Genomic DNA, 72089 nt, shown 5'->3' with positions numbered 1-72089 from the left:
GCCGAACTTGCACGGTCCCAATAATTAAAATTAGTACTTGGTATTTAAATGCTCTAAAGTCTAAAGTATTTAAATACCTAGAAATAAGTATGTATTTAAATTTTGAAATACGGCTCATTAGCTTCGATACACAGTTAAAAAAATGAAATGTACAAAAAGGGTGAATTATTAAGAAAAAAATTTACCCAAGAACTTGGATACTTACATTTTTAGTATTTAAATACTTGGTATTTAAACACGTTTCAACATTGGTATTTGTAAAAAAATGAATAACCATTTTCAATTTCGTTGCAAAACGAAAACACAGCCGAACCATATTCTAGTCCAATCAGAGAGTGCTGCAAGCACCCCTACCGGTTTCGAAACTTATTAGTCTCTCATCAGGAGGCACATATGCTGCTCTCCCTGATCCAACCAAAACAAACCCCAGCGTGCAGTCCCGGATTGAAACGAACGAAATGGCATAGATGCCCTAGCGGCAACTGCTAGCAAAAAGACTAAGTTTTCACTCTAATGGCATATAAAACAACATAATGATATTCTACATCCCACCAGAATGAAAACAATGGGAATGTTCCGATGAATGTAGAATCCGGGACTGCACGCTGGGGTTTGTTTTGGTTGGATCAGGGAGAGCAGCATATGTGCCTCCTCATGAGAGACTAATAAGTTTCGAAACCGGTAGGGGTGCTTGCAGCACTCTCTGATTGGACTAGAATATGGTTCGGCTGTGTTTTCGTTGGGAATGTTTTCATTCTGGTGGATGTAGAATAGCATTATGTTGTTTTATATGCCATTAGAGTGAAAACTTAGTTTTTTGCTAGCAGTTGCCGCTAGGGCATCTATGCTATTTCGTTCGTTGCAATCCGGGACTGCACGCTGGGGTTTGTTTTGGTTGGATCAGGGAGAGCAGCATATGTGCCTCCTCATGAAGACTAATAAGTTTCGAAACCGGTAGGGGTGCTTGCAGCACTCTCTGATTGGACTAGAATATGGTTCGGCTGTGTTTTCGTTTTGCAATGAAATTGAAAATGGTTATTCATTTTTGATTTACATTTACTCTGTGTGGAGTATGAAGGGAACCGTTCTCGTTGGAACTTTACCGCGCTGAGCAGATGGGACGTGAATTGTAAATTGTAGAATTCTCTCATCTTCCTTAGTCTCAGTATCCGTATGGCTTGCAAATTGTAGAAGCCTCGGAGGTGTAACCAGAGAAGGTTCCCATTGTTTTCATTCTGGTGGGATGTAGAATAGCATTATGTTGTTTTATATGCCATTAGAGTGAAAACTTAGTCTTATTGGTATTTGTATTTATGATACTTTACCAAATTTACTAAAATTTGTGATTTTTTATATCTAATTGTTTCATTTAAGTCAAGCAGAGCCACGTTTATAGGTACCTACATCCCAGATAGCAATATAAACTTATTTCAAACTTGCAACAAGTTTGATACATCAAACATGAAAGCTTGGTGCAGGTTTGCCATGGCAACTTTGCAAGCTTGCAGCAAGTTTAAATCAAACTTGCTGGTTGGAGTGTGACAAAATTGCATGAGGTTTGTTTTTTCAAACTTGATACAAACTTGATATAATATATTTGCTGAAGGTTTGTTTTTGTTTTATTGCATGAATTTTGTTTTTTCAAACTTGATACAAACTTGCTTAAGGTTTGTTTAGACATACTAGCCACAATTTGAATAAAACAATGTGAATAAAAAATACAAAACCATTTTATATAACTATTTATTCAGTAATCCCTTAACTAAAATACAATCTATTGTCTAAAATTATTTATTGGAACTTACATTAAGCCCGCTAGCTTCAGATTCCGATGCTCAGTTTTGTCTCAGCTCTGAAACAAATAAATGAAATTGTTATAAAGTCTCGCTGTGTGAACAGAATTAATATTTGCTATTAAAAGAGATAAAAACATGTTAAAGTAACAATTTTAAAATAAAACCTAAAACTTATTTATAAATAATATATTATAATATGTTTATTTTAGATAGTATGTATGTAAATACAGTTAGAAGCTACGAAAAACATAAAAAAAACTTACCTCAATTTCACCAAAGCAAAAAAGAATACCAATCTGGACCTAATCACCACAATCAGGTGGGTCTATGAAAAACTGAAGGAAACAAGTTTCAGCTTAGTAATTAAAGTAATAGTATCGGAGAATTGTACGGTAAACGTTGTAAAAAAATCAAAGAAAAATATCAACATAGGATAATACATACCTAATCACAAATTATCACCGCTTGGCAGGATGGCAGGTTACTTTTCCCGTGTTGCCAGCTGTCGAGTAAGCTTTTTCCCTCAACGTACCTTAAAAATTCCCACTTTTATGATAAAGTTCCCTCCTATGCTCCTATTTAAAAAATCTGTGAAAATATGTTGAATTATTTTCAAATATTTTGATATTTATAAATATTTTACAATTTGGACTGGAGCAAAGATTCCCTTATAACTTAACTTTTTCCCTTTATGTTGAAAATTCTCGCAGAAAGGGAAATTTAAAACCGGTGGCAACACTCTCGTTTTCCTGGGCGTGACATCAGTCAGGGTAACGAACGAATCCGAACCGAACCGACCGTAACGTGTCAGTCAATCAAATAGATGGCACGCGTGACGTGGCTTTGCAACTGTACGCTTGTAGCAAAGTTGCTACAAACTTGAATCATCATCTTTGAGAAAACTTGACACAAACTTGCCTCGTCATATTTGACGCAGCAATTTAAAATAAAAGAAGAATCAAACTTGCCACAAGTTTACATGCTATCTGGGATATCACTGTCTATAGTAATAACTTTTCAGTTTCATTTTTAAATACATCTACAAAAGAGGTATACTACATATTATTATTTGATTCATTCAAGCCTTACAATGTGAATTTTTAAAGTGGTTAATAATACAGCAAAACTACTATTTATATGCCCATTTCGCCGATTCAAGTTCATATAGGCAACCTAAATTACACGGCACAAAGTAGTGGGCTAGGATTTAGAACCGAGTCAGTTCTGTCGGCCTTAAGCTTCCTGCAACCAATTCTCAGCGACCATTTTGACGTCGTCTGTCCATCGTGTAGGTGATCTACCTCTATTTCTTCTGTCTGCTTGGCAACATGGTTCGCCCAGTTCCACTTCAGCTATTCTATTCGCTCTATAAGATCTATGAAGCCTGTCTTTCTGCTGATTTGCTCGTTTCTTACCCTGTCTCTGAGAGTCAGTCCAAATAATGACCATTCCATTCTTCTTTGGGCCACTCTAAATTTGGTTGCTGAGGCCTGGGTTAATGATAGTGTTTCGGTACATACAGTAAGTTCGTTCTGGAAGCACACATGTTATGGCGAGCACGCCACTGTGTGTGTGTTTTTATTTCAATATCTAGACTATATCGGAGATGAGAAACACCCTCGCTGATAATTTCGAGGTGTCAATGGTATGTTCCAGGACTATGAAAGATTTTAAGAAATAGTTTGTATTCATTAATTTAGTATCGTTTTGTGCATACTAATGTGCAACTCAATAATCTTGTGAATTTCCTTCGAGTTTCGTTACTTAACTCTCCAACAAACACACATCATTTTATACAGAATAAAAGTAGCGCAGTCAGTAGAATTTCCAATTAGAAAAAGTAAAGCCTTTTTTAATCGATTTTAATCGTTAATTGGGAAATTGGAGAATTAGTGACCTAGTATTTGAGTTCCGAGTGTAAGGCCACGAGGAAGGAAAACTGAAGGAACCCGTAATCAACTTTGGAGAATTCCAAGTGTAAGGCCACTTGTTGTGTAAAGCCACAAAGTAATTCGGAAGTTCTGGGGAGGCGCAACTAGCAACTTCGTGAAATCTTCTCAACCAGCTTCAGTGAAAAGCCACTCGACCCTGGAAACGGTGAAGCATTTCCACAGAAGAAGCAACAACATCCCGTTTACCATACCTACATACAGTTTAGAATTTCGACCAGTTCCAGTGTAAAGCCACTTGATCCAGAAGGTACAACGTTCTCCACCCGTTCTCTACCCGTTGCAGTGTAAATCCACTTGATCTGAGACGCTGCAACGTTTTCGACCCGATCCGGTGTAAAGGCACGTTCTCACGGAAGTACTTGAGGTTAGTCGAATTATATTAATTTTTTATTTGTTTTCATTAGTCATTTTATCATTAGTCATCAACATATAGTCATAGAATTATCATAAATAATTTTATGTTATTATTAATTTAAATTGTTTTATTCTCACTCATTTATTTAATAGCTAAATTAAATTAATTTTTTTAAGTTAAATTTTTTTTTACAATATAAAATAACTGTATTCACATAAAATTCCCTATCTAGAAGGTGTTGTCAATATTCTTTCAATGTCATATTTCAGTCTGTCAGTTTGAAGCCAAGATGAAAACTCCATTATAGTCTCATTAAATTCTTTTAACATCGACCTATTGTCGACATTGTTGTAGCCGAAATTGCTTAATTTTTGTAAAACTAAGGTCATTCGACCTAACCATTGATTATAAATATTCCTCTAGATAGCTCACCTCTTGGTAACCGAAAGACGTATCAACAACTAGATGGCGCTACTCGAAAACCGTATCGAGATTTCTCATTCCCTCTCTGACTTGCGAGGAGGTAGGAGTAGTGTCAGGGCCGAACTTACCCTATAGGTGTATTATCTGTGACAAGTGTTGTGACAAGTTATAGCAAAATTTAAAAAAAGGACTCACATTTTAGATAAAATGGCCTCTGTAACGCATAAGTGTGTTTACGCGGGATGTTTTGAAAGAAACGATGGAACAAATAATAATATATCTTTCTTTAAATTTCCCCTGAAAGACGTATAGTCCATTCTTTCACGGTTTTTGGTCTAAATTTTAAAGAACCGCTTGGATTGCCATGAAATTTGGCATACGTATAGCTTACATGTCAAAGAGAAAAAGTGATATTGTGCCGATGTGTGCTTTTCCCCTGGGGGTGACTTTCACCCCCTCTTTTGGGTGAAAAATATATGTCCAAAATAAGTCCGGAAATGGGTAAACTGACTAATTTTAAGTAACTTTTGTTCTATAGAGCTTTATTATTCTATTAGTTCTATTAGAGAATTATGACAGGTGATAAATAGCAGTCTGATTTTTGCATGAGAGTTTAATCTCTGTTCGGAGAGTTTAAGTCTGTTCTGTCGGACAAAATAAATGTGCCGTTTTCGTGGTCTGACCGTTCCAAATTTTTAAGCTGTTCCACAATTAAAACTGCCCCTGTTCCAGTGTTCCCATATATCAAAGTTTGTCCGACTCGACACCCTTAAGCTATTAACAAATTTTCAGCTTGCTATTAATCAACTTTTTTTTCATACGCGGGATCCAGACCTATAAGTATTTTGTCGAAAAAAACGTTCTTAGCAAAAATATAGCCTATAAAAAAGTAAAAAATAATGTTGTACGCGTTAGGTCTCTGGATCTCGTAGAACCAGAGTTATAGCCAATGAAAAATAGATTCATATTCACCAAATTTCAAATAGAATATTTCGACGAGAAATATCCAAAAAATTAAGCACTTTTTGGGGAAACCCATTATAACTTTTTTAAAGTGTTTAAAAAAAGCTTTATTTTTGTTTTTACAAAAAGTTTCTAACATTAAATTTAAGCAAGTTACGCTCAAAATAAAGTTGGTCCCTTGTGTTTTGCAAAAAAAAATCGGGAGGACCACCCCCTAATTAGCAACTTAAATGAAATTAATCGTCACCGCTCCAAAAATTATTTTATTTATGTTGTGTTTATATGATCTGTAAAGTAAAATTTTTAAAAATTTAAATTTTGAAAAATATGCTTTTTTTCAAAATAACTTACAAAATTGTTAGAGATACCAAAAATCTCGAAAAACAAAAATAGTCTTGATTAAGATTTGGTGTTTCTAAATTTGCATACATTCCTGATCAGTGACTCGTTCAACCCCTTTTAACTACAGCCCTTTCAATAATAAGGACTTTGAACCGATGAAACTTACAGATCATATAAACAATATATATACAAGTCAAGAAACTTGTGAAGTCGTAACGATTAAGTTCATTTAAGATGCTAATTAGGGGGTGATTTTCTCGATTTTTTTACCAAAACCAAAAGGGACTAACTTTATTTTGAGCGTAACTTGTTTAATTTTGATGCTAGAATTTTTTTTTATAAAACAAAAATGAAGATTTTTAAACACTTTAAATAAGTTGTAACGAGTTTTCCCCGAAAGGTGCTTCATTTTTGGTTATTTCACGTTAAAATATTCCATTTGGAATTTGACGAATATGAACCTATTTTTCATTAGCTATAACTCTGCTTCTACTAGGTGTAGAGACGTGATATATACACCACTTTTTTCAATTTTTTACAGGCTATATTTTTGCTAAGAATGTTTTTTCGACAAAATACTTACTATTTGAGTTATTTGCGAAAAACCGTCTAAAAGCGTGGTTATTTTGTTGAAAAAATGAACATAGTCACTGCCAAATAACTCGAAAAGTATTGACTTAGTGAAAAAACTCTATAGAACAAAAGTTACTTAAAATTAGCCAGTTTATCCATTTCCTGACTTTCTTTGGACGAATATTTTTTCACCCATAAGAGGGGGTGAAAACCACCCCCAGGGCAAAAGCACATATCGGCACAATATCACTTTTTTTCTTTGACTTGTTTGCTATGTGTATGCAAAATTTCATGTCAATCCAAGCGGTTCTTTAAAATTTAGAGGTTTTGAAATATTTTACCGTTAAAGAACGGACTAGTAGAGCGCACAAAAATTTGGCAAAAAAACTGCGGAAATATTGATATTATATTGATGGATATCAGTGACCTGAAACAGAGGGTAATTTGCCAGCATCATTATGCAGTGGAACATATTTACCAAAGTGGCCAAACAAAGTTATTAAGGAAAAATGCTGTTCCTCTAAAATTTGTACAGTTAGCAACTGATTTAGGTGAGTACTCAACTTTGGAAATATTTTTATGTTTGCCTAATGCGCTTTGTCAATGAGAATAATACTATTAAAATATATTTTATATAAAATCAGTTGATATTGAGTGATTTATGTATTTTTTATACAATTAAATCAAAAGAGATTTTTTTAAATATGAATGCGTTGTTAGTATCTCTCCAAAAATAACGGAGACGCTTGTTTTGCTTTAATTAAAATTATTACACATACATTTCAATGATTACCTATTTTAGGCGATACCCCACCAGTATTATGCTCTACATACGTTTATTGCGGTACGAAACGTAAAAAAATCTACAAGTGGCGATTGTATGGTTAGGTCAACTCCATCGTCTAAGAGATCAAGTAGTAGTCTCAGTGATATTTCCAGTTTTGATATTAATTTGCCCACAAAACTTGAAACTGAATTGACGGAGAAGGTAAAAAGATTGGAGTATCAAGTAAATGCTTTAAAGAAGAAGTGCCGTCAGAAGAACAGTCAGCGTTGTAGAAAAACAACAAAAAAACAGAAAATCGGCAACCAAATTCATGATAGAGGTACTGTTAGAAAATAAAAGCATATACGTGCAGACTTTTGTTAATATGCAGTTTTCACACAAAACTCGGTTCACAATGGAGTCACAATGAAAAGGATTTAGCTCTGGCCATTTATTATAAGTCTCCTAGTTGTTAAAAATTTTTAATTAGATCTCTTAACTTTATCTTACCTTCACTAAAAACAATTCAAACTTGGTTGCATGTCATAAAATTAATAACTGGTTTAAACATTTCCTTAATTGACAAGTTGAAGAAAAAAGTAGAGACAATGGATGAGTGGAAAAAAATTTGTGTGTTAATGTTTGATGAAATTTATTTGAAAAAACAATTGGAGTACAATAAATTAGATGACATTGTAGAAGGGTTTCAAGATTTAGGTGCTTTAGGAAGAACAGAACAAACAAACTTGCCAACACAGGTCTGGTTTTCATGATGCGCAGCTTGCTACATAAGGCTACGCGGTTTGCTACAGGTGGTCCAATACATAGCGACAACTTAAAAAACATTGTAGTTGAAGTTGTTTCAAAATTACAAAATATTGGGTATATACCAAAAGTGTTGTGTGATCAAGCATCTAATAATAGAGCTTTATTTAAGCTGTTAGGCGCATGTAAGGATCAGCCTGCAATAGAAATAGGAAATCAGAGGATTTTCACTGTGTTCGATACACCCCACTTATTAAAAAGTCTAAGAAATAATTTTCTTAACAAAAAGTTGACGTTTTTTGCCGATTCTAAACAAATATCGTGGCAAGATATTGAATACACATACAACATCGATAGAACCAGTGTGAGAGCACGATGCATGGTGAAAATGACAAACGTTCATATAAACCCTAATAATTTTCAAAAAATGAGTGTAAAATTAGCAGCACAAATTTTTTCCAACTCAATTGCCTCAGCAATATCAACAGCAATATCTGTAGGGCAGTTACACACCAAAACGGCTTCTGTTACTGCCGAATTTTTGAAAATTATAAATAATATTTTTGATGGTCTTAACAGCAAATATTGTAGTGATAGTAATCCAAACAGAAAGCCAATGTCAACTTTAAGCAAGTCAACTGAAAACTTAAAAGCAGGTTTAGAATATTTTAAAAAAATTAAAGTTTTTGAAAATCAAATAGAGAGAAATAATATTCACTGTCTACACGGCTTTCAGTGGACCATTTTCTCAGTTTTATGTTTGTGGGAGGAACTTCAAAAATAATATAATGTGTCATATCTTTTAACATCTTTTCTGAACCAAAATCCTCTAGAAAATTTTTTCTCTATTGTGCGCAATAGTTAGTCTAGTGCGTTCATAAAAAACATGTGTTTTTACTTAATAACAGGCGGTAGCTGGTTTGTCTTTAGTTTCATGCGTGGAAGAGAATGATGCTAGATCAAAAGTATGTGTTTTATCTCGTCAGGTATTAATGACGCACGGGTAAATAATCGTGGACTCAACTGAATGTTAAACTACACTATTAGCTTTAGTTTATATATAGAGTAGATATTAACAAGTATTTTATAATATCAGGAAAACAATATCAGTATGTCTTAAAACATTGGAATCATATGGAAACTTTTTTATTCAGTTTAGGGAAAAATGTATTATTGATAAAAACTTGCACGTCCTAAAACTCAAAATGAAAGAATCAGATGTCAAATATTATGAGTCGTATACCAAGTTTGTTAAAAAATATTAATTCTTCTCAAGAGTAATGTACCTTCATTTTTAAAGTACTTTCATATAAACATGAACGTGGTTTTTAATTGTTCTCGACTTTTAATAATAAAATGTTTCGATATTGTCAATAATGAAAGTACTTCTTGAGAACAAGAAATAATAAATATCTTTTTTTCCTAAAATTTTAATTTTACTATCTTAGTTTGAAAAGAATTAACATTCAAATATACTTATTTACTTTGTTTTGAAATATGATCTAATTAGTGATGTTTTAAACTTTCTAATCCTGTCCGTTTATCAGCTTTTACCTATTGTTCCTAGGCAGATGGCCCTCAACTATTTATATGTTGGAAATTCCCTGTCATTTTATCAGTATATATGTATACCAAATTTCATGCCAATCCAATGGATTCTTTAAAATTCGGAGGTTTTGCAATATTTTACCTGGGGTGAATGGGTTAGATCTGGAAAGAAATTCTGTATATCAACTTCAAATAGTTTATTTCGCATTAGTTCTGAAAATATCATTCTTTTACAAATTGCAAAAAATAATTTACATGTGAATTATCACTGCTAATTTTATTATGTATTTTCTATTTTGTTGTTTTTTTGTAGTGTATTAATAATTAAATAATTTTTAAGAAACCTCTTCACTATTTTTATTAATCAATTTTTAGCGTTTTATCTGAAGTAAAATCGGAATTCCAAAATAGAGATTACAATCGCGTTAAAATTATTTGTTAAAATGCTGAATACTACCCTTATATCGTTGTCTATTACGCCAGCCAAGCGACTCAAATTTATTTTTCAATCTTGGCAAAAATTTCAATAAATGTCGCCACCGACCAGCCAGTTAGTACTTAGACTTGAGGGGCAAAGAGGTGTAAGTGGGCGGAGTTTAACACTGAATTCGGTTTTACCTAAAGGTGAGATATCTATGTACTTATTAATCAATGACCTAACTATGTAGCTAGTTCCAACTACTTTGGATCTGAAGTAAGTAACCACATGTTTTAATTTTTCCTAACTTTCTAACAGTCAAAATTTCAACTTTGCCTTTTTATACAGTGGTTTGCTTATTTTAGGTTTCAACCCGATGATGGACTGATTAGTCCGAAAACGTTTGTATTTTTTGTACTATTGATGTACCCACTTTAATCCAACTTGGATCCTTTTAGAAAAAAAAAAATTAAGAAATTTATATAGGTACTATCTACCTACAAGTTTTTTATTATGGTATACAGCCAATGAGAGGAATCTTTTCCTTTAGATAGTAATTGATTTTAGAAAATTAAATCTCATCATGGTTGACGATAGATTTCCTATCCCGAATATTAGCGATATTTTCGACCTTCTCAATACCTCTAAATTTTTTTCGACAATCGATCTAGCATCGGGTTTTCACCAAATCCCCATGAATCCCGAAGATATCGAAAAAACAGCATTTTCCACAGAAAACGGCCACTTTGAATTTACTAGAACGCCGTTTGGGCTTAAAAACGCTCCTAGTACCTTTGCTATAGTTATGAATGATATATTTCGAGAGCACATAGGCAAAATATATTTCATTTCATCAACCAGCCTATATTTGTCCACTGCTGAACGTAGGCCTCCCGTAAAAATTTCCACCTATTTCTATCTTGAGCTTCTTGCATCCAATTTGTGGTGATGCGCTTGATATCATCCGTCCATCTAGTCGGTGGTCGTCCTCTGCTTCGATATGCCTCCTGCCATTCCAGAATCTTTTTGGTCCATCTGTCATCCGTCAGTCTGGCAACATGTCCTGCCCAAGCCCATTTAGCCATGGCTATTCTTTCAACTACCTCCGTGACTCCTGTTCTTCTTCTTATTTCTAGGTTCGGTACTTTATCTCTGATGGTAATACCTAACATTGATCTTTCCATAGCGCGTTGTGTAACTCTTATTTTATTTATTGTTCTTTTTGTCAGAGTTAGTGTTTCTGCACCATATGTAAGAACCGGCAAAACACACTGGTCAAAAACCTTTCTTTTTAAACAAACTGGAATATTAGACTTGAAAATGTTATTTAATCTACCGAAGGCAGCCCATGTGAGACCTATCCTTCTTTGTATTTCAGTTCTGGTTATCTCGGCCTAAGCGAATCTCATGCCCTAGATATTTGTAAGCTATTACTTGGTCGATGATATGATATATAGCTATGATAGCTAAGCTATATATATTTCATTTATATGGACGATATTTTAATTTTTAGTAATACTGTCGAAGATCATCTTAAAAATATCGAAATAATTTTTGAATTAATACAAAAAAATAATTTAAAAATCGAACATGATAAATGTAAATTTTTAACGGATGAAATAACTTTCTTAGGTCATTTATTAACACCGGAAGGGATTAAACCAGACCCGAAAAAGATGCAAGCTATTTTAGATTTTCCAGTCACGCAAAATCAAACTTAATGTAAATCAGTTCTCGGCTTATTCGGCTACTATAGGAAAGGACATCGCACACATCTTATGGAAAATATAATGTCACTCAAATTCAATAAAATTTATACGAATAGATTCGTTTTAAATTAACGGTCAAATCTTATCATTGCGCCAACTCCATATTTTCAATAATAAGAGCAGAAATTGATATAAATAAATCTGAAATCAAATGGATACGTACATAAGTTAGAGAGAGAAAAAATATTTTATAATACCCAAATTGTCGGTACTCCATAAATCAGCGGATTAGTTTCACTAATCCGCTTAGGCCCAGCGGGGTTTTTAAGCTCTTTTGAATAGCACCCAGAGCAATAGTAATTGTAACTGACAGTTTTACTGACTCCAAAAATGTGATTTCGATAAATTTTAATTGCAATTTGCGCCGTAATTAATCATAATTAAGAGTTGGCGCAATGATAAGATTTGACCGCTAATTTAAAACGAATCTATTCGTATAAATTTTATTGAATTTGAGTGACATTATATTTTCCATAAGATGTGTGCGATGTCCTTTGTAAATAATTTTGCTGATTTAACTAAACCTTTAACGGGTTTGTTGCAAAAAGATATAAAGTTTCATGTAACACCCGAAGTAGTGGAATCCTTTAACAAATGTAAACAATTTTTGACCTCAGAAAAAATTCTCGCTTATCCTAATTTCTTTAAGCAATTTATTTTGAGGACCGACGCATCCAATTTTGCTATCGGCGCGGTTTTGTCACAGATGTTCGATAACGGTGAGGATCGACCGATAGCTTTTGCATCGAGAACATTAAATGAAACGGAAATAAAATATTCCACTACTACAAAAAAGGAATTATTGTCTGTTGTCCACTTTACAAATTACTTCCGTCCATATCTATTTGGAGTTAAATTTCGATTAGTCACAGATCATAGGCCACTTACAGTTGAGTCCGGGAATCTTTACCCGTGCGTAATCATTTAAAGCATACGAAATAAGTCGATGATAAGTTGGAAATTGAAATTTACCAAATAATACAGGCAAATTAAGCCGTAAATCATCAAATAAACAAAAAAATTGCGAAGTGGCTGTAACTTCCTACACTCATAAACAAACACATTCTTTTGAAAAATCCGACGAGTTCCGAGCATTAAAATGTGCTCTACCCGAAATCCAGGTATAAAGACCCTGGCGCTCCCTTCCTCAACTACGTAAAGGTCACCGGCAGTCGACCAAATGCTTGCGTACTGGTTAGTTGTCTTTTATACAGTGTGCGTCTAGTATCGTATAGTGTAAGATATTTCGGTTGAGCAGTATTAGAAAAATTTGACAATCAACAATTATTATTGTGCATTTTAAACATTCTGTGAGTGAGTTTGTATGTGCATGAACACTTTTTAATATGACTGAAAACAATGAGTGTTTTATTTGTGAAAACCCATTTCGGATGATGCAGTAACGGTTGGTCCATACGTTGGTCCTTTCAACGGAAGCCATACAAACTTTAAGCAATTGCAGCAAAGAACGAGGAGATGGCAAACACCAGTTACTCAGCGAAAATGATTTGATAGTTGTCCACAGAAATTGTAGTAAAGATTATACAAAACCAAGCAACGTGAAAGCAGCGAAAAAGATATTTTTTGATGATGAAGCATCTACGCCAAAATTGTCACCAACAAAAAAAAATAAGATCTGAATCATCATTTGATTTGAAAAGTACATGCTTTTTTTGTACGGAAAAAATAGATGAAGTTTTTAAAGAAAAACAGAAAAAATTACCGGTAAGCAGAAGAATTTCAATCACTACTGTCGACAATGTAAGTACTCAAAATAGTATTATAAAACAAGCTAATGAGAGAAATGACAAATGGGGAAGAGATGTCAAGTGGCGTATAAGTAACGCAATAGATTTGGTCGCAGAAAAAGCTGTCTACCACGATAAATGCTACCGAGAATTCTTTCGAGTAAAACGAGAGAAAAGTATCAAGTCTGGGCGCCCCTTATCAGAAGACCTAACATCTGCTATGGAAACGATTTATAATTATTTAGAAAATAGCGACGATTGTCAATTCTCATTACACGAGTTAATAAATCAAATCGAAGGTTGTGTACCGCATGAAACAACTACAAAATATAAATTGAAAAGAAATATGGAGATGATATAATTATAACAGTGAACCGTAAACAAACTCCCACTGGCTGCTTCCGAAATATTGGACATGCTATTTTAAGTGACCATTGGTATGATTCACGAAAAGTCGATGAAGTTGAAGAAAAACTCAGAATTGTTAAAAAAGCAGCTGAAATAATAAAAATTCTGACATCGTTGATTGTATTTATGAGAACAAATCTTATCCTCAGAGCACCGAATTTTTGAGTAACATTGAAGACAACGTTCCTGATTCCCTAATGTTTTTTTTTGGAAAAAGTCATCATGGATAAACGAAAATCTAATTCGAAGTTACTAAAAAAAATGTGTTATGATAGGACATTCTATAATATCTGCAGTTAAGCCCCGTTCTTTTAATTCTCCTTTACAACTAATTATTGCGTCATTTATTTATAAAAAAGATGGGTTCCAAAAATTTAGTGCAAATGCTATCCAAGCTGGGCATTTGCTCCAGTTATAATGACGTGCAAATCCTCGAAGCATCACTAATAATGGCTCCACCAGAAGCAATTGAGCCTAGAGCATTCTGCCTTTGTTTTTGATAACTGCGATTTCAACGTTAATTCAATTGATGGTTACAATACGTTCCATAACATGGCTGGTAAATGCATAACCCCGGCTACCTCGATAGCATACTCTTCAGATGTAATTGAGCGACGCAAAAAGTTAAAGAAGTCTGCAATTGTCGATAAAAAAGGTATTGTTGAACTTCGTGTGTTTGAAAAAAAAGACGGAATGGGATTGAAGAACCTTCTTTTTGAGAATTTAGATGATCTGTTTCCTTCTAAAGAATACGATGAAGTTCCAAGTGTGTATGATGTATTGTGGATGTGCGGAAAATGGAAAACATTCGAAAATATTGCTGGATGGCAAGGATATATGGAAACAATCACGTCTACTGAATCTTTTGATCAGACGAAAATACAATTATAGCGATACGCTTTAATTACTATTTTTGCTAATTTTAATTTTAATATTTTTTCTCAAAAACGAAACAGCGTTAGTCATTCAAATACAAAATATTAAGAGACATGGCTTTGACCTGTCACATCTGTTTTTCGTCTGTGCGGTGCAACAGGCTGCACCCTCATTAATTGAGTACTTTATCAGACAGTTATTGTGTCAACAGCTCGCTATGCATTCGAAATTGTTTTTCTTAAAACTGTAAAAGTAGACGCCAGATTTAGTGATTTTTTTGCTCATCTGGTCAAAGGGAAAGGAACACAAACATTATCATCGTTTGTGGTTGTTTTCTTTAGTCACTGCACAACACGTTAACGGTTCACACACACACACACCGACTCGACCCTCTCCGAGAGACCTAACGAAACACATTTTCATTACAACAATAAAATTGCCGTTTGTTTTATTATATTCATTTTTAATTAAATTCCAGCAACACACCTGTCGGAATACAATTATTGCCGTTTATAATAGCTCCACCAAGTAATTACAACACCGTTTACACGTCCATAATGATGGCTTTTAAAAAGTCCAAGGAACTGCAAATTCAGACCACGTTTGATCAACCCTTGTACATGACTGCTGTTGATATAGTGCTTTCCACGGAGCCGGACTCTGAATTAAGTAATGTTATAATCAGACTGGGAAGATTTCATTTGGTAATGTCATTTTTAGGCTGCATTGGTTTTATAATGAAGGGTAGTGGATTGAAAGAATTACTGAGTACTATCTACGCACCCAATTCAGTTGACAAAATGTTAACAGGACATGCTTATGCTCGAGCTATTAGAGGGCATTTATTAGTCAATTGTCTCTTGCAAAATGTGTATTAAATGATATAAATTTCAACGACGAAGAATGTAATGTTATCGCAGATATATTTGTGAATTTCGGAGACAACCCTCCAGCAAGAAAAACGATCGAAGAAATAGATTTACTACAAAACATTACGAAGAAATTCAAACAAAAGTTGGATAAAATGGAAGAGAATAGTCCTACTGCAAAGTTGTGGGTAGAGTACTTCAATATGGTAACCTTGCTGAAAAAATTCATCGAAGCTGAAAGGACTGGAGACTGGGATAAACAAATGTACACCATAAAGTTAATGATCCCTTATTTCCAGGCTAGTGGGCATTAGTACACGAGCAAAGAATTAGAAGATATCTTTTACGAGGCAGATGCTACCGACTCCGATTTTTTTAGGTATAAAGGATATGCATGCAATATAATATAATATTTCAATCTACTTAAAAATCGTCACTTATGCAATTAATGTGTATTTTTTTTACAGAATATTCACACCTAGTGAAGCAGTTCTATTAAGAAAATAAATGTACAAGGATGAAAATATTTATCACAATCGAATAAAGTATCAAAAGTAATCGAAACAGACCTCGAAAACCTCAGAGTAAGAAATTTCAATTTATAACTTTTTATATTTTTTGAAAAATTAAATTTATTTACATAATTTCAATTTTGTTTGTTTATTTCAACAATATTATTAACAGAAACAAAATTATGGTACTGTCTCTTTACTTATTATTTAAGATCTTAGGATGCTAAATTTACCAAACTTATCAATACTGATAGTGATTTACTTGAAAAAAAATCACAAAATTATATTACTTCTTATTATTTTAGATTTTAGGATGCTAAATTTACCAAACTTGTCGATACTCATAGTGATTTACATGAAAAAAATTAAAACATTATACTATTTACTTGTGGGTCTCTGAGAGACCCGTTGTACTGCAAAAGGTTAAGCGTGGCCACTCCAGCACACCCTTTATGACTAGAGACTCCTTGGTTTCTTGAAATATATACATTTTCAAAGGTCTATACCAAGTTACAGCCACTTCGTAACTTTTGTTTTGTTTATTTTGGACAATTTTATTGGACTAAAACGCAACAGTAAGTCACTTATGCCCGATTTCACCAACGATACCTAAATATTTAAGAATTACCTAAGTGGGTTTAGGTACTTAACTCTAAAACGGATTTCACCATACGATAAGAATTGCCTAAACCGCTTAAGCATTACCTTATGTTAGGATACGGTTTTCGATCTCCCTAAATTTTAGGTATTACTTATCGTTGACAGTCAGATTATATTTTTACAATTTTGACTAATGTACTTGTGACGTTTGTCAATAATTTGCTTCTTACCTTAATTTTTCTGTTATTCTGTAATCTTAGGTATATTAGTTGTAATTTTGTATTATCTTTTATATTAATAATATAATATGTGTTGGAAAACATAGAAAATCATTTGGAGTTTTTTACAGGTCTATTGACAAAATTATGTAGTCTACCTACTACCTAAGAAATTAGTGTTGTGTTTCAAAAACCCATTCATGATATCACTAAAAGTGTGTCGTGTCATTAAAAATTAATAATAAAAGAAGCAATTTTCAATATATTATTTATTTTAAAATTATTTCATTAACGACAATTCAACTAACTTTTTTTCGTCACATGTGAAATTTACAAGTCTTTTCTTTTCCTCCATTTCACTGTACATATTCAAATAACATACAAGATTTGACAAACTTAATTCACAAATAACTAACTACCAAATAAAATAACTAAATATCACAGTACAAAACTGAATAAAACCAACTTGGCAAACAAATAGTAATGACAAATAATCGAAAAAGTAAGGTAATGTCATCTTATTCTTCTTTTTATTTATTAAAAATAGTTCAAACGTACCTAAATTAATACCTAGGAAAGAATTTCCTAGATAAGCAGTTCTTAAAGTTGTGAAACGCTATTGTTCGTAAGTATTGACTTCCTATCGATTGACAGTTCCTATCGATAGGAATTACTTAGGGCCAATTTCTCATATCGAGTTCAACTCCAGTTTAACCTGAACTTCTGGTAAACGTCAGTTTAAAGTCAAAATCGTCTTTCTCAATTCCCGTTCAACCGATGGCAGTTTAAACTTGAACGATGCTTGAACGGTGGAATTCGGCCGTTCAAAGATTTCAGAACTCAGTTCAGATGATTTCATGGACTACGCATGCGTTGTATTAACACGAAACGCTGTCATAATATAAATATATCCTATTTTATTATATTAAGCCTAACGATAAACGATAACATTATTTGTGTTTTTATAATATTTATTTATAATTATTAAAATGACTATTTGACTATAAATACTTAAATTTAACTTTATTCAAAAACAGCATAAAAGAGGTAGTTCAAAATGGCGACAGTTTTTTACCTTTTGCCATCTATTGGCATTTCTTTAAAGCTGTAGAACGAGCACTGACATGAACGCGCAATGAGAAATGCATTCCAAACAGAACCGGAGATCACCCGTGAACCCGGTTCAACTGAACCATAGATTACCCTTAGGGTCGATTTCTCATACCTGCGTTAATCTATGGTTCAGTTGAACCAGGTTCACCCGTGATCTGTGGTTTTGTTTGAAATGCATTTCTCATTGCGCGTTCATGTCAGCGCTCGTTCTACAGTTTTCGAGAAATGCCAATAGATGGCAAAAGGTAAAAAACTGTCGCCATTTTGAACTACCATTTTTATGCTGTTTTTGAATAAAGTTAAATTTAAGTATTTATAGTCAAATAGTCATTTTAATAATTATAAATAAATATTATAAAAACAAAAATAATGTTATCGTTTATCGTTGGGCTTAATATAATAAAATAGGATATATTTATATTATGACAGCGGTTCGTGTTAATAAAACGCATGCGTAGTCCATGGAATCATCTGAACTGAGTTCTGAAATCTTTGAACGGCCGAATTCCACCGTTCAAGGATCGTTCAAGTTTAAACTGCCATCGGTTGATCGTGATTTGAGAAAGACGATTTTGACTTTAAACTGACGTTTACTAGAAGTTCAGGTTAAACTGGAGTTGAACTCGATATGAGAAATTGGAAATTAATAAGACAACTGTTTAGGTATCGTTGGTGAAATCGGGCATTACTGTAACTTGCTGTTGCGTTTAGTAAATTTCCATTTCCGACTTATCATCGACTTATTTCGTATGCTTTAAATGATGACGCACGGGTAAAGATTCCCGGACTCAATTCTATATGGCTTTTAAATTTAAAAGATCCTAATTCTACATTATCACGATGGAGACTAAAATTAGGTGAATATAATTTTGATATTCAGTATGTTTCAGGTAAAGCAAACAGAGTTTTAGACTCTCTGTCAAGAATTCGATTAAATGTCTATCAAAAACAAAATGAATATACCGAATTTGAGAATATTAAAACTAACTTAGTTTTAAATAAGTTTTCCTACTCTAATGAGCAAATCTTAGACGTTAACAATAAGAGTATTTTATATCTATACGATGAGAATGACAGAAATGTAAATCATTTCTAAATTATCAATGATGATTGTTCCACTGTTGGTGACTCGGATTTTGAAAAATATTAAAGTTATATAACGAAAATCGTAGTAGAGAGATTACTACAGTTAAAATTAAGCCACACCATTGCCTTAAAAATTGTAATACTTTAAAAAGCTGGTATTAGTTCGAAATAAAACTTATTACATACCTTATTTTGAAAGCCATATTTATTATAAAATGCTGTTTCCTTTATCCAGACGTTAACTTTATAATTTGTAAAAATATCGTTACTATGCCGCCTGTAGAAGATAGGCAAAGGATAATTTTCGAATATCACAACGACCCGACTAATTATCACAAAGGAATTAATGAAACTGCAGACAAAATTCGACAACTTTATAAATGGAAAAATATGTTTAGAGAAATAACCGAATTTATTACTTTATGCCCTACTTGTCAACTCTTAAAATTTAATCGCAGGAATCGTACTCAAGTTTTAAATTTAAGGTATTCTCCGGAGAAACCATTTGAGACTTTATCTGTAGCCCTGTCCTTTTTTGATAAATAAAAAATGCTCACCATTTTAGATAATCCAACAAAATTTGCGCAAGCGTATATTTTAACAGATAGAAACCCAGAAACGATAATTAGTAAACTAAAACATTATTTTTCGCTTTTTGGCCTTCCTAAGATGATTATGTCAGGTCACAGGGGTGAATTTAATAATAAAAAGGTGCAAAGTTTTATTAATTCGTTGAATATCGAATGGCATCTTACTTAGTCTGAGTACCATGCCTCTAACGGTATAATTGAGCGTTTCCATGCTATCATAACAGATAATTTGCGAAGCTATCTTTTAGAACATAAGCAGTGCGACTTAGAAGATGCACTTTTAGTCGCTATACACTCATATAATTCTAGTAAACATCATTCAACATCCACTACCCCGTATAGTTTAGTATTTCCATATAAAAATGATAGGGAATTTGATGAAATTTCGCATAATAATCAGTTAGAAAATATAAGGGAAAACAATGCGATCAAAAGGAAAAGCAAAAGAACCGTGTTTATAACTTAAAAACGAGCAACTTGGAAGTAAAGTATAAAGTTGGCGATAAAATTCTTTTAAAAAGGCGAAGAAATCCAAATACACCAAAATCTGTATTAAATACAGGACCATATTATGTTGTTCTTAAAGTCAATGAAACCAATAAAACTCTAAAAATTAAATTAGATAACGAGGTTATTCGAAAATTTTATTTTAATAATGTAAAAACATGCGATTAACTAAACGAAGTTGAAGTGTAACACAGCATGTATGAGGTTTCATTCTGCATATTATAAAGGGATTTTAATCAATAACTGCAACATATAATTCGATTTCCTTGTGGTAAACTTCATCTACGGCCTTCTCATAACAACAAATGTAGAATGAGTTATTGCCGGTTGGTTTCTTTGTTTCATGTGGCCCTACCTGCCCTGTGCGGAGCATGTCCAGAGAGGCTCTACACTACAAGCCAAAACTTCGAAGCTACAAAAGAAGCCCTTCTTGGAAACCCCAGCTTTGGTCTTCAGGAGGGAGGTGCTACGGCGAGCACGCCACTGTGTGTGTTTTTATTTCAATATCTAGACTACATCGGAGATGAGAAACACCCACGCTGATAATTTCGAGGTGCCAATGATATGTTCCATGACTGTGAAAGATTTTAAGAAATAGTTTGTATTTATTAATTTAGTATCATTTTGTACCCTAAGCTGCTAACAACTCAATAAACTACTTAATTCTCCAACGAACACACATAATTTTATACAGAATAAAAGTCGCATTGGTCGAAAGTCTTCTTTTTTAGATAATTTGGCATGTTTCTCTTGAACATGTCTGACAGAGCTCCATATGCGACCCATGGTGATTTTTGCAGTTCGGCAGTTTGATTGTCCCTGGCAATTTGAATTTCATCCCTAATATCTGTGTTAATGTTCTAATTTACTCTTATCTTACTTTATTTTGGAAAGTTTTAAAAATATCGAACACATTTTTAGAAATTACCTATAGCTATACATGCACGAGATATCCAAATCATAACTATAGTAACATGTGCTCCAAAATATTCTGTAGCTAACCAATATAAAATATTTAGGTCATAATCGTTAAATACACTTGGAAAAGAAAATATAAGATGCACCACTAAACTATAAATTATTACTGTGAAACTTATGATTTTAATATTTATAGCTTCTCTTCTAACGGCGTTTTCGAAGAACACATCTTGGGGTGGGAGATTCTTCGTATTTTCATTAATATTGTCCAGCATCCGTTCAACTTTAGAAAGATAGATGATACTAAGGAGCATACCAGCACATCCCTAAAATTAAAAATCTAATATACAGGGTGGTTCATTAATAATTGACCATATTTTAACTGCAGGTTTTCGGGGCCAAAATATTAAGATTTAACTCAAATCACTCAAATAAAATGTTGCCCTTACTGAGTTACAGGGCGTTTTATATAAAAATTGAAAAACTATTTATTTTGTACTCCGTACTTTAAAACCGTTTGACATATCCTTGTCATACTTGGCAGCAAGTGTAGGTATTGTACACCCTACTAAATTTTGTTAAACAAATGTTTCTGGGTACTAGCAGAAGCGTACGACAGGGGAAAGTTATTGGTTGACCCTTCCCAAATTCTACGCCACTGGAGGAATTGCTATTTTGGTGCAAATTCTCGATTCTCCAATACTTTGTATGCAAATAATATAGTCATCATTCGTAACGATAAAGTCATTGGTTTTCGAGATATCTGAAGTTAAAAATGAAACGGCACAGTTATTTTGATCAAATAATTATGTCGCTTTGTTTTTAACTTCAAATATTTCTAATACTAATGATTTTATCGTTACGAATAAAGAGGAGGTACCTATATTATTTACATAGACCGTACTGGATAATTTAAAACTTATGCTAAGACAGCAGTACCGTCTGTGGCGTAGAATTTGGGAAGGGTTCACCATTCACTATCCCGTATCGTACGCCTCTCGTAGTAGCCAGAATCGATTATTTAACATAATTTAGTAGGGTGTACAGTATCTACACTTTCTGCCACGTAAGATAAAGATATGTCTAATAGTTTTAAAGTACAGGATACAAATAGTTCTTGAAGTAAGTATTAAAAGGAATAAATTATTAAAAAAAAATAATACTTTAAAACTATTAAACATATCCGTATCCGTGTCATACTTGACAGAAAGTGTAGGTACTGTCCACACTATTATACTATGTTAAATAGTTGCTTCTGGCTACTACCAGAGGCGTACGACAACGGAAAGTGAATGGTTTAAAAATTCACAAGGAAAAAGTTTTCCTGTGGTTGGCTGTATACCATGTAATACAAAAAACAGTAAAATCCTGTATAAAACGTATATTTAAAAACCAGTCATCATCAGTGCTTACCTAAAATGAATATAACCTGATAAAATAATACAAAGATATTGAAATTTTGACTACGGTTAAAAAATTATCAGTTATACTCACGTGCAATGTACATGCTAACCACCAAGATAGTATTTAACAAAAATATGTGGGTCAAAGTCCAGTAAAAGAAGTCCGTCAAGGAAACATTGATTTAAAAAGCTGCATTAAGCATGGATGTTTAAAATATTTAGCTAATCTGCCCCAGGTAACATCTGAGCTGTGGATTTGACTTGTTTACATGTTGAAAGTATGATTTTTTTTTCTTTCTTATTGGCTTTGGATTACTTGATCCATTCAGCCACGATAGATAATAAATTACTGTTTGCTACAATATTCCAAATATAATACATTGCATTACATAATACATTAGGTACATGTGCGCACATATAATACTTATGCACGCACATACATACATACATATGTAGAAGTGGAAACATTTAATTGACCAGTAGGTATACTCCTCATTCATGGCCCTAACCAACTTAAATTAATTTACAAATAATTAAATCGACAAAAAAAACTACATGCTAATACTAAATACTAACACTAAATGCTAATAAATATATGTTTTTTTTTTACACAGCGATAAGGCTTCAACCCGGATCAACCCCGCGGAGGTTTACACCCTCTTTGTGTTTTTAATTTTTTTTTTTCTCTTTTTTATTTTTTTTATAATTTATTATACTTTTTTTTTATTTATTTATTTATTTTTTTTTTTAATAAGATTTAATTTTTTTTATACATTTTTTTGTATACATATTTTTTTGTATAATTTTTTTTTTTTTTTTTTTAATTTTTTTAATATAAACTTTTATACAATTCTATTCTTATTACCTCCCTGCAAAATCTACTTAATGAACTTTCACAGGGAGACAATATTACATAATAAGGATAAACATAAAAAAACAATAATTATTGCTAAACACATTCAACCGGACTCATTCAGTGCAAGTTAAATTTTCCTCTTAGTCCTTTTTAAAAACTCCCAGATGATTTGTTTAATTTTAGAATTTCTACGAGACAAATATAAAAGAGAAGCATTATTTTGTGGGAAAGGTATTTCTTCTTGAACCAGATTGTTCATCAAAAACTTAATTGCAACATCATTATGTTTGCATCCAAACAACCAATGATTAATATCGTCAACATATCCATTGCAATCGCAAAGATCTGATTCGGATAGGTTAAATCTATAGAGGTATGACTTGACAGTGGCATGATTAAAGAGACATCTAATAAACATGGCATATATATTTCTATTGGGATAACTTCTGATAGCAAAAGGCTCAGTAGGTAAACTAGGATGAATTTTGGTGTAGAGATTGTTGCTTCGATTGCAGAAAGCGTGCCACTCAATATCCCAATTTTGTTTCAAACTTTTCTTGCGAGTAGCTGTTAGATCGCTTCTATCTAGCCAAGTTATTTCCGATCCTTTTAAGATTGCCTCTTTAGCAAAAAAATCTGCTTTTATGTTACCGGAAATACCAATATGTCCTTTTACCCAGACGAAAGTTACAGAAGTCTGTTTTTCCAGTAGCTTTAGTTGGTTTTCTAAAATTTTGACGACAAGGCTATTTTTATATAAATGTTTACGTGTGTTTTCTAGAGCTAATAACGAAGATCTTGAATCTGACATAATTACAACTTGCTTGTTAGAAATTTTTTTGTTGACAGCCCATTCTAGAGCTTGATAAATCGCGAACATTTCTGCAGAGTATATGGAACATTGTTTATCTAACTTGAACATCAAGGATTCTTGGTGATCCGGAATATATACAGCACATCCAACTCCCAATCTTGATTTTGAACCATCCGTGAAAATCCTGCATGGATTATCAAGCTTGGCTATATGTTGCTGAAAGTCAACTGGATTCTCACTGTCAAAATTTGGGAACCAAACATTAACATTGGCATAAGATATATTAAAACTCGATTTAAAGAAAGTTAATTCACCTGGACTGTTTAGGTGCTGAGAAACGTTCGAGTATGCTACTGCTAAAATAGGAGAATTCCTGTTGTGCCACCATTTGTCGACAAGATTAGAAACAGAGATGTCACATATTTTTTGTAGTAGTTCAGTTTGGTTGTAAGATTGGCATTTAAGAATAAATTTTTCAGCCAAAAATAGTCGTCTTAAATGTAAAGGAGGCTCCATGGATTCAGCTAAAAGATTCTCTATAGGCGTAGACTTGAGCGCACCTAGAACTAACCGCAGAGCCTTATATTGAATGCGATCTAGTTTTTTAAGGCGACTGTTTGTGGCAGATCCATATAGAATGCTTCCATAGTCGAGAATGGATCTGGTATATGCACGATAAAACATTAAATTAATTTTAGGGTCAGCACCCCATCCATAGCGATTAACTACTTTAAGAATATTTAAACTTTTCTCACATTTTATTAAGCACTTATTAATGTGTTCATCCCATGTTAACTTGGTGTCCAATGTAATACCAAGATAAGTGTAGTGCTTATGAACGGGTATACTTAGGTTGTTAATCATGATGCTGGTCATAACTGGTAAGCGATGTCGCGTAAAAAACACCACCGCTGATTTATTTGCAGTAAGGTCAAATCCTTGTTTAAAAAAATACTCTCTTGCATCACCCAGTACCATCTTAGTTGAATTAATACTTTGTTGGTACAACTTATTCACATTGTAAAAGCAGAAATCATCTGCATATTGTAATATACTGCATCTAATTCCTATACTGTGGAGATCTAGAGTGTATAGATTAAACAACAAGGGACTGAGGACTGATCCTTGTGGTAAACCTTGATGCACTACTCTTGGGCCAATCAATCTATCATTACATCTAATAAATACCTGTCTATTAAGGAATAGGTTTACTAATACATAAGCACACAAAGGTGGAATACCTATGTGCTTCAGTTTTTCGAACAATAGATTTAAATTGACATTGTCATAAGCCCCAGAAATATCAAGAAAAATGGCAGATAGATAATTATTATTTGAATATGATAATTGAATATCAGTTGTTAATTGAGAAACACAATCAATAGTTCCCTTGTTCCTACGAAAGCCATACTGAGACACTGGAAATATATTTTTGTTCTCACACCACCATTCTAATCTGCTTTTCATAACTCGTTCAAATGTTTTAAGCAAACAGGACATGAGAGAGATAGGCCTTAAGTCGGTACGCTGGTTTAGTTTGGGTATAGGAATAACCAGGCATTGTTTGAGGGCGTCACAATGATCTCCTTTAAGTAGAATATTGTTGTATATTTTGCACAAATAATATATAGCAATTGCAGGTAGGTTTAATAGCATACTATAGTTAATGCCGTCAATACCAGGGGCTGTATTTTTAGAACTCTTGATATTTGCTTTAAGTTCGTCAGCTGAAATGGGGGTTAGTAAAAAGTGTTCATTAGTAGAGATGCTCGGCATAAATAGTGGTAAATGGACATAATCCGGAGAGATTTTTGTAAAGAGCCTTTCTACCATACATTCATCATTAGCGGTGTACTTTTTGTTACTTTGAATTTTGTTTACCCTTTTCCAAAGCTCTGAAGGTGAAGTTTGCCTAGTAAGTGAGGAACAAAACCGAGCCCAACTAGATTTAGCTTTTGAGCGGAAAGTTCGTTTACATATAGCTTCATTCTTCTTATATTCCATGAAGTTTGAAAGGGTAAGATTAGATTTATAAATTTTAAAGGAATTTTTTCTAGCGTTAGAAGCAGTGAGGCATTCATCATCCCACCATGGTGGCGATTTGAAAGATTTGACTGACGGTTTGATAATTTTGAAACATTTGTTGGCTGCATCAGTAATAGAATCTAATAAAAAGAAAATCATTTCGTTTGTTTGGTTTTTATTTGGTTCGTGTCTGAAGGCACTTTCTACGTTGTTTCTAAAATTATCCCAGTTTGCATTAGACATCGACCATTTAGCCGAAGATATAAAAGTTCTTTTTCAATTTTCATATTCTGCACAGAAAGTCTAATTGGAAAATGATCAGATCCATAGGTATCTGGAAGAACAGTCCAGTCAAAGGATGGACATAAACTAGAGGATATAATAGTAAGATCTACAACAGATTTCATATTCCCTGGAGGAGTAGCTCTAGTAGCCGACCCGTCATTAACAACAATTAAATTAGGAAAGAAATCTAATGCTTCTACTAGTATATTACCATCGACGCAACATGAATTTGATCCCCATAATCCGTGATGTGCATTAAAATCTCCGGTAATAATACAATCATTGCTAATTTGAGAAAAAAGACTAACGTAATCTTGCACTGTTACTCTAACATTTGATGGACGGTACACACTCAGGATAGTATACATTTTTTGGTCAATTTTAATATCTACACCACAAACTTCTAAATTAGGATTGAAATTGTTAACAAATGAAATGGGATTATAAATAATGTTATTTGCTAAAATTATGGCAACTCCTCCATATCCTCTAATTCTACTTTTATTAACTACATTGAAATTATTGAAGCAAACAGTATCAGATGGTTTTGACCAAGTTTCTGATAAAAGACCTATGTCAAAACGTTCTTCAAACAGTAATTGCTGTAAAGAATATCGGTTCGCATTTAGCGAACGAATATTCCATTGAATAATTTTAATACTTTTGTCAGCCATTAAAATTATGTAAAAATATTACCTATAATATCTTTAATTTTATTTTCTAATTCAATTTCGTAATTTTTAAAATTAGTTTCTACATTTGATGAAGAATTACAATAGTCAAGGATACTCTGTTTGATTAAATTTTTGAGTGAAGAACTGAGCTGGCCTATAAATATATCAAATTCATTACGGGGCTCATGGTTTCCAAATTGAAATACAGATCCCGAACAGAAACTGGTCGGGTATTCCCTACGCACAGGAGGAAAATTAGGAGTTGTATCAGTAGTCTTCCTTTTTTTGGGGGGTTATCGTTAGGGGGGGCTATATTCAGATGATTATTATTTTTATAAGTAGTGGTGGAATTCGAGGGTTTAGGGGAGGAGCTTTTTAATGGAGGAAAGTCTGTGTCACAGGTCATTAAAGGTGCAAATTTATTTTTTTGGACTAAACTGGAATAACATGGATTTTCAAGAGCTTTTTCGGCTTCTTTAAATGAAATATTTAAGTTAGCCATAGCTTCTTTAGTCTTTTTTTGTTTTACATATTCGGGACATTCTTTAAAAACTGACTCGTGGCTACTATTTTTACAATAAACGCAAAATGTAGTACATTTATCGGGACAATCAGTGTTACCTTCATTACCGCACTTCTTACATCTTTTTTTTGACTTGCATTGAGTCGTTGAATGGCCATAACGAAGACAGTTGAAACATTGCATAACAGGACTAACATATATTTCAACTGGACACCTAACTTTGTTGATGTAAATATATTGGGGAATTAATTTACCTTCAAAGCTAATAATAACCATTTGTCTAGGAACTCTTTCTGATACACCGTCACTTTGAACTATTCTAGTCATTCTATGAACTTTTTTTATTGGAATATTAGATTTAATAGTATTAAGTAGTGCACTTTCAGTTAGAGTAGTGTCCACTCCGCGAACGAGACCCTTTTTTTCCGTTAAATAATTTGGAATATATGCAATTAGGTTATTTTTTCCGAAAAAATCTTCAACTACAAATTTATTCGCAACAGCACCTGAATTGACTTGAATTTTAATGCGATTTTTACCTACACTAACAATTTCAATAATATGTTTATCATAACTAGATAGCGAAAGTAGTTTTTCTCCAAGTTTCATTGGATGCAAACGACCGATACTCAAATTTATGTGTTGAACAAATATAAAAAACGGACCAGTATCATTTAAACTAAATCGATTAGACGAATTAAATTCCTGACTTTTTTGAATAGTATTTGTTTTATTTGAAGTAGATGTCAAGTTTATGGTATCATTAGTACTTTTACTAGTATCATTTAAACATTCACTATGAGAATTATTCTGATTTAAATCATTTGTCTGCATAATTATATCGCTCTCATCTGTGAACCCAATATTTTCCACACCAGGATCTGGTGGATCCTTTCCATTTTTGCCCACGGACATCCCGGGGCACGAGCGACGTTCAAATATAAGTATATAAAAAAATTTCTACTTACAGTACAGTTGTCAAATAACAAAACTTAAAATATACGGAAAAACAAACAAAATCGGCTAAACACTCTGTAGAATCTCTTGAAACACACTTTAATACTTCACAATCGATTTGAGTTGAATGAAAAAAGACTTTAGAACTAACTAAATCTACAAATTTTCCCGAGGAACTCTTAAATTTGTCTAAACACTTTGACAGTTTTTTTGACGTTGTCCATAGTGGAAAGTATGATGGCAAGTGACAATGAGATGGATAGGACTTCCGAACGATGACAAGACAGAAATGACAGTTCCACAGGAAGTTAAAAATTAACCTGTCATATTTAAAGACTAAGCTGTACAACATGTTAAAATTAGAAATAATGTAACAACACCCTCCATTCTGAAAATTATCATTTAAAATTCATTAAGCTAGTTGTTATAATTAAAAATGTATTCACGTATACTGTAAGTGCAGTTAGGCAAACCACATTACACAAAAGTTTCGTATTCAATAACTAAATTCAGTAAACAAATCTTATTATCAAGAGATCTAAGATTTAATAATAAAAAAGGCAATTTTGTGTTATCGAATTTATTTAACTTATTGGTAGCTGTTGGAATTTTGTGTGGGTAAGTGTGTAAGAAATCACAATGGGGGTGACTGAGGTGTAAAAATGTCTTAAATAATCTAGGGGATGTATCATGAAGAAAGCACAAGCTCAAACTTAGTCCAAAAAACAAAAACCGTAATAGGATGATGACAGTAGGGGCTGGGGGTATGAGATGTCTGTGAGGGAATTAGTTGGAAAGGAACATGAACGAGACCCAGAAAGAAAATTAAACTTTTGAATTGGTTTTACTAAAGATGAGTGTTATATTTGGTAATGACAAATTGAATAGGTACGGTGAGCATAGCCATATGTAGAGACATGATGATAGGTTGTATGTACATGAAAATTTGTGTAATGTGGATGCCTGTGGATGATGATATCAGTAATTTATATGTAGTTATGAATAGATAAAAGTGGTTAGCTGGCCGAAGATGGCAAAAGGATTATTGTGGATAGTACTAGATAAATTATTATAAGTGTGAATGTGAACGAAGCAGTAGAAGGAGTGTGAAAAGTGATATTGTAAATATGTTAAGAAAAAGTTGTCGATGGAGTGGTTGGAAGTCCTGATTGTACGAAACATGGCGGTTGACACAATTCGGACTTTTCTGTTTTCTTTTATTATTTCTAGGTCCTCGTACAAGTCTAATTGTAAGAAGTTTTTCTGTGGAATATTGTAAAGTAGAGCGACATCATCTGGGATATTCAACGTACGATTTTTTTGTTTGAGATGTTGAGAAAAGGTAGAGGTGTTCTCTCTTTTGGTGTGTTCAAGAGAGCGAGAAGCAAGTGATCTACAAGTTCTTCCTATGTAAGTAGCATCACAGTCAGAACATAGTAGTCTATAAACACCACTACGATTCATGTAATTGATGTTATCTTTGGAATTGGATAGAGAATGTCCTAAGTTGTTGGATACTTTAAATGAAATTCGGATGTTGTCTACTGATCTTTTGATAATGTTCGAAATATCCCCAGATAGCCTATCTTGGCGAAAGGGTATAGAAGCATAAGTAGGTTTGGTTGTCGAATCCCTAGGGAACGCAGCATGTTGTAAGACTCTAAGCTGTCTTTTATGAATGAGCTTGTCTATGATGTGTGGATCGTAATCGTTATTAAAGGCTATTTGACGAAGTATGTTTAATTCTTTATTGTAATTAGATTGTGACAAGGGAATGGTTTCAAGGCGGTGTATGTAACTGTGAAAGGCGGCAAGTTTGTGTGGCATAGGGTGGTTAGAGGATAGTGGTATGACATGGTCAGTCTGTGTCGGTTTCCTAAAGATACTGAAACCTAAGTGGTTATTTAATCTGGTAATAGTGAGGTCAAGAAAGTTAATTCATTGGGATGACTCAAATTCCATGGTGAATTTAATATTGGGGTGGATTTGATTAATTTTGTAAAGTAATAAATCAGCTGAATTTGAGTTACCTGAGATGATCAATAAACAATCATCAACATAACGATACCAATGGAGAAGTTCAGGATTTTCCATGATATGTACGGATTCCAAATGATCCATAAAAATGTCAGCTAGAATTGGAGATAGGCAACTACCCATCGCTAAACCATCAGGTTGTCTGTAATATTTATTGTTGAATACAAAGAAGTCTTGAGCTAGACAAAATTTTAATAAATGAATATTTATTATTAATTATTAAAAAGATTGTAAAAAGTTGGATTTGTTGGAGATTGTTGACAAGATGACTTGTGTTTTTGACAGAGAAACGAGGGTCATGTTGTTAATAAGATTGAGTATGAATTTTGAAAGAATTGAAACAGGAGTGCTTATGAAGCTAACAACTGGACGAATGGGGATCCCCTCTTTATGTATCTTAGGTAAACCATACAGTCTTGGTGTTAAAGGATTACTAGGTATTTTATAGTAAGGTGCAAATTGTTCAGAAAAAATTCGGTAAATGGTTTGAGGTTATCTTTGAGTTTGTTAATGAATTTTTTTGGAGGGATCTTCTGGGAGTGAAAGTTGACAAAGTCACTACTTTTCCCTCTGATAATAATTTCGTGTGACTCCCAGAAGATCCCTCCAAGAAATTCATTAACCTCAAACCATTTACCGAATTTTTTTCTGAACAATTTGCAACTTACTATAAAATACCTAGTAATCCTTTAACACCAAGACTGTATGGTTTACCTAAGATACATAAAGAGGGGATCCCCATTCGTCCAGTTGTTAACTTCATAAACACTCCTGTTTCCATTCTTTCAAAATTCATACTCAATCTTATTAACAACATGACGAACTTCACCCCTCGTTTCTCTGTCAAAAACACAAGTCATCTTGTCAACAATCTCCAACAAATCCAACTTCGCCCTAACATTACCATGCTTTCATTTGATGTTAGCAATCTTTTTACTTCTGGCAATCTGGTACACTCTCTTCTAAGAGCAAGTTCCATTACCATTTCCACCGCTGATTCAATTATTCAATTATTAAAATTTTGTCTAGCTCAAGACTTCTTTGTATTCAACAATAAATATTACAGACAACCTGATGGTTTAGCCATGGGTAGTTACCTATCTCCATTTCTAGCTGACAATTTTATGGATCATTTGGAATCCGCACATATCATGAAAAATCCTGAAATTCTGCATTGGTATCGTTATGTTGATGATTGTTTATTGATAATCTCAGGTAACTCAAATACAGCTGATTTATTACTTTCTAAAATTAATCAAATCCACCCCAATATTAAACTCACCATGGAATTAGAGTCATCCCAATCAATTAACTTTATTGACTTCACTATTACCAGATTAAATGACCACTTCGATTTCAGTATCTTTAGGAAACCGACACAGACTGACCATGTCATACCACCATCCTCTAACCACCCTATGTCACACAAAATTGCCGCTTTTCACAGTTACATACACCGCCTTGAAACCATTCCCTTGTCACAATCTAATTACAATAAAGAATTAAACATACTTCGTCAAATAGCCTTTAATAACGGTTACGATCCACACATCATAGACAAGCTCATTCATAAATGACAGCTTAGAGTCTTACGACATGCTGCGTTCCCTAGGGATTCGACAGCCAAACCTACTTATGCTTTATACCCTTTCACCAAGATAGTCTATCTGGGGATATTTCGAACATTATCAAAAAATCAGTAGACAACATCCTAATTTCATTTAAAGTATCCAACAACTTAGAACATTCTCTATCCAATTCCAAAGATAAAATCGATTACATGAATCGTAGTGGTGTTTATAGACTACTATGTTCTGACTGTGATGCTACTTACATGGGAAGAACTTGTAGATCACTTGCTTCTCGCTCTCTTGAACACACCAAAAGAGAGAACACCTCTACCTTTTCTCAACATCTCAAACAAAAAAATCATACGTTGAATATCCCAGATGATGTCGCTCTACTTCACAATATCCCACAGAAAGACTTCTTAAAATTAGACTTGTACGAGGACCTAGAAATAATAAAAGAAAAACAGAAAAGTCCGAATTGTGTCAACCGCCATGTTTCGTTCAATCGGGACTTCCAACCACTCCATCGACAACTTTTTTCTTAACACATTTACAATATCACTTTTCACAACCCTTCTACTGCTTCGTTCACATTCACACTTATAATAATTTATCTGGTACTAGCCACAATAATCCTTTTGTCATCTTCAGCCAGCTAACCAATTTTATCTATTCATAACTACATATAAATTACTGATATCATCATCCACAGACATCCACATTATACAAATTTTCATCTACATAAAACCCATCATAATATTTCTATATACGGCTATGCTCACCGTACCTAATCAATTTGTCATTACCAAATATAACACTCATCTTTAGTAAAACCATTTCAAAAGTCTAATTTTCTTTCTGTGTCTCGTTCATGTTCCTTTCCCACTAATTCCCTCACAGACATCTCATACCCCCAGCCCCTACTGTCATCATCCTATTACGGTTTTTGTTTTTTTGACCCTTAGGGATCCGGTCAGCCTGCGAGGTCTTTAAGAATTAGTCGCCTAAGTTTGAGCTTGTGCTTTCTTAATGATACATCCCCTAGATTATTTAAGACATTTTTACACCTCAGTCACCCCCATTGTGATTTCTTACACACTTACCCAAACAATTTCCAACAGCTACCCCTAAGTTAAATAAATTCGATAACTTTAAATCAACACAAAATTGCCTTTTTTAAATCTTAGATCTCTTGAAAATAAGATTTGTTTACTGAATTTAGTTATTGAATACGAAACTTTTGTGTAATGTGGTTTGCCTAACTTCACTTACAGTATACGTGAATACATTTTTAATTATAACAGCTAGGAATTTTAAATTATAATTTTCACAATGGAGTGTGTTGTTACATCATTTCTAATGTTAATACGCTGTACACCTTAGTCTTTAAATATGACAGGTTAATTTTTAACTTCCTGTGGAACTGTCATTTCTGTCTTGTCATCGTTCGGAAGTGCTATCCATCTCATTGTCACTTGCCGTCATACTTTCATCATGTAAACAAGTCAAATCCACAGCTCAGATGTTACCTGGGGCAGATTAGCTAAATATTTTAAACATCCATACTTAATGCAGCTTTTAAAATCAATGTTTCCTTGACGGACTTCTTTTACTGGGCTTTTACCCATATATTTTTGTTAAATACTATCTTGGTGGTTAGCATGTACATTGCACGTGAGTATAACTGATAATTTTTTAACCGTAGTCAAAATTTCAATATCTTTGTATTATTTTATCAGGTTATATTCATTTTAGGTAAGTACTGATGATGACTGGTAAACCAGTCGAAAACTAGTTGTGATTTTGATGTGGCCTTTTTGAGGGTTTTTAAATATACCTTTTATTCAGGATTTTACTGTTTTTTGAATGGTTTACTTTTCCCAAATTCTACGCCACTGACGGAACTACTATTTTAGCATAATTTTTAGGGTTTCCAATACTTTCCGTATAAATAGTGTACTCTTTATTCATAGCGATAAAGTCATTAGTTTTAGATATATTTGAAGTTAAAAACGAAGAGGTATAATACATTAATCAAAATAACTGTGCCATTTCATTTTAACCTCAAATATCTCGAAAACTATTGACTTTATCGTTACGAAAGATGAGGATATTATTAACATAGAAAGTATTGGACAATCCAAAAATTGCACTAAAATAGCAATTTCTCTAGTCACGTAGAATTTGGGAAGGGTTAGTTGTAACGGTCACGTTACGAAATTAGCTCTTTAATAATTATTATTATTATTTTCCCTCGGTCTCTCATTTAAATTCTCGTATAGGACCACTGAGGTGACGTCATACCTCGGTGATGGAACGTACTCACCTATCGAGAATGATTTCGTTTTCTGAGAGAGTTTGACGTTTACCTTGGCGGAGAAACGCCTCTCGTTCTTTACTTGACTGCATGCCCCGCTAACTCTAATAAAAAACATGTAATCGTATTTATTTTCCTTCCGTTTAGTCAGAGGCGCTGATGTCGGCATTGTGATTGGTGGAACATGACTTTTGACAAATCGTGCGCTATCTGTGAATCTGTAATCTGTGTTCGTGTTCGTTCGTTCGTTGTCGTTCACTTATTTTATATGGTCGGTTATGATGTGATGTGTTTGGTGTTTGTGTTTGTGCCACCATAAAAAGCTGATATTCAGTCGTGTTTTTTGATATTTTTGTTATTTCATAATCGAGTACCTTTTTAAAGGTAAGTTTTTCTGATTGTAGGTACTGTTTATCCAACAGTTTTAAAATACACATTTTATTTCGCGTTTTGTTGTTGGGTCTAATGGCCGATCAGCTGTTGTGTGCAGCCGATAAATTCAACAAGTAAACATATATTTAATCGAAATTAAATACTAATATTTCTATGTAAAATGTCACATTATTGTATAAATAAATAATTAAGAAACAAAAGTTGTTTGTGTTTTACCTTTATTGGCCACTTTAATAAAATAATATTAAATATTGGAAGTACCGTATGGAGGCTATGGTGTACCTAGCGTGGAGGCTAGATAACGCTACCCCTCCTATCCAATCAACAGCAAGAACGTTTAAAATTTCACACCTATCATGTCGAAGCTACAGACCACTTATGTGGAGGCCAGATTTGTAGTATCCTTCCAATTTCCCAGGTGCTGAAATACGTGACATATTTTTTGAAGGGTAAGATCGCATTCTACCAAATCAGACAACACTTTTTTCTATGCTTGACTGTGAGCTGTGGTGTCGAATAGATATATCATATAGAATGGCGGATGATTTCCTCCAACTTATTTTATCACATAAGAAATTTAACGTAAAGTAAAAAGTTACCACCAGGGATTGTCTGGAGTGAGGAGACATGTGGGTGACAACTCCTGTTGGAGTATAAATAGGAATCATTCGGTGAGATTTATTTTTTTTTGTAATAATTTTTTAATTAGCCATTGTCATGTGTTTTTTGGTTGTGGAATATTTAAAATATTAGTCCCATTGTTAAACTTTCTTAGTCAATCTATTAAGGGAAGGATGTAGATTATTTCGATCTTTATATTATCTTTATATCGATCTTTTATATTAATGTGGTTTTTGGTTTTACATAACCAAACATTTTTGAAGTCCTCAAATTAATATTGAAAATAATTACCATTTCTCTGTAGGTTTTAAATTATTCAACATCCAATATTTTATAAATTCAATATATTTTTACAGATATTTCCTCAAATAAATAATTTCAATGTCATTTGTCCATGTATTCACACTCAAAACAGTTCAAGGTTACCTGAGATTGGTTTTTGTTCCAGTTTTAATGGTCGGTTTTTCTATACTATTGCTTCTAAAAAGTTCCTCAATTATTTCTTCTTCCCTTTACTTTTTGCCCATGTTTAAAATGAGAAATAAAACTGGGAATGTGTTTTAGCCATTTGGGAGAAACCCTACCATGAAGTCATAGACCTTATTTGACCACCTAGAGAAACCACTACAGCCACAGTCAAGTCATCATGGGAATACGTCTTTTTGGGAACAAGCTATGGGAGCGTTCCAGCTCAATTTTCGTCTTGGCACCTGGGCCTACAGGAGTCATGGGGTCGCACCATCCTGGTGCATCATTTTCTAGGATGTAACCGCAACCTCGTTTGGGAACATTTAGTGAGGTGTTTTAGTAACTATTGGTTTTTTTTTATATTTCAGACTATCTGTTAAATACACTATGTTTTTTTTTCCAGATTTAGGTTACCTCTGGTTTTTTTTTGACATATTTGTATATTAGATTATTTGGTTCCCAAACTTTGTATCTACGGTAACTTCTTGTGCACAGGAATAAGCCTAGAGAAAATTAGGTTTTTAATACTTTATTATTGCTTTGATATTGGTTTATGTAATTCGGGTAAATTTATATTTTAATATTACTAGCTTGTTTCCCAAATATTTTACTGTTATTCGCTTTATTCCGTTTGTTCGGTTAATTTAGGTCATCGTCGGTATTTATCTCAACTTCATTTCTACTTTATTCATTGTATATCTAACTTTGCTTAATTCATTTAGTATTTTCCCTTAGTTAGGCTCATGCCTATTTACATATATTTATTTATATTACTTTTAATATTCATCGGTTTTCCTTTAGTTGTACGTAGCAGGCGTACTATCACCATTTGGTAGAAGACTTATGTAATTTTGTACCCTATATGTTAGTGAAAGGTATTTATACCTGTAATTTTGTAACAGGTAACATTGTTGTTATCTTAGGTTGAACATAACTTTTGCAAACTTTTGTCATGTTAGAGTCACATAATATGAACTTGTTTAACTCAGAGATTGTTAAAAATCTGGTAGTTCATTTTAATAAATGTTTATTTATTTTGTATATCATTTATTTTTTTATTACTCCTTTATGTTCATTATTACAGGTTTAATATATTTAATATTTGACAGCAGTGTAAGATACCTGGGAAAATGATCGAAGATCATTTTCATGGCGCCCATGATTAGTTAGTTTTATTTATTTTGTTCGTTTTTAGTCATTATTCATCTCCATTCATTTTCAGTACATTATTCTTATTTTATTATTTCATCTTTTAGTCATCATTACTATCTATATAGAGCTACTGTTCTTCGACAGGCATGCAAACGAGCCGTATCCATCCTTGAGTGTCAAGTTGCTCTCTTGCATCTATAGCTAGCCAACTCTATTCAGTTTGCCTCTGTCTCTTCCCACTTTACTTCTATCCCTTCTAATCCCCCTTTCTTCAGTACTGCACTTTAGTAGTATTTTTTTTTTATTTTTCCTATTGCGGCTTCTCAACGTAGAAGCCATCTCACCTTTCTCTTTTCATCCCAACTATTTAGTTACTTAGTCTTTTTTTTGCTTACTTCTGTTGGAGTACCTATATCTTTCTTTTTACTTTCACTCCAACAGAAGTTTTCTTATTTTTGTTACACTGGCAGTACACTCTTCAGTACTACTGAAAAGTAGTACTTTTTATTTTCTTACTTCGGCTTCAACCTAGAAGCCACCAACCCTTTTCTTTACACATCCCACTCTCTCTTCCTTTTTATTACTTAGTCTTTTTTTTTCCTTACTTCTGTTGGAGTATATCTTTCTTTTTACTTTCACTCCAACAGAAGTTTTCTCATTTTTGTTACATAGTCATACACTTTGCCCCGTCGTGCGTCTCTGGTAGTAGCCAGAAACGTTTGTTTAACATAATTTAGTACACTGTATAGTACCTACACTTGGTGCCAAGGATGACAAGGATATTTCAAATGGTTTTAAAGTATGTACTGGGTACAAATAGTTTTTAAATTGTTTAATAAAACACCCTGTAACTCAGTAAAGAGCAATATTTGATATAAGTGATTTGGGTTAAATGTTAATATTTTGAGCACAAGAATCTACAATTAAAATATTTCCAATTATTAATGGAACACACTCCATAGATATTTTTATTAATAAAAGGAAACAATACGAAATTATAATAATACTCTGGGCTAATAAGCAAAATTCATGGAAAAGTTATTTACCAGCAATTTTATTGCTGGAATCGAATTATAAGATCATATATATTAATAATATAGGTATGCAAAGTCCGCAGATAGTGTGCTACTTTTTTAATAAACAAAATGGCGCCGAAAAATCGTATTTTTTTCAATTATTGCTCTATAACTCCGAAGATTTTAACTTTACAACTAAAACACCTTAATAAAAATTCACCGCAATTAAATTCTGCATAGAGATATGTTTTTCACGATTTGCTCCGACGAAAATTTTCCTCGGAAAATGCGGGTTTTCCTAACAAAAACTCTAATTTTCAAATAAAGTTTTAGGTAAGTAATTATTAATCAATAATTAAATAACTTAGTGACATCAAAGCTTTCTTGGTATAGATTGTAATTCCAGAAGCCGGTGAAAATTAAACGAATATTTTAGCAACAATTCAATTGTTAATTAACAAATTACGATCGCAATAATAACCAAAATAATCATGATACATTGATCAAACTTATAAAGATTATAAAGATGAGATGCTTATTTAATATTTTATCGACAAAATATAAATTTTTCTTTTTTTTGCATAATCTTTAAATTTTGAAAAAAAAAATAGTTATAATACGCTGGTCTAATTAGTAAAGTACAAAGAAAGGTTATTTACCAGGAATTTTATTGCTGCAATCGAATTATAAGATCCTATATATTATTAATATAGGTATGCAAAGTCCGCATATAGTGTGCTACTTTTTTTATAAACAAAATGGCGCCGAAAAATCGTATTTTTTTCAATTATTGCTCTATAACTCCGAAGATTTTAACTTTACACCAAAAACACTCAAATAAAAATTCACCCCAATTTAATTCTGCATAGAGGCATGTTTTTCCCGATTTGCTCCGACGAAAATTTTCCTCGGAAAATGTGGGTTTTCCCAACAAAATCTCGAATTTTCAAATAAATTTTTTGGGCCAGTAATTATTTATCAATAATTATATAGCTTGGTGAAATAAAAGCTTTCTTGTTACAGATTATAAATTCAGAAGCCGGTAAAAATAAAACGAATATTTTAGCAACAATTCAATTGTTAATTAACAATTTACAGTCGCAATAACAACCAAAATAATCATGAGACATTGATAAAATTTAGAAAGATTATAAAGGTGTGATGCCTATTTAATATTTTGTCGACAAAATATAAATTTTTCATTTTTTTGCATAATCTTTAAATGTTTAAGAAAAATTGTTATAAACAAATTAACATTTCTCAGAAATTGCTTATTATATTCTAATTTAAAAAAATACTTAAAATGCGTATTTCATAGGTCTTGAAAATGAATGCTTTAAAAACATTTTCCAAATTTTCCAACCATTTGCAAAAAAGTTATGAAGCAGCAAAATAAATATACGAAATCTCCGTTGTTTATAATTTGTTTTAATTGTTTCAAAGCTTAAAAGTGAGTCTATGGTACAACCTAATTACTCACAAAGAATGTCAAAAATTAGTGCATTGGTTAAATTTTAATCAAAGATTAAAAATACATTTTTTTGTAATTTTTAGCGCAAACGTAGGCCTGATACAGAGTGGGAGCTATAATGTTCACTCGAAGCGACTGACACGCAGCATGCATTATTTATTAAAAGTGTACATCACGCGGCTGGTCGTCGCTCAGAGTGAAAATTTTAGCTACAGTACTGTGTTACTCTACTCTGGCGCGTATAATTTACAAAAATAGTACATTGTTTACCGGGTAGGAAAAGCTTAACATTCCTGGACGACTGTGAAGATTGCTAAGTCGAGGCGCAAGCCGAGACTTAGCAACACAGAGTCCAGGAATGTGGCTTTTCCTACGAGGTAAACATACTATTTTTCCGCAAATCGTTTAAAATTCGACAGATATTGATTGATTTAAAAAAAAACGCGATAATTTTATTCCCAAATAAATGGTGCTTTGAAGTTCCTAATAAAATTACTTGGGTTACTATGGAAACGTATTGAGGTTGAATTGTCAAACTTGACGCTTATAAATTTAACACTAACAACTGTACGGAAATATCATTTCCTTACAGTAAGGAAATGACATTTCCTTACAGTAAGGAAGTCCTGACTTTTTCTTCAAGAAATTTTGACAGGAATGTCAAAATTTCCTGGCGATTTGCGGAAAAATATATTTATAATCTTTAATTAATATATAACCATTAAACTGAGAATCAATATTTTTTTGTAAATAATTAGCTTGTACTTTAAACTCACTTCTACGCTTTGAAAGAATTAAAAAATATATAAACACAGTAGTAATCGTATGTTTATTTTGCTGTTTCATAACTTTTTTACAACTGGTTGCAAAAAAGTTTTAAAGCATTCATTTTAAAGATATTTAAAATGCGCATTTTAGCTATTTTTTAAAATTACAATGTAATAAAAACTTTCTGAGAAACGTTAATTTGTTTATAACTATTTTTTTTAAACATTTAAAGATAATGCAAAAAAATAAAAAATTCATATTTTGTCGACAAAATATTAAATAGACATCTCATCTTTATAAGATTTCAAAGTTTGATCAGTGTATCATAATTATTTTGGTTATTATTGCGACCGTAAATTATTAATTAACAATTGAATTGTTGCTAAAATGTTGGTTTAATTTTTATCTGCTTCTGGAACTATAATCTAAAACAAAAAGGCTTTTAAGTCACCAAATTATTTAATTATTGGTAGATAATTACTTATCTAAAACTTTATTTGAAAATTAAAGATTTTGTTGGGAAAACCCGCATTTTCCGAGGAAAATTTTCGTCGGAGCAGATCGGGAAAAACGCGTCTCTATGCAGAATTTAATCACGGTGAATTTTTATTTGGGTATTTTTGTTGTAAAGTTAAAATCTTCGGAGTTATAGAGCAATAATTGAAAAAAACACGATTTTCGTGCGCCATTTTGTTTATAAAAAAAGTAGCACACTATCTGAGGACTTTGCATACCTATATTATTAATATATAGGATCTTATAATTCGATTCCAGCAATAAAATTGCTGGTAAATAACTGTTCCCAAAAATGGCCTATTCTCCGGTAATCAGCCCAGACTATAATTATTATGTAATTACATATATATGTATTTTCGATTTCTTGTGGCTTGTCTAAAAGGGCGCGTCCATAGTGCACGCTGGTTTCCGAAGTCAGCGCCGAGTCCGTGTACAAAAAATAATCCTTGTATGTAAATAGGCATGGCTAAAGTGCATCTACGCGCTGTTATTAGGATTATTCGCACACGGACTCAGCTTTCTGACTTGGAAAGCAGCATGCACAGACTAAGGACGTGTCCATAGTGCACGCTGGTTTCTGAGTCACACAGCCAGCGCAGAGTCGATGTGCGAATTATCATTCGTATTTAGTTGTCAGCGCGCTGGTGCATTTTGGACAGGCCCATTTAAATACGAAGGATTTAGTCAGTGCCGGCGCTAGGGTATAAGACGCCCGCCTTCAAAACTAGCACAGGCGCCCTTCGTTTTTTTTTAATTTAATTAGATTTAGGTATTCCATTTTTTGGCAATGGTACAAAATTTAAATGAGATGTAATTAGGTAAAAAATAAATTCTCATTGTTTCGATGTTTACAAAATTATCAAAAAGATTAATATCTAATTTATTACCAAACACCATTTACTACAGTGAATGAACGTAAACATCAATAATTTGTTACCTCCGATTTCGGTGAACTTTCATAAAATCATGAAAATGATCGGTGAACCCTCATGAAAATTGGTAAGTGGTTAGAGGATACCTAAAAAAACAAAAGTGACATGGTGCCAACTTGCGATTTTACGCTGGCGGTGAATGCCACCCCTTCTCTGAGGTTAAAATTATTTTATTAAAAATAACGCCAGAAATCGATATAGAGAAAAAAATTCTAATCAAAATTTGACTATTAAGCTATTAAAATAAATCAATACTTTTTAAGCGCTTTTTCATAAATAACTCATAAACTATAAATCTTTTCCAAAATTCAAGCTAATAAAAGAAATTAATTTCTTACTTGAAAATCCTTTTATTATTAATTCATCTAAAGCTATCAACTTTCTCTGAAGCTCATATTTTATAAAATGTATCTTTTTCCGTTATTTAAACTTGAACACTTAAATTTTCAAGTAAGGAATTTTTTCGATTTTTTATTACCCTCAATTTGGGAATGGGTAATGATACTTATTTTGTAAAAACTTTTGAGTTATTTATGAGAAACCGCTTTTAAATATGCAACTTTTTCACGAAAAATTAAAATCTTAAATAACTCAAAAAATATGGATTTATTTTAATAAATTAATATGACAAATTTTACTTAGAATTTATTCCTCTATCGATTTATGTGGCTATTTCTAATAAAATAATTTTTATCCCCGAGAAGGGGTGGCATCCACCCCAGGGTAAAAGCGCAAGTTGGCACCAACTCACTTTTGTTTTTCATGAGGTATCCTCTAACTACTCCATCAATTTCAATGAAAATCGATCGAGGTTCAACGAAATCGGAGGTGGAAACCTTCAGTGACTCAACTAATTTTCTATTGAAATTAATGCTAAACTATCAAGTCTAAACCAGATTTTCTTTTCCATTTCTTCTTTTTCGGCTCGTCTTTTTCGATTTTGCACCCCGGATAACTTTTTAATCCATTTTTATTTAACTACACGCTACTTAGATTAGATAGGCCACAGGGGACAGAATCAGTTTCAGAAATTCAGAACCATGTTTATTTTACCACAAATCATTAATGTACTCTCCTATAACTGCTGACACAAAAATTATAAACAACTTGAAAGAAATTTGAAGAAAATAAACAAAACGTTCCCAGTACCTAAGCGCAAATATGTTTGGTTTTTAGAAACATAATATTGACCAATAAATTTTTTACGACACCGTAGGAATACAATTCTATGCGTTGTATACGTTTGTGTATTTACGTGTGTGAGGTGCAAAAATAACAAACACATAGTTAGCATTATTTGGAACTTAAACCATATTTAAAAAATTAATTTTTCTATTTTAGTATATTATATGATACCAGCAGAAAAAAGCTCATTTTGGCGCCCCCCAAACAGTGGCGCCGGCCTGCAGTGCATCCCTTGCAGGCACGCTATCGCCGGCCCTGGATTTAGTTACACCGACTCGGCGTCATCTTTCTGACTCGGAAACCAGCATGCACTATGGACGCGCCCTTAGAGTCTATAGCTTAAACAGTAGTATACTGAATTCGCTCTACCGAGATTCACTTTGACACATTCGGAATAGGAAACATACAACACAAAAATTCCTACCTCACACTATTAACTGCTAAAATCAACTTAATCTTTCATTAAAAAAAGAAGAATTATTAGAAATAGTGAGAGTGTCTACTAATCTCATAAAATTTTGTAAAGTTTATTTCTACAGAATATTTTTATTTTGTACAATAAATAATTCTCTCATTTGTTATCAATACATTATAATGGTGTAAATAAATAATTATTGATTGGCGTAAGGTTTATGTTATTTTTATGTTTGTTTACTATCTATATAAATAAAAATGAATGTTTGTATGTATGTATGTTCCTTATAGACTCGCAAACTATGCATTTCATCATATGATGACCTTAATCAAAGTTGTTGTACATTAACCCGGGAAGGTTTCTGAGTTGGTACGAGTAAACTAAGTAAAAAGGGGGCTTGTCCCCCCATAATTATTTTTTATTTTTTTGGACAAAATTTTCTTTCTAAATTTTATATGATGTAGAACCAAAAGATACATATAATTCTAAATTGTCACTTTTTTAACTTCAACCGTTATTTTTTAATAGCCATTTAAATATCTAACATATATTTTATATAAATACATAAAATTCTCCGGTCGCAGTGTTTGTGCCATACTCCTCCAAAACCAATTGACCGATTTTTATGAAATTTTGCAGATATATTCGACCAGACTCGGAGTAGGCTGTTATCTATATTTCATACCCGTACGTCATAAGGGAGTTGCGTATGACGTCATAACTCTCACAATAATGACGTGAAAAATATGAAATTAAGTAGGTATACTCCTTGATATATTCTGAGGACAGAAGAAGAACGTGCAACAAATTCCATCGAAGAAAAGTGCAGCTCAAAAATGAATAATCATTTTCAATTTCGTTGCAAAACGAAAACACAGCCGAACCATATTCTAGTCCAATCAGAGAGTGCTGCAAGCACCCCTACCGGTTTCGAAACTTATTAGTCTCTCATCAGGAGGCACATATGCTGCTCTCCCTGATCCAACCAAAACAAACCCCAACGTGCAGTCCCGGATTGCAACGAACGAAATGGCATAGATGCCCTAGCGGCAACTGCTAGCAAAAAGACTAAGTTTTCACTCTAATGGCATATAAAACAACATAATGCTATTCTACACCCCACCAGAATGAAAACAATGGGAACCTTCTCTGGTTACACCTCCGAGGCTTCTACAATTTGCAAGCCATACGGATGCTGAGACTAAGGAAGATGAGGGAATTCTACAATTTACAATTCACGTCCCATCTGCTCAGCGCGGTAAAGTTCCAACGAGAATGGTTCCCTTCATACTCCACACAGAGTAAATGTAAATCAAAAATTAATAACCATTTTCAATTTCGTTGCAAAACGAAAACACAGCCGAACCATATTCTAGTCCAATCAGAGAGTGCTGCAAACACCCCTACCGGTTTCGAAACTTATTAGTCTCTCATCAGGAGGCACATATTATGCTGCTCTCCCTAATCCAACCAAAACAAACCCCAGCGTGCAGTCCCGGATTGCAACGAACGAAATGGCATAGATGCCCTAGCGGCAACTGCTAGCAAAAAGACTAAGTTTTCACTCTAATGGCATATAAAATAACATAATGCTATTCTACACCCCACCAGAATGAAAACAATGGGAGCCTTCTCTGGTTACACCTCCGAGGCTTCTACAATTTGCAAGCCATACGGATGCTGAGACTAAGGAAGATGAGGGAATTCTACAATTTACAATTCACGTCCCATCTGCTCAGCGCGGTAAAGTTCCAACGAGAATGGTTCCCTTCATACTCCACACATAGTAAATGTAAATCAAAAATGAATAACCATTTTCAATTTCGTTGCAAAACGAAAACACAGCCGAACCATATTCTAGTCCAATCAGAGAGTGCTGCAAGCACCCCTACCGGTTTCGAAACTTATTAGTCTCTCATCAGGAGGCACATATGCTGCTCTCCCTGATCCAACCAAAACAAACCCCAGCATGCAGTCCCGGATTGCAACGAACGAAATGGCATAGATGCCATTCCGTTGGCAACTTATTGAAATTATCAAAACCTTTATAGAGAAGTGAGTTCATAGCACCTGTAGTATTGGTTCTGCTGATGTAAATATTATTAGAATTTCTCGTAAAATAAGGGTGAATATCTGAATTGTAACTAACAAGATCGAGAAAATATTTAGGTGCCAATCCATGTACAATTCTAAAAATCAATATCATGGTCAAATAAAAAAGACGTTCCTTGACTGAAGTGACAAATTCTTAGAAATTTTTGTGAAGAAATACAATTTTTTTGCGAGTTTTTTACACGTATACTCGAGATGCTTGTCGAATGATAGAGTATTATCTAATTGAAAACCAAGATATTTAGTTTGTGTCACTAGTTCAATTGGTTCCCCATCAATGTTTAACATTATATTGTTAGTATCAAGACTCCTGTACTTAAATTTAGATGTAACTATCATGGCTTTTGTCTTACTTACGTTTAATTTAAGTTTATTAAGTTTTAAGTATTTAGACACTGAACATAAAACGTGATTTATTTTGTCAACCGCCCCTTCAATAGAACTATCGCTACAAGCCAAGAGGGTATCATCAGCGAAAAGGTTAATAAATTCACAGTCCACAAACAAATTTATATCATTTAAATATAATATAAAAAGCATTGGTCCAAGTACACTACCCTGCGGTACACCAACGTTATTACTGACAGTTTCGGATAATACATCAGATATTTTTACTCTTTGCTTTCTGTCAGTTAAGAAGTTCCTTAGCCAATTCAGAACAGCTCCATTAATGCCATAGGTTTTTAGCTTATCCAATAAAATGTATCTATCAATCGTTTCAAACGCTCGTTTACGATCTAGAAAAACTGCAACTGTATAATTATTTCTATCTATTTCTTGTTTAAATTTACATATTGAGAGTTGAACAGCCGCTTCACATGAATGATTCTTACGAAAACCGGATTGATGATTAATTAAAATATGGTTCAAATCTATGTGATCAAGAATTTGCTCGTAGACAACCTTCTCCAATACTTTCTCCAAAGCCGGTAACATGTTGATAGGTCTAAATTCGCTCGACTTAATAGTATTTGTCACTTTAGGGATAGGAACAACTGTACTTATTTTTAAGTCAGATGGAACAATGCCACCATCTAGGGAAGTATTAATTAAATTTAAAATAACATGACCTATGGTTTCAAATACTTCTTTAATCATTTTACTACAAAGAATGTCTTGTGGATTGTACTTACTATCAAGAGAGTTAATGATGTGTCGTAGGTCAGAAAGTGATATTAATTTAAATTTTGTAAAGGGCATATATAAATTACTATTAACGTTAATCCAAGAATCTTGTAATTCCATACTGTTAACTATATCCTCTATGCTATTAACATAATACACATTAAAATTGTTTGCAATGTCCACCTTATCATGACATACGCTTTTCTGACCATTAAACTCAAATTCTATATTATTTGGAAAATCCCGACCGTTCCTGTTAACTAATTTTTTTTAAAGTCTTCCACATTAATTTAGAGTTATTTTTATTTCTGTCAATTTTATCAAAGTAGTATTGGTCCTTTTTGACTTTCAACACATTCACAACCTCATTTCTAAGTTTTTTAAAAGTTAACCAACTATTATCCCTCTCTTTACCCAAAGAATTCTTAAACACCTTGTAGGTGCTATCCCTAGCTCTTATTTTATTGGCTACTTCATTATCAAACCATGGCAAGTGACCCCTATAACCACACGTTTGGATGGGAGCTACATTATTTAATGTTCTACCACAAGTATCATGTAACTCTTGGTATAAAATATTTGCATCAACATTATCCAAAGACCAACGGTATGAAATCAAATCAGTTTTAATTTTATTCATATTAGTACTACTTAAGTTCCTAAAAGTTCTTGATAAATTAGTAAAGTTATTAATACAGTTTGAAAAATTCACTGAAATTATTGAATGATCGGTAATTGCAGGTGAAGAATGGATATCAGACACGCAATTATTTTGGTTAACTAACACATAATCAAGAAGAGTTCTATTAGTAATTCTGGTAATTCTATGTGACAACCTTTTATAGAGGTATCAATCCGCGAACGAACAAGCAGAATTGCTTATGAAGAGGAAGAAAAAGAAGAATTTACTTTAAGTTGCATACTAGCAGTGCCGGTTTAACCTAACTTCGGGCCCTGGGCACTAGAGATTTAGGGGCCCCCTTCATTGCTATTCGTTGTAAATTTTTTTAACAAAAAAACGCTTGCATTAGCCTGCATTAACTATAAACGTTTATTGTAAAACCCATACATTTTTAAAAATTTAAAAAAAGGTTTTTAAAGCAAACGAGAAAAATAGCAAAAATAGCAAAAAATAGATTTAAAAATGTAAAACAAAAACAGAAGGTTCTACAGAACAATACATGACAAACGAAAAAACATATTCTAAAAAATATAATATAAGACAAAAATTCGTTCACTTTTTTTATAATAATTAATACGATAGTGATAATGCGTCTAGGTTTTCTTGACCCTTTGACCTTCAATATATGTATCTTTATTCTTTTTAAAGCCAAAAAAGACCGCTCGCCTGACGTATTAGAAATTGGTATCGTCAAATAAACTTGCAGTAAAATTGGCAAAAGTGGCCTTTACATCCTGGATGACCCCAAATTTTCAAATGTTCATTCAAATTTTCGCATAACGGTATAAAATGAATAATTACATTGTGCATGTTCTCTTTGGTTTCATCAACATCTTTTTTATATTCCTTGCATAAAATATTAATTCACTTTTTGACTTCTTTATTTAGCGTAAAAAAACATCTGATGTAACATCTTTGTAGCATTATATTCTTTTTAAAAGATCTTGAGAAATATTGTGGCATATAACATTAAATAGGTACTTCAATTCTGAATATCTCTTGCCCCTTTAAAATTCTTTCAGTTTCAACTGCTTTATCGAAAAATGTTTTTTCTTTGTTTTTTGAAGGCCAATTCTATAGAATATGTTTGAGATTATTGCCTTCACAAACAAATATTTTTGGCTTCTAGTTCAATTTCGCGTAATTTATTTCTTACGTCTCCAACAAAGCTCAAATGTCATTAATTTTACTCCAATTGACACGTTTAAGTCCACAGTTTCTAACGTTTTGCTTGTTGCATTCACTCGTTTTAAAATCCTTGTCCAAATCAGTGTCAATAGAGTACCTATCCAAGTTAACCTGTCTCAAACGTATCCATTTTATTATGTAGTGCCTTGGCTTCACTTCTAACTGCTGATTTTTTGTTTCTATTATTGCTTAACTGGAAAAATATGTTTGATGGATCCGTAGTTTTTAAATAAAGCATTTATAGCGTCAAAAGTTTCTACATGTTTTGTTTTCATCGCTTCCAGGAATTTATTGCAAGTTTGGTCAGACAGATAGCTAACTGAACCTTTTTCTTTATTCGCATTCCGCTGTAAATTCTGAGCTAGGAAGTTGTCAAAAGTAAAGTATACAAGACAACTTAAGTAATTTCCCTTATGACGACTCGTTAAATTCTGATGGGATCAACGAAAAGCTAGTCCTTGAGAAGCAAGCACAAGTTGGTGACACCAACTCTTCTTAGGACCTTTACTCAATAGTCAGCTTTGCGTTCTACTTGCTATTTCAAGCCAGCGTCTATAACTCCAATTTAACTGATCAGTTAAAAACTATTTTTTTCAATTGAAAATAATTGGCACGGGTAACAATAAACAGCTTTAACACTTCTCTTTGCCTCCACTGGCTTTTACTCTATAAGAGTTGCTTTCATTTAATCTTCTATAATAATCAGTCTCCAGCTTCATACATTTTTTTTACAATTTTCTAAGGAATCGCTCTTTAGTTTAAAAGTTGTCACAGTTCTTATTTATCAGTCTTCAAATCAGACCATATCGAAATCGCAGGTATTTCGTAGTCTTTTCCTCTATTTAAAAAAATATGCTCCTCGATTATTTAGCGGACCTTAATTTGTTATTAATAAAAGGAACGGTCCTAGGGGCCCGCCCGCCCCAAGCGCCCTATGGATAAAACGGCACTGCATACTAGCGATTAAGAACTGTTGAGAAATAGTGCTGCAAAGTGCAATAATTAATATACACTCACGGACAAAAATATTGCATATTTTTAAATTAACATGTGAAATAAAATTTCTTGTGCTGCCCCCAGTGTCATAGAAATAGGATTTCTTTATCTAATGCGATGTTATATTGTATCATATATTTAAATAGTATAATCGGATTTAAGTTTGATATGGGCTACATGGTGGCCAATATAATTTTTAAATTTAATATGGCTGGAAAATGGCAAAACATGATCTTCTAAAATGTTTTTAACGTACAGATCAGCTGTCATTCAGCCAATCACCTCCACAAGTTCGGTCTCTCCTTTCCAAGAAATACCACTCCATATCACTATGCCGCCACCACCAAAATTAACACTGTGTATGAGGTTATATCTGGCATACCTTTCACCATATTGAAGCAAGATTTAAAAAACTTCGTCTACAGAATGGTTGGTGAACAGTATGTCAGTTGTAACCTCATACATAGCGTTAGTTTTGATGGTGGCGGCATAGTGCTACAAAGCGGTATTGCTTTGAAAGGACATACCGAACACGTGGAGGTGATTAGACGAATGCCAACTGATATGTACATTGAAAACATTTTAGAAGATCATGTTTTGCCATTTGAAAGACATATTGGATATTGGTGCTAATGCGCGTCTTCATGCTGTTAGTATAATGAATCCTTACCTTGATGAGATTAAATTTAAAAATTATACTTACCAGCATATCATACCCCAGGCTGTGCGTGAAAAATAGGTCGATTTCAGGATATAATTCAGGAATTTTTGAAACCTATCAGGTGTTGTAAAGGACGATGCGAGGAATAACTTCTACTAAAATGTAACCAAAAAAATTGTGCGCTTTTTTTTATTGCGATTTTCATTTGTTAAATTTGCAATTTTTAATGATTTTTAATTTTGCAGCTTAGGATATTGATTTTAGAGAAACACTTTTTAACAGAAAGTTGTAGTAAATTAAAATACCTACAATCTGAGGTATGGTAAGTTTAATTTCGTTAATTCGTTATTGCAAAACAGCCTTCGAAATGTCCAAAATGGCCGTTTTTTGCAATTGCAATATTTATTGTACAAATAATTTTTTTTTATTTTTTAAAGCTTTAAAATGAAGATCTTTCAATTCCAAATATAAGAAAAATTGTAAAACCAGATTAATGAATTTTTTGCTTAGATATTATAAATTGTTTATCCCAAGAGGTCAAATGTCGAAGGCTATAACTTTTTGAACAAAAATCGTAGAGAGTTGGTGAAACATTCAATCTCCTTCTAAAGAGTTATGTTTTCATATTCTGATGTAAATAAATGCGTAAAACATTTTTAAACCTCTAATTTTTGGGTCTGAAAATAAGGGGGCAAATTTCGATATAAACATTTAGAGCTGACGCGGCCCTGTACATCATACGAGTTTTTAACTTACAGATTATTATTGCTGAAGATGAAACGAAGATTTATAAAAAAAAATAAAAAATTTCTACCACCAACTGAAGCCGAGATAATTTTTGGGTTTGAAAATAAGGGGGCAAATTTCGTTATATTTATTTAGAGCTGAAGCGGCCTTGTACATCCTATGAGTTTCTAACTTACAGATTATTGTTGCTGAAGGCAAAACGAAGATTTATAAAAGAATAAAAAATTTTACAGCCAACTGAAGCCGAGATAATTGTTTTTAGTTCTTAAATCGTGGGGCCTTTATTTATAACAATTAAGAAATTATTTTACAGTCATTGACTACAGAAAGACTTATATATATTATCTTAAAATAAAAATTATTATAAAATATAATTACATTTAATTACTAAAAATTATTTTTAAAATCGGTGCTTTTGCAAGCGGCCGAATTTTGCAAATCGCCCGGCTCGCTTCAAATCCGCGCGCTCGGAAAATGTTTACGTAACTTGTATTGAATTTTGACAGAACATAATTTAATAATATTACCATTATAATATACGGTCTATTTACCACTGTATTTGTTTTTCTTGATAAACTTTTATATGTGAAATTTCATTTCTGAAGAAATAATATTAAAAAATTGATACATATATATGAAATATATTCTTAATAAATATATTATTGGTATATAAATATAATAATAATAATGTTACTTATTACTATAATATACAATATAAAACTTTTTCTTCTTGTAGTGACTATTCGTTTTGGATTTCACATATAAAAGTTTAACAAGAAAAACAAATACAGTGGTAAATAGACTGTATATTATAATGGCAATATTATTAAATTGTTTTCTGTCAAAATGTAATACAAGTTACGTAAAAATTTTTCGAGCGCGCGGATTTGAAGCGAGCCGGGCGATTTGCAAAATTCGGCCGCTTGCAAACGCACCGACTTTAAAAATAATTTTTAATAATTAAATGTAATTATATTTTATAATAATTTTTATTTTAAGATAATATAAGTCTTTATTTAGTAAATGACTGTAAAATAATTTCTTAATTGTTATAAATAAAGGCACTACGATTTAAGATAAAAAAAAAACAAATATCTCGGCTTTAGTTGGTTGTAAATTTTTTTTTATTTTTTTATAAATCTTCGTTTCGTCTTCAGCATCAATAATATGTAAGTTAGAAACTCATAGGATGTACAGGGCCGCTTCAGCTCTAAATGTTTTTAACAAAATTTGCCCCCTTATTTTCAAACCCAAAAATTATCTCAGCTTCAGTTGGTCGTAGAAATTTTTTATTTTTTTATAAATCTTCGTTTTATCTTCAGCAACAATAACTGTAAGTTAGAAACTCATAGGATATACAAGGCCGCTTCAGCTCTAAATGTTTATAACAAAATTTGCCCCCTTATTTTCAAACCCAAAAATTAGAGGTTTAAAAATGTTTTACGCATTTATTTACATCAGAATATAAAAACACAACTATTTTGAAGGAGATTCGATGTTTCACCAACTCTCTACGATTTTTTTTCAAAAAGTTATACCTACCCTTCGTCATTTGACCTCTTGGGATAAACAATTTATAATATCTAAGCAACAAATTCGTTAATCTGGCTGTACATTTTTTTTATGTTTGGAGTTGAAAGATCTTCATTTTAAAGCTTTAAAAAATAAAAAAATTATTTGTACAATAAATAATTCAATTGTAAAAAACGGCCATTTTGGATTTTCGCAGGCTGTTTTGCAATAACCAATTAACGAAATTAAACTTACCATACCTCAAATTTTAGGTTTTTAATTTACTACAACTTTCTATTAAAAAGTTATTCTCTAAAATCAATATCCTAAGCTGCAAAATTAAAAATCATTAATAATTGCAAATTTAACAAATGAAAATCGCAATAAAAAAAAAGCGCACAACATTTTTGGTTACATTTTAGTAGAAGTTATTCCTGACATCGTCCTTTACAACACCTGATAGGTTTCAAAAATTCCTGAATTACATCACGTTTTTTCACCCACAGCCTGGGGTAAGAGCCCAGATCAGATTTAAACCTGGTTATAGCATTTATATGATACATTGCATTCAGAAAAGAAGTCCTATGCCTATGATACATGTGGGCTAAGGATAGCTGCATAAAAATTTTATTCCACATTCATATGCAATATTTTTGTCTGTGAGTATATTTTCACTTACCGGTTGGATGAGCACAGCGATTGTAACATAATGTATAAAAACGTTGAAAGTCCTATATTTGTTATATAGCAGAAGGCCTGCTACTATTGCATAAACTTCTATGTATAAGAGCACGCACATCAAAAATACAGCCAAAAACCTACGATGCTGTTTTTTTATTCCAAATAATAACAATTTTCTTATAATGTTTAATTCATCATCTGCAATAGTAAATTGGTAAGATTGAAAGTTGCAACTTGGTAAACAGTAAGAAAATGTAGAAAATGTAGTCCAGGAAAATAAAGTTTTTGTCTGGACACTGACCCAGCCAGGTTGCAAATCGATGGCTTAACTTGCAAATCGGCTAACTCCATTTTACCGGTAAGTAGTTTTAATGAAATAATATAACTTTTTGTGAGAAATATCCTAGTTATAACATAATATGTTGAGGATGGAGTTGTCCATTTTTAACGTAACTATTTACTATGTGAATTGAGGAGTTACCCAATATACCAATTCTGTGATTTTAAGAAGTTTGTTTGTGTTCCTGTAAAGTTTTAAAAAACGGAGTTAGCCGCTGTGCAAGTTAAGCCATCGAAATGGGTTTTTGGGTACTATACAGTGATGTGCGCTTTAATAACTGGCAAAATAACGCAAAAGATAGAAAACATAATACATTGTGAATAAAAAGAGATGAAACTAGTAGAGGTAAAAGTTATCAATATAGACGTATTAATTAATATTACAGTAGATAGTTTCCCAACTTTGCACGTGTGTGGTAGGAGTATTTTTTATAAAATTCTACCTTTCATAGTGACAGGTGTCACACTACTCCGATACGTTTTAAGGTGGGAAACTATGTAATGTAATGTTAATTTATACGTTTATATCGATAATTTCCACCTCTACTAGTTTTATCTCTTTTTACTTCATAATGTAGGTATTATCATATTATTATGTTTTCCATCTTTTGAGTTATTTTGCCGGTTATTAGCGCTCATCACTGTATACCTAATACATTATCAATACGAAAGTGCCCATCACAGTTCAGAGGTATAGGAGGGTGTCCCGAAAAGATTGGTCATAAATTATACCACACATTCTGGGGTCAAAAATAGTTCGATTGAACCTAGCTTAGCTTAGTACAAATGTGCTCATAAAAAAAGTTACAGCCCTTTGAAGTTACAAAATGAAAATCGATTTTTTTCAATATATCGAAAACTATTAGAGATATTTTATTGAAAATGGACATGTACCATTCTTATGCCAGGAACATCTTAAAACAAAATTATACTGAAATTTGTCCACCCCATACAAATTTTATGGGGGCTTTGTTCCCTTAAACCCCCCAAACTTTTGTGTACGTTCCAATTAATTCATTATTGTGATATCATAAGTTAAACACAACGTTTTTAAAACTTTTTTGCCTCTTAGTATTTTTTCGATAAGCCAGTTTTTATCGAGATGTGCCTTCTTTTTTAATATGTTTACATAATAATTTTATGGGGGTTTTGTTTATGTATATACAATTAAACTATTATTGCGGTGCCATTAGTTAAACACAGTGTTTTCAAAACTTTTTTGCCTTTTAGCCTTTTTTGATAAGTCACCTTTTATCGAGATGTGGCTTCTTTTTCAAAATATACCTAAAAATATAAATTATAAATAAATTTTCAGATTATTAACAGGTTTCTATATTCGTACTTAACCATATACAAATATGTGGTGGATTCGAAAATTATTCAAAATATCTCGATAAATACTGGTTTATCCAAAAAGTACTAAGAGGCAAAAAAGTTTTAAAAACATTGTGTTTAACTACTGGTGCCACAATAATAATTTAATTGGAACGTACACAAAAGTTTGGGGGTGTTTAAGGGAACAAAACCCCCATAAAATTTTTATGGGGTGCACAAATTTCACTTTAATTTTTTTTAAGATGTTGCTGCCATAAGAATGCCACATTTCCATTTTCAATAAATAATCTCTAAGAGTTTTCGATATATGAAAATAACACGATTTTCATTTTGTAACTTCAAAGGGCTGTAACTTTTTTTGTGTGCACTATTGTATATAGGTAAGTCAGGTTCAATCAACCTATTTTTTACTCCAGAATCTGTGGTATAATTTATGACCAATCTTTTCGGGACACCCTATATAATAGTTATATTAAGGTGATACAGTAGCGATCAACAGGTAGCCAAAACGCGTTCCAAGATTACGGCTGTAATTTTGAATATTTTTTCGAGATATTTGGCACACGTATTCATAATATAATAAAGAATGGCGGTACAGAGTGTAACAAAAATTCTACTTTGCAGTAGTATTTGTTGAACTAAAATGATAAGATGAAATGAATGAAGGAAGGGTGATGAACTGATAATGGAAGTATGGAGAGACAGAGGCAAACTGAATAGAGTTGGCTAGCTATAGATGCAAGAGAGCAACTTGACACTCAAGGATGGATACGGCTCGTTTGCATGCCTGTCGAAGAACAGTAGCTCAACCTAAAGAGAGATGATGACTAGAAAAAGGGAAATCTTTTAAGATAAAAATATATGTTCAGAAAATAAATTAGATAAATATAATAATATAATAAAAATAGAAGAATATAGAAGATAAATAAAATAGACTGAATTATGGGCGCCAGAAGTTGGAATGGACCAAACTTCCAGGTATCTTACACTGCTGTTAAATAGTAAATATATTAAATTCAAAAAGGGGAAAAAAATAATTGATATACAAAACAAATAAATATTTATTAAATATAACTACTTAGATTTTTGACAACCTCTGAGTTAGAAAAATACAAATTATGTAACTATAAAATGACAATGGGAAATAATTACCTATCTAAGTATAAATATAATTACCTATTAAATTAGTATTGGAGTAGCTTTTCTAGGAAGCATACCCCCAACTTACATATACTAGGTTAAATAACAACCTTCACCAAATAATTGTACGATTAAAATACGTACAGCAACGCTAAACTACAAACGAATGAACAATAATATAAAATCTCAAAGAGTTAAATAGGCACCAGCCTCCTTAATGTGAATCTACGGTCTACTTGATATATAAAAATCAGTTGCTTCGACGCGTAGTCACTAAAAATTTATCACAAGTAAAATGGATAGCTATTCAAAGGGAATAGCGTCCAGGGATATAATTAAAAGTTAAATAAATGAATTTAAGTAAAAAGTTAAGCAAATAAGTTTAATTAATTAGAATGATTGGCTAAAGTACGTTAAAGTTATATAAGTTAATAAATTAGCAATAAAGAGTAAAAATATATAAATTTAAATTGATAAGTGGAGACTAGCAAGGTTAGTAACAAAAAATATAAAGTTAATTAAATAAATAAATGGTACAAGTAAATTTCAGGTAATATAATACAAAGGTAAAGAGAATCTCATATGAGGGAAAAGATGATCTGAGCTCAAACCTCCTTGACCAGAGAGTTTACTGGTTTGGGAAACACTATCAAAAATTAATATGAAAAAAAATGCAACCTAAATCTTGAAACAAAAATATGTGTGATTAAAATATAAAACTTAGTTTGAACTAAATGTCCTGATTATTACACAAAAATATTAACGTGTTGTGATGGTAGAGTAATAATCACTTGCAAATAAGTACCAAGTGTCCCCAAAACAAACCCTATATTATGGTTCCCATAAGTGTCCTTGTTATGGATACCAAAATCCCTGGTAGTAGAATTAGCACAGGGATGGTGCTAGCTTGTACCAATTATTCAAGGTGCCCTTCGGGGGCGAAGTGCAGAATTCAACGCTACGTGGGAGGAGATTCTCCAGGCTGGTCTCCAAGTGACCTGGCTTGGCCTAGAACGGTTGCTCCCGGTTGTTAGGGGAGCTGATGGACTGGTTACTTTATAATTTCACCCAAACGGCTAAAACAAACATTTCCCGTTTTACTTTCAATGTAAAATCTCCGGAATGGCAAAAAGAGAAAAAAAAAGAAAAAGAAATGAGATATCTTTTTGTAGAATGCACAACAAAAAAGATCATTAGTAAAAACACTGATGGATTTGACCTTGATTCACACTACGGACACAATAATTTGGAATTTAACTTTAAATTCAATATTTAATACAGAATATGATTTGTATCTGAAAGCAATATTTCTATAAAGGGTATTTTTTTATTAATAAAAATGATATGGGATAATGTAATATGTTGTAAAATTTAGGAAAAATGATGGGAACGAAATTTAAGGTGGCTAAAATGCACGCAATTTAGTAGACTTTAGATAATAATGAATGTAATCTGTAAAATTTGAATTGAATTTTATGAGGTTAGCATAACCCCACAAATTAAATAGATACAGAATATGTGACAAGATAATCCTTCATCTGAGTGTATATTTTCGAACCATGGATAGAATTAAAGATACTAAATTCAAATAACAACTTTGGTTCATAAATGTACAGAAATAAATTCGATAGGAATTTAATATGACACGATGGCGGCCATATTCGTTTTTTTTCTCAAACCTTTTAAAAGTAAAAAAAATTACCAGATGGTGTGACTTCAATTTCTACGGGATCTTCCACACTTTGTCTCCTAGCTCTTCCAAACAACAACATTATTAATTTTTCCACTAAATACTTATAGGAGCTTGAAACTCCGTATTAAAATTCCCGTAATTTTCGATCAACCATCTGCCGTTCCGTTCTAGCTAACCAAGCGAAGTCAGGGTTGCCAGATGAAATTTCAGAATATCCCTAGACGGGAACTTCAATTTCCCCTAGAAATCCCTAAATCGTATTAATTTGACCTAAAAAAGAAGAAATTGACAGATGACAGCTGTCAATTGAATTTATAACCTATTAAACACTATGTTTAATCCACTTTAATCATTGATTAGGTAATGTTTTAATGTTTACTTAGGAATATTTATGTCAGGAAACAATAAATAATGACAATAATAATAATATTTGAACAAAAAGATATTTAATAACAACAAAAAATGGCGCCAGCACAGTTTAATAAATCCCTAGATTTCAAAAAAAATCCTTCCAGAGCTGAAAAAGCTTCAAAAAATCCCTAGATTCGGGGAAAATCCCTAGACATGGTAACCCTGAGCGAAGTGTCAATGGGTGCGTTCACCAGACCAGTGCGCTACGTCAGCGCTCTGAAACTGTTTAAGATTTTTCGGGTGAACGTCATGTCAATTTAGGCTAAACTTCAACGTGTTGACGAAGCGGTCGCCATTTTATTGAACGTAGTATTTGTATCGCTTCAATATTGAACGTGTTTAAGAAATATATTGTAACGGCGCGATTATTTGAAAATATTTATTTTACAATGGTTTTAATTATAAAGTATTTGAAACTTAGGAGAGACATAATTGTAGATGCTCACGAAATTGTAAGTCTGTGTATTAAGGAACAATATTTTCAACATAATTCATATTTACGTGATAATTATTATTTATTTATGGTGGGCCATCCAATGGTTCTGCTCTGCCAAGTCCAGCACAGCCCAGCAGCACCAAAAATTATTTCTTGTTCATTTCATTATCAAACATCAATAAAAGTAGTATATTATCCATTTTTGAATTAAATTTGTTTAAGATACGTCCAATTTATCGTTGAACGATAAGTATAATAAATCAACAAAAACAACGAATCTCGTTTTAGGTTAGGTTCATACATAGAACAGGTGGGAACACAAAAAAATCAACTATGAAAGTGTCAAACGAAAAAACACCATTCACCAGACTAAACGTAGTTTTAAAGCGCTGCAACATAGCTGTTTAGTTGAAACTTAAACCGATTATTTCTGGTGAACGCAGCCATTATTTCCCGTCGTTAGACGAGGAGCCTCACAGAACAAACTTACATGACAGCGAATGGTGTCTAATACCAACTGAAGAACTCGTGCCAACTACTAGTTAAGTATGACGTCAGTCAAAGATTTATTTTAATTAGATCTTATTGATTTTGAGTATAACTTAATGACAAACCGTTATTAAATTTTAAATAAAATAACTATAAAGATAATTAGAAATTAACGGAATGTTATAAGAGCCCAATTTGAAAAATATATTAATATGTGGAAATAACTCTGTAATTAAATACAATATTAAAAAAACGAGCCTGTACCGCCATTAAGGAGAACAAAAAAATACACTTTCTTCAAATAAACTTTTTTATCCGATGCCTAGATTTTGTGTCATTTTGGAACTACTAATGAAATAAAAAATTTTAGTAGTTCCAAAATGACACAAAATCTAGGCATCGGATAAAAAAGTTTATTTGAAGAAAATGTATTTTTTTGTTCTTCTTAATGGCGGTACAGGCTCGTTTTTTTAATATTGTATTTAATTACAGAGTAATTTCCACATATTAATATATTTTTCAAATTGGGCTCTGTACCGTTATTCTTTATTATATTACGAATACGTGTGCCAAATATCTCGAACAAATATTCAAAATTACAGCCGTAATCTTGGAACGCGTTTTGGCTACCTGTTGATCGCTACTGTTTCCTCTTAACAAATAAGGGTCAAAAATGGTAGCTTTTTTCTTTAAATCGCTTAAGGTCAAAGTGAGGAATTCAAATATATACAGTAATAAGCACGCTATTTACCGGCAACATAACGCAAAATGTGGACAACATAATGCGTTCTGAAATAAAAAGAGACAAAAAAAGTAAAGTTCGTGTAACCTTCTGGCTAAGGTTCTAGTCTTGCTTAAGTCTAGTGTTAGGGTTTTCAGGTCGCGCAAGTGCCCCTAGCATGACTTAACGACTAATTATGTAACCAAGACCGACGGCTATGTGCCCTCCACACGGAGGGCACATAAAAAGAGATAAAAAGAGTAGATGTGGAAAATTATCGGTATTAACCTATAAAACATTACCACTTACGATAGTTTCTTAACTGTAGACGTCAGTTACGAGCTAGTTGACTTTACTCATATGTAGGACGTTAACGTGACAATAATATTTTTTAGATTTAAAAAAAATTTGACGTAGCTGTTAGAACGAATATAAGGAGTGATTTTGGAAGCAAGGATGTTCATAAATAAATCAAAAACACAGATTATGATTAATAAGTTAATAATTTTATTTTAATTTTTAAAATATTTTTATTTAAAAACTAATTTAAAAATTACACAGACACAGTTGTCCTCTTCACTCAGGCAAACAATACTCACCTAGTACTTTTGACGTTTATTTCTGTCAGTCGAAACGAAAAAAGCTAATATCTAAAGTGGGAGACTATTGCAAGTGGCCCTGTTTTATAGGCTTATACCGATAATTTCCCAGCTCTATATTGTCAATTTTTTTATTACACAACGCATTAGGTTGTCCATCTTTTGGGTTATTTTGCCGGTTATTAGCGCGCTCATCATTGTATATTATTTATTCATATTTTATCAGTACACATCTTTTCTCATGTTGGAAAATGTTTAAAATGGCAGTTTTTGAATTTTGATACGATCATTTGTTGCTTAGGAAATTTCAAAATAAGGCTAAAACTTCGAAAGTTAAACATTTGTTGAAAAGTTGAATCACGTACTCCTTATAATGCACAAAAAATTTCAAGACGATTCGTCAATTAGTTTAAATTGTATTTACCCCAGGCTGTGGGTGAAAAAACCTGATATAATTCAGGAATTTTTGAAACCTATCAGGTGTTGTAAAGGACGATGCCAGGAATAACTTTTACTAAAATGTGACCAAAAATATTGTGAGCTTTTTTTTATTGCGATTTTCATTTGTTAAATTTGCAATTTTTAAAGATTTTTAATTTTGCAGCTTAGGATATTGATTCTAGAGAAAAACTTTTTAATAGAAAGTTGTATTAAATTAAAAAACCTACAATTTGAGCTATGGTAAGTTTAATTTCGTTTATTGGTTATGGCAAAACAGCTTGCGAAAGGGTCAAAATGGCCGTTTCTTACAATTGCGTTATTTATTGTATAAATAATTTTTTTTATTTTTTAAAGCTTTAAAATGAAGATCTTTTAATTCCAAACATCAAAAAAAATTGTAGGACCGGATTAACTAATTTGTTGCTTAGATATTATAAATTGTTTATCCCAAGAGGTCAAATGTCGAAGACTATAACTTTTTGAAAAAAAAATCGTAGAGAGTTGGTGAAACATCCAATCTCCTTCTAAAGAGTTATGTTTTCGTATTCTGATGTAAATAAATGCGTAAAACATTTTTAAACCTCTAATTTTTGGGTTTGAAGATAAGGGGGCAAATTTCGTTATAAACATTTAGAGCTGAAGCGGCCCTGTACATCCTACGAGTTTTTAACTTACACATTATTGTTGCTGAAGACGAAACGAAAATTTATAAGGAAATAAAAAATTTCTACGACCAACTGAAGCCTAGCTAAATGTTGGGTTTGAAAATAAGGGGGCAAATTTCATTATAAACATTTAGAGCTGAAGCGGCCCTGTACATCCCATGAATTTCCAACTTACAGATTATTGTTGCTGAAGACTTAACGAAGATTTATAAAATAATAAAAATTTTCTACAACCAACTGAAGCCGAGATAATTGTTTCTTTTTTCTTAAATCGTAGTGCCTTTATTTATAACAATTAAGAAATTATTTTACAGTCATTAACTAAAGAAATACTTATATTATCTTAAAATAAAAATTATTATAAAATATAGTTACATTTAATTATTCAAAATTATTTTTAAATTCGGTGCTTTTGCGAGCAGCCGAATTTTGCAAATCGCCCGGCTCGCTTCAAATCCGCGCGCTCGGAAAATTTTTACGTAACTTGTATTAAATTTTGACCGAAAACAATTTAATAATATTACCATTATAATATACAGTCTATTTACCACTGTATTTGTTTTTCTTGATAAACTTTGATATGTGAAAACTCATTTCTGAAGAAATAATATTACAAAAATGATACATATATTTTGAAATATATAACTATATTTTTAATGTTACTTCTTATTATACAATATAAAACTTTTTCTTCTTGTAGTGACTACCCGTTTTGTATGTTGGCGACCATCATGGCAATTTGGCAAACCCCATTTGGAAACTGAGAACCAAGAAGGCGAAGGATTACCTTGCTAGAAAATTTACGTACGAGGTTCAACAACAACTACAAATCTTTTTAGAGCAGCAGTACCGATTTAGTGTACAAGTACAGATTGCCATGATCGTCGCCAACATCCAAAACGGATAGTCACTACAAGAAGAAAAAGTTTTGTATTGTATAATAAGAAGTAACATTATTATTATTATATTTATATAACAATGCAAAAATTAAAAATATAGTTATATACATATTTCATATTATATATATGTATAATTTTTGTAATATTATTTCTCCAGAAATGAGATTTCACATATAAAAGTTTATCAAGAAAAACAAATACAGTGGTAAATCGACTGTATATTATAATGGTAATATTATTAAATTGTTTTTTGTCACAATTTAATACAAGTTACGTAAAAATTTTCCGAGCGCGCGGATTTGAAGCGAGTCGGGCGATTTGCAAAATTCGACCGCTCGCAAAAGCACCGATTTTAAAAATAATTTTTAATAATTAAATGTAATTATATTTTATAATAATTTTTATTTTAAGATAACATAAGTCTTTCTTTAGTCAATGACTGTAAAATAATTTCTTAATTACGTATTTTTTATGGGAAATAAGCCACAATTTTACTAAAAAATGAATTTATTAACGTTTCGAAGCCCAAATCGGGTTTCGTTGTCAAAATACAAAATACTATTAAAATAAAGCAAACATGTTGTTGCTAAGTAAAAAAATTCTTCTAATAATTTATTTAATCTGACTCATTTATATTGGCAATTCAGACGTATATTATACATTTTAAAGTAGAAGACTTTAAAATGATATCGCCAATATTTATGAGTTGCGTTCCTGGGACGACTTTACTAAAAGATAGTTCATTCGATTACATGAAATCAATCCCAACTCAAGAATATCCGTCGCAAAAAAATCATAGCATGTGATCTGTCTTTAAAAAGACAACCAAATGCAACGATGACAGTAAAATTCTCGCGTTAGAGATTCCATAGTAAATCACGAGGGAAAAGTAAATTTTTATTTTAATATTTTAGTAAAGTCGTCCCAGGAACGCAACTCATAAATATTGGCGAACTCATTTTAAAGTCTTCTACTTTAAAATGTATAATATACGTCTGAATTGCCAATATAAATGAGTCAGATTAAATAAATTATTAGAAGAATTGTTTTACTTAGCAACAACATGTTGGTTTTATTTTAATAGTATTTTGTATTTTGACAACGAAACCCGATTTGGGCTTCGAAACGTTAATAAATGCATTTTTTAGTAAAAGTGTGGCTTATTTCCCATAAAAAATACGTAATTATAAAAATGCCACAAGGAAATAGCTTCAGAACAAAATTTCTTAATTGTTATAAATAAAGGCACTACGATTTAAGAAAAACGAAACAATTATCTCGGCTTCAGTTGGTTGTAGAAAATGTTTATTTTTTTTTATAAATCTTCGTTTCGTCTTCAGCAACAATAATCTGTAAGTTACAAACTCATAAGATGTACAGGGCCGCTTCAGCTCTAAATGTTTATAACGAAATTTGCCCCCTTATTCTCAAACCCAAAAATTAGAGGTTTAAAAATGTTTTACGCATTTATTTACATCAGAATATGAAAACATAACTCTTTAGAAGGAGATTGGATGTTTCACCAACTCTCTACGATTTTTTTTCAAAAAGTTATAGTCTTCGACATTTGACCTCTTGGGATAAACAATTTATAATATCTAAGCAACAAATTCGTTAATCCGGTCCTACAATTTTTTTTTATGTTTGGAATTGAAAGATCTTCATTTTAAAGCTTTAAAAATAAAAAAAATGATTTGTACAATAAATAACGCAATTGTAAGAAACGGCCATTTTGGACATTTCGCAGGCTGTTTTGCAATAACCAATAAACGAAATTAAACTTACCATAGCTCAAATTGTAGGTTTTTTAATTTAATACAACTTTCTATTAAAAAGTTTTTCTCTAGAATCAATATCCTAAGCTGCAAAATTAAAAATCTTTAAAAATTGCAAATTTAACAAATGAAAATCGCAATAAAAAAAAATGCTCACAATATTTTTGGTCACATTTTAGTAAAAGTTATTCCTGGCATCGTCCTTTACAACACCTGATAGGTTTCAAAAATTCCTGAATTATATCCTGAAATCGACCTATTTTTCACCCACAGCCTGGAGTAATTTATTTCAATTTGTTTATCCCTCACAGCTTTTTCGTAATGTTATTGGTCGTAAAATAATAATAGTATATTCATTCAAGCAATTTACCTCGCAATTCTAAATACATAGATTTGTTTGAAATTTTGACAGTAGCCCAAAATGATGCAAATAACAAGCCTGACTTGGTGCGTGAATGCCACCCTTTCTCGGGGGTGGAAATTAAAAATTTCAATATGACACCGGGAATTGATGGTGAATTGAATTTTATAAAGAAAATGTTGAATAAAATGTTTTTTCTATGGATCCTATACAATGTGCAACTTCTCTCACTACTTACATACATTCAAAATGAAATATTTCTCAGGCTGTGAGAAAAGTCGGCCATTGCAGTCAGAAATATTTTTTCTCACGGGTTCCATACGTAGAATCGCGGTTTCCATGGTAACATGCACAATACAAACACAAATATTTTTGTCAAATTAAATGTGTCAAATCGATACTTATCAGGAATTAAGTATATTCAAATGGGAAATAAGCCACAATTTTACCTAAAAATGATTTTATTAACGTTTCGACGCCCAAGTCGGTATTTTGTATTTTGACAACGACACCCGACTTGGGCATCGAAACGTTAATAAAATCGTTTTTAGGTAAAATTGTGGCTTATTTCCCATTTGAATATACTTGATTATAAAAATGCCACAAGAAAATAGCTTCAGAACAAAATTATCAGGAATTACCTTTCAGAACTGTTCAAATATAACTGGTAACTATAATTTTAAATAAATAAAAGTATATAAATATTAAGAATATTACATACCTACATATTATGTGTATGATATGTATTTTATTTCAATTTTGGCAATAGTCTACATAAAAGCACCTAAATTATTTAATTTTGAAGTTTGAACTTTTGACAAAAACGCATCCATCGAAAAAGTACAGTGTACAACACGAGAGAAAACGACATATTTCTCCCTCGCTTGATTTGCAAATTTTGCAACAAACTTCTGCGCTCGTGAGAAATATGTCTTTTTTCTCTCTTGTTGTACAATATACTATTACTTAAGAATTTCTGAGTTATTCGCGATTGAAGATTAAAAAAAACATATTTTTCAATAGTTTTTCGCGAATAACTCGAAAATTACGCATTTTCAGGAAAAAATTATTCGTATTAAAATTGAAGCTTATAAAAAAATAAAGAAACTATTTAGTTTTAATTAAATTTTTTAGATAATGCTAAGCAATTTATGAGTCATTGAAAACAAATTTTTTTGTTTTTCGTAAATTTATGCAAATATTTGAGCTCAAATAACGGAAAAATGATTAATTTTTCATAGAGAACGTTAATAAATATTTTTAAAGTACTTTTTTATACCTTCAAAATAAGCTTTGATAAAAGTCTCTATGAAAATTATAGACCAGTAAGGATCTGTTTTTAGGTGGATGTGAGAGGTGGCATTCAGATTTTTGCGGTTAAAGTTAGGTGATAACTTCGTTAATAATAATTGATTTATGCTCCTTCTCAAATATGCCCAGAACATTAATAAAAAAAAAATAAAATATTAAAAACTTTCAAAAAATTTCCTTTTTTTCAAATTTTTGCTTATAACTTAAAAACTATTCATTTTAGAACAAAGTCGTATAGGAATAAAACAAATATAATTAAATTTTCGATCAGACGCGATTGGATAAAAATGTCTTAATTTATCACCCTTGCTTCAAAATAGCAATAAATATAAAATAGGGGGGCAAAACAAGCCAGTCTTTATTAAATGATTTTCCATCACTTAGGTTACATTTGGAACCTTTCTAATTCGCTTAGAAAATTTATGTAATGTGCTAAAACCGTACACCAAATTTCATTAAAATTGACTTACTAAATTTTGCATAATAATTTTGCAATCTAAACTTTTTTTTAAAAATTAAAATTTTTTAAAATCTTGCACAACAAAAACTAGAACATACAAAGATTTGTCATTTTTTTTGCATATAAAGAAGTACTTCACCTATCTAATGCACTTTACAGAATTGAAATCGGATTGTTTAAGCAGCCTCGGCAATGTTTTAAAGTTATAAACAATTTTTTGGCTTATAAACAAATTAGTGCTGTGGCCAGGAGGGGGTGCTACGGGCTTCTTTATTTAGATAGACTTACCCAAGTTTTTTTATGTATTTTGACCAGTAGAACACGAATTCTTAATAGTTATTTATGAAACAGTTCGTGAAGTATGTATTTTGCGAACGCACGCGATTTTTAGAGCACGAGCGACAACGGAGGGAGTGCTATACATCGCGTAAGTTCGCAAAAATTACTTCACGCACAGATTCATACAATATTTTATCTACGATAAACAAATAAAAAAACTGTAACTCTTCGTCACTGGAATTCATTTCTATTCTACAATTTTTAGAACTTTGACATTTAAAAATTCTAACTTTTTTCAAACCACAAAACTGTCAAAAATTTTGTTGTAAGTCATTGCTCATATTGTCATCACCATGACAACGCGAAGGTTAAGGATATTTTATTATATGAAAGTGTGCCAAAAAACCCATTGAATGTGTGCGAAAAAGTAAATCCCATTTAAAATACATTGTTACTTCAGGCACACTTTAAACCCTTTACGCACTGCTATCTATAATGACAGTTTTCACAAACTAAAAACTTATACATAATATGACATAGAGTAGATAAATAACTATTTCAACTGGCTAGTGATTTTAGTAGGTAATTTTTTTATTTTTGGCTAATTTTGCCAAAATTGGCAAAATTGCTAATAGACAAGGCGAAAACGGCGGGTTTTTTGGAGAAAATATTCCCATGAGATTTTTTGCATAATCACATTCGTGAGACATTCCAGAATAAGATTCAAGAAATCGCCCACGCGAAAAGTGGTCCAAATTTTTTTTCCATTTTTTTTAATCAAATTGCAAAAATCATTATTTTGGCCGGAACAATTTTTTTTAGGTTTTTTGGACCATTCTGGATAAAAAAAGTCACTTATAATTTTTCTCTAAAGTTAATCGTTGTCAAGGTAAAAGCATTTTAAAATTGAAAAAAACGAAAATTGACGATTTTCAAGGCTTAATAACTCCGTTAAAAGTTATCACTATGAAAGCCAGAAAGTAACTAAATCAAAGTTTGAACCCCTTCTACAAGGTCCTGAAGAAATTTTTGTCATTAATTGATTACTAAGCTGTTATTTTTAAGTAAAAATAATGAGCGCCATGCACGTATTAGGCGGCCGTCCATGATGAGTGCGAAAGTTCAGGCAGTCCAATGGCGCATCTCACTCGCACTCACATTTACAGCCGCGTCAATACGATCTTACCACTCACTATTTATAATTAAAAATAACAGCTTAGTAATAAATTAGTGACACAAATTTCTTCAGGATCATAAAGGGGGGCTTTAAGTTTGATAGAGTCACTTTCTGACTTTCATAATAATCATTTTTAACTGAGTTATTAAGTCTTAAAAATGGCCATTTTCGCGTTTTTCAAATTTTAAATTGCTTATAACTCGAACACGATCAACTTTGGAGAAAAATTATAGGAGACCTTTTCTGCCCGGAATGGTCTGAAAAATCTAAGAAAAATTTCTCCGGGCCGAAAATATTAATTTCTGCAATTTGATTAAAAAAAAATTGGACCACTTTTCGCGTGGGCGACTTCTTGAATCTTATTCTGGGGTGTCTCACGAATGTGATAATGCAAAAAAATCTAATGGGAATATTTTTTCCAACGAACCCGCCGTTTTCGCCTTGTCTATAACTATTTCGTTATTGTTAACTATTTTCTAAATATTTATCACCTTTCTATAAATGATCGAATTAACAAAAACACCATTTAACACTTCATTTGCATTAGGTAATACCTAAATTAGATTTAAGAATTTTTTGATATTAATTTTTTTTAGATGAAATAAAAATTTCGTATGAGAGTAATGACAGAATGCTTTTGCATGATGGGCGGTGTCGACGTTTAATAATTGGTATCAATATATAAAATACCTAATTACTGAATCTGTAAAGTTTTAATTTATGTTGTATAGATATAATTGCAACAGAATTTTACTTTTTGACATAAATTTAATCAATAATAACGTAAATTTTGTGCAATATTTTTAATAATTAAAGTAAATAAATTTCAAGTTCGCTCAAATAAATAATCGATTACTGCTATCGACCACTTACATTCAATCTAGGTTAATTTGATTAATCGCGGCAGGTAAAGTAAAATTCTTCTTTCAGTACAATAAAGTGTTAATTTACTGCCGCATATGAGGGCAAATGAGTACAATAATGAATGACTTTAGTGGCATGAATGGGCAAAAATATTGCCTAGGTCAATTAGGATCAAAGTTTGCCATTTAAAATTCTTCTGTCACAGTGCTAGTTGCTAGTAGCTGTACTTCACGAGTAGGTACATACAAATAAAAAAAAAAAGAATGATCAAAATCCATCATCTACTTTCGGATATATTACAAGCAGCATGTATTTGAAGAACCAATATCATTTTTTACGTGCACGGATTTTATAATTGCCCTATACCGGCTTAGAGCTAATTACATTAGGACTTCAGTTTTAAAGCTTTACTGACCGCTTTGTTGAAGTTCAAAGTTTACTCAAACTTTTACAAATAAACTATAAACCTTTAACTGCTTTTTTAAATTCGTGTAAACTTATAGTCGGAGAGATAGAAGCGGATTTTGTGCGTGATAAGTAATATGGAAAAACTATACGGTAATGTGTTAAATTAGTTGTGTACATGAGTTTCCCCAACGGGCGGAAACCAGAGTGGGGGACGAGGGTAGATATAAGGGGTCAAAATCGCGGTTTTTATTATTTTTTTTTGTGACGTTCATGATAGGGATAGTGCACCAAAATTTGGGAATGAGTAGGTCATGACGTAACTAAGTAAAATCTCCAGGGGCGGAACGCTGCGTGGCCGACAAAGGGATGGGTTCAGGGGTGAATATAAAAATTATAAGGGGTATTTTGTGACGTTCATGATTGAGATAGTGTACCAAAATTTGGAAGTAAGTAGACCATGCCATAGCTAAAGTAAAATCCCTACAGGCGGAAACCAGAGTGGGGGACGAGGGTAGTTATAAGGGGTCAAATTCGCGGTTTTTATTATTTTTTTTGTGACGCTCATGATCGAGATAATGCACCAAAATTTGGGAATAACTAGGTCATGACGTAAATAAGTAAAATCTCCAGGGGCGGAATGCTGCGTGACCGACAAAGGGGTAGGGGCAGGGGTGAATATAAAAATTATAAGGGATTTTCTGTGACGTTCGTGATCGAGATTGTGCACCAAAATTTGGGAATAAGTAGATCATGACATAACTAAGTAAAATCTCCAGGTGCGGAATGACATGTGGGGGACATAGGTATGGCGAGCAGGGGTCTGTGTTTTGGCCCCCACGCAGCGCTCCGTCCCTGGAGATTTTGCTCAGTTACGTCATGATCTACTTATTCCAAAATTTTGGTGCACTATCGAGATAAGGAGCTCACAAAAAGATATAATAAAAACCGCGACTTTGACCCCTTATATCTACCCTCGTCTCCTACTCTGGTAACCGCCTCTGGGGATTTTACGTAGCTATGTGGTCTATTTATTCCCAAATGTTGGTGCACTATCTCAATTACCAACGTCACAAAAGCCCCTTATAATTTTTATATTCACCCCTGCGCCCACCCCTTTGTCGGAAACGCAGCGTTCCGCCCCTGGAGATTTTACTTACCTACATCATGACCTACTTATTCCCAAATTTTGGTGCACTATCTTGATCATGAGCATCATAAAAAAATAATAAAAACCGCGATTATGATCCCTTATAACTACCCTCGTCCCCCACTCTGGTTTCCGCCTCTGGGGATTTTATTTAGTGACGTCATCGTATACTTATTCCCAAATTTTGGTACACTATCTCGATCACGAACGTCACAAAAAACCGTTTAAAATTTTTATATTCAGCTCAGTCCCCACCCCTTTGTTGGCCACGCAGCCTTCCGCCCCTGGAAATATTACTTAGTTACGTCATGATATGCGGGTATGTAGCCTCGGGAAACATCTTAGGGTAGTTGGGGGTAGTTACCCCCTACCAATAGGGGTTGCTGAATTAACCAATATGTATAACTGCTTATTTATTACCAACTATCTGCTAGAGCATCTGGATTAAGAATGCTCTTTTTAATAATACGAATGAATTAGAATGAATCACCATACCTTCGTGTTTATATAAACAAACTTATAACAACTAGTTTGTTTATATTGTCGACTCAGCGTGGCCATGACATACGAAAATATGAATTAGTTGACTATGCAATATCGTCGACTGGTGTTTCTAACAAAACTAGGTGACCCAGTAAAAATGTAAACAAATGTGTATGTTTTGGTTTTCGTTTCTAGTACATTTAAGAATTAAATGAATATGTGTTGATCTCAATTTTGGATGTTGATAAACCGTTACATCCATCCCCTTCGGGAAATTTTCTGACTACATGCAAGGAAGAAAATTGTTGTTTAATAGCGCCACCAACTGGTTACTGTGTTTTAATCGATACAAAATTAAATATTTATTTCCTATAACTAATTAGTAAATAAAGTAAGGTACAAAAAAATGTTCTACATCAACACTGTTCCCGTTTCACTGTCACTCACTGTGTCCTCGGACAGTAAGCATATATTCTATTCTTATGTATTTCCTTGATTTTATTGTTTTCTGTTTTGATCTTACAATTAACGTTGTTTACCTCTGTTATTGCGAAGGGACCTACATAAAGACTATCAAACTTACCATTCTCTTCCCTTTTTACCAGGACTAGGTCTCCTATTTTAAAATGTTGTGGTGTTGCTTTGAGCTTATTCTTTTCTTATCGCTCTTTTTTGTGCTTTAGTAAGAAGGTTATAGCTCTCTCGTGTGCGCTTTGTAGTTTGTAACGTAACTCATTGTAGTAAGCATCTATATTGTAACATGGTTGAATCTCCTGTGTAAGGTCTTCTGGTAGGTTAACCTTCCTGCCATATAACAGTTCAAACGGTGTGTAACCATGATACGCGTTAGGGGTTGTATTGTAGCAGTATGTGAACATCCTGCAACACACATCCCAATTTTCTCTGTCTTCGTCTATGAATGCTCTTACGTACTCATTTAATGTTCTGTGCAGTTTTTCGCAACTTCCAATGGACTGTGGATGGTATGCCGTTGTGAAGTTGTGCTCTATTTTAAGTAGCTTTGTTAGTTCCTGCATTACTTCATTCTTATACTATGTGCCTTGGTCTGTTCTTATTTGCTTCATGAGTCCGTATGTTGGTATAAAATGATCAAAAATTCCTCGGGCTATTGTCTCTGCTTCTTTATTGCACACGGGTATGCTGACCGCGTATTTAGTAAGTTCACATAACATTGTTATATAGTATCTATTACCTTCGTTACTTTTAGTGAATGGACCTATCGTATCTATATATACTATGTCCCATGGTTTGGAAGAAGTGTCCGATATCACGAATTCTTCGACATGTGTTCTTTTCGGTTTGTTAATTTGACACTTATGACATTGTTTAATGTATTTTCTTACGTCTTTTTCCAATTTTTTCCATCTAAATCTTGCTTTTAGCTTCTTTATTAGTCTATTATTTCCTACGTGTCCTC

At 32.4% G+C, this 72089-nt stretch overlaps 1 protein-coding gene and 2 long non-coding RNA genes across 3 annotated transcripts; 1 reads left to right on the top strand and 2 right to left on the bottom strand.

Annotated features, from left to right (window-relative positions):
* Positions 1-20295: 20295 nt before the first annotated feature.
* On the bottom strand, positions 20296-54457 carry LOC126885027 (uncharacterized). The gene is made up of 2 exons (XM_050651445.1): positions 53217-54457; positions 20296-21441 (listed from the first exon to the last, which is right to left on the bottom strand). The coding sequence occupies exons 1-2, from the start codon at positions 53334-53336 to the stop codon at positions 21115-21117; spliced, it is 447 nt and encodes a 148-aa protein (XP_050507402.1). The 5' UTR covers positions 53337-54457; the 3' UTR covers positions 20296-21114.
* Positions 34672-37100, top strand: LOC126885028 (uncharacterized). The gene is made up of 2 exons (XR_007698234.1): positions 34672-35641; positions 36156-37100. It is a non-coding gene; the product is annotated as an uncharacterized LOC126885028 (long non-coding RNA).
* Positions 54458-55935: 1478 nt separating the features above from the next.
* Positions 55936-58295, bottom strand: LOC126885026 (uncharacterized). Its single transcript, XR_007698233.1, has 2 exons — positions 57735-58295; positions 55936-57108 (listed from the first exon to the last, which is right to left on the bottom strand). It is a non-coding gene; the product is annotated as an uncharacterized LOC126885026 (long non-coding RNA).
* Between the last annotated feature and the right edge of the window lie 13794 nt (positions 58296-72089).

The sequence above is a fragment of the Diabrotica virgifera genome, chromosome 5 (genome assembly GCF_917563875.1).
Source record: "Diabrotica virgifera virgifera chromosome 5, PGI_DIABVI_V3a".
Classification (NCBI taxonomy): domain Eukaryota; kingdom Metazoa; phylum Arthropoda; class Insecta; order Coleoptera; family Chrysomelidae; genus Diabrotica; species Diabrotica virgifera.
This window is presented reverse-complemented; position numbering and strand designations above follow the sequence as displayed.

What these genes read in the sequence shown, in the direction of transcription:
- LOC126885027 (XM_050651445.1), bottom strand. Translation starts at nt 53,336, where the DNA reads ATGTGCGTGCTCTTATACATAGAAGTTTATGCAATAGTAGCAGGCCTT. An exon ending in TCGCTGTGCTCATCCAACCG is followed by an intron (nt 21,442 to 53,216) that starts GTAAGTGAAAAT and finishes TTTTAATTTTAG; the next exon opens with GGATGTGCTGGTATGCTCCT.